Source organism: Amblyraja radiata, chromosome 18 (assembly GCF_010909765.2).
Source record: "Amblyraja radiata isolate CabotCenter1 chromosome 18, sAmbRad1.1.pri, whole genome shotgun sequence".
NCBI classification, from domain to species: domain Eukaryota; kingdom Metazoa; phylum Chordata; class Chondrichthyes; order Rajiformes; family Rajidae; genus Amblyraja; species Amblyraja radiata.
Window position 1 is genome coordinate 3,592,739 of NC_045973.1, and position 72,089 is coordinate 3,664,827.

The window sequence follows — 72,089 nt, forward strand, 5'->3', positions numbered from 1 at the left end:
CAGCAGCATCTATGGAGCGAAGGAAATAGGCAACGTTTCTGGCCGAAACCCTTCTTCAGACTGATGGGGGGTGGTGGGGAGAAGAAAGGAAAAAGGAGGAGACAGCAAGGGCTAACAAAATTGGGAGAATTCAATGTTCATGCCCGCAGGATGCAGATTCCCCAAGCGGAATATGAGGTGCTGTTCCTCCAATTTCTGTTGTTGCTCGCTCTGGCCATGGAGGAGACCCAGGACAGAGAGGTCGGATGGGGAATGGGAGGGGGAGTTGAAGTGCAGAGAGATCCTTGATAAAAACCTGCTCCAGAGCGTTCTGGATCTCAGACTGGGGCGGAGATTCACCTTCCAACAGGACAACGAACCTAAGCACACAGCCAAGACAACGCACGAGTGGCTTCGTGACAAGTCTGTGAATGTCCTTGAGTGGCCCAGCCAGAGGCCGGACTTGAACCAGATTCAGCATCTCTGGAGGGACCTGAAAATAGCTGTGCATCGACGCTCCCCATCCAACCTGACAGAGCTTGAGAGGATCTGCAGAGAAGATTGGGAGAAATGACCCAAATACAGGTGTACCAAGCTTGTAGCGTCATGCCCAAGAAGACTTGAGGCTGTAATCGCTGCCAAAGGTGCCACAACAAAGTACTGAGTAAAGGGTCTGAATACTCATGTAAATGTGATATTTCAGTGATCATTCTGGTGAATATTTGTTCTCCACCCTCTCTGAATCATGTTTTCTTTCTCAGTTCATAAGAGATGTCAGGCAAGCTGATTCAGTGCGATGCTTGCAGTATGTGGGAGGTCAAGGACACTGCTGGTGCCTCTGGCTGCTACAAATGTGAGAAGTGCATCCAGGTAGAGCTCCTGAAGGACCATGTTGGGGAACTGGAGAAGCAAGTAGATGACCTCCGGTTCGTCCGAGAAACAGAGTCGTTCCTCGACAAGTCCTACAGTAAGATTGTTACACCTAAGGTACTGGAAGAGAGAAGGTGGGAGACAGTGAGAACGGGAGGGAAGCATGGAATGCCAACGTCCCCGGGTGTTGTACTTCTTGTGAACAGGTTCACCCACTTAGAAGCTGTCGGGACAGAAGAGGTGTTTACACTGGGCGGCGGACTGGCTTGCGAAGCAAATGGGGCTGTTGAGCCAAAACCAAAAAGGCCTAAGGCAGGCAACGCCATTGTAGTGGGAGACTCCATTGTGAGAGGTACGGACAGGGGTTTCTGCGGCAACAGACGGGATGCGAGGATGGTGTGCTGCCTTCCTGGTGCCAGGATCCAGTATGTCACGGACAGAGTGCAGAAAATCCTCAAGGGCGAAGGTGAACAGCCGGAAGTGGTAGTGCATGTCGGCACAAACGATGTCAGAAAGAAGGGGATGAATATTCTGCAGCGTGACTTCAGAGAGCTCGGAAAAATGCTGAAAAGCAGGACCTCCAGGGTTGTTATCTCCATTTGCTTCCAGTTCCTCGTGCTGTCGAGAGCAGGAACAAGGAGATACGGGACCTGAATGTGTGGCTGAGGAACTGGTGCACAGGGCAGGGATTTAGATTCTTAGATCACTGGGATCTGTTTTGGAGTAAGGGGGAACTGTACAAAAGGGACGGATTGCATCTTAACAGGTGGGGGACCAGCATTCTGGCAGGCAGGTTTGCCACTGCTACACGGGTGGTTTTAAACTGAATAAAGGGGGTGGGGTGTCGAATGGGATAGTGGAGGATGGAGTTAAAGGGAAAGGGTTTCTTAAATGTGTGAGCGTAGAGACAGAGGGGTGTAAAATGAGGGTAGAAGCAATAGGTAGCAAGGTGAAAAGTAAAAGTGGCAGGCAGACAAATCCAGGGCAAAAATCAAAAAGGGCCACTTTTCAACATAATTGTATAAGGGGTAAGAGTGTTGTAAAAACAAGCCTGAAGGCTTTGTGTCTCAATGCAAGGAGCATTCGTAATAAGGTGGATGAGTTGAATGTGCAGATAGCTATTAATGACTATGATATAGTTGGGATCACGGAGACATGGCTCCAGGGTGACCAAGGCTGGGAGCTGAACATCCAGGGATATTCAATATTCAGGAGGGATAGACAGAAAGGGAAAGGAGGTGGGGTAGCGTTGCTGGTTAGAGAGCAGATTAACGCAATGGAAAGGAAGGATATTAGCTTTGAGGATGTGGAATCGATATCGGTAGAGCTGCGAAACACTAAGGGGCAGAAAACGCTAGTGGGAGTTGTGTACAGGCCACCTAACAGTAGTAGTGGAGTTGGGGATGGCATCAAACAGGAAATTAGAAATGCGTGCAACAAAGGTAAAACAGTTATAATGGGTGACTTCAATCTACATATAGATTGGGTGAATCAAATTGGCAAGGGTGCTGAGGAAGAGGATTTCTTGGAATGTATACGGGATAGTTTTCTAAACCAACATGTAGAGGAACCAACGAGAGAGCAGGCTATTTTAGATTGGGTATTGAGTAATGAGGAAGGGTTAGTTAGCAGTCTTGTTGTGCGTGGCCCCTTGGGCAAGAGTGACCATAATATGATTGAGTTCTTCATTAGGATGGAGAGTGACATTGTTAATTCAGAAACAATGGTTCTGAACTTAAAGAAAGGTAACTTTGAGGGTATGAGACGTGAATTGGCCAAGATAGACTTGCAATTGATTCTTAATGGGTTGACGGTGGATATGCAATGGAAGGCATTTAAAGACTGCATGGATGAACTACAACAATTGTTCATCCCAGTTTGGCAAAAAAATTAATCAGGGAAGGTAGTGCATCCGTGGATAACAAGGGAAATCGGGGATAGTATCAAAACAAAAGATGAAGCGTACAAATTAGCCAGAAAAAAACAGCCTACCAGAGGACTGGGAGAAATTCAGAGTCCAGCAGAGGAGGACAAAGGGCTTAATTAGGAAAGAGAAAATAGATTATGAAAGAAAACTGGCAGGGAACATAAAAACTGACTGCAAAAGCTTTTATAGATACGTGAAGAGAAAAAGATTAGTTAAAACAAATGTAGGTCCCTTGCAGTCAGAAACGGGTGAATTGATCATGGGGAACAAGGACATGGCAGACCAATTGAATAACTACTTTGGTTCTGTCTTCACTAAGGAAGACATAAATAATCTGCCGGAAATAGCAGGGGACCGGGGGTCAAATGAGATGGAGGAACTGAGTGAAATCCAGGTTAGCCGGGAAGTGGTGTTGGGTAAATTGAATGGATTAAAGGCCAATGAATCCCCAGGGCCAGATAGGCTGCATCCCAGAGTACTTTTCGAGGATGTAACTAGTAGAGTGGATAAGGGAGAACCAGTGGATGTGTTATACCTGGACTTTCAGAAGGCTTTCGACAAGGTCCCACATAAGAGATTAGTATACAAACTTAAAGCACACGGTATTGGGGGTTCAGTATTGATGTGGATAGAGAACTGGCTGGCAGACAGGAAGCAAAGAGTAGGAGTAAACGGGTCCTTTTCACAATGGCAGGCAGTGACTAGTGGGGTACCGCAAGGCTCAGTGCTGGGACCCCAGCTATTTACGATATATATTAATGATTTGGACGAGGGAATTGAATGCAACATATCCGGGTTTGCGGATGACACGAAGCTGGGGGGCAGTGTTAGCTGTGTGGAGGATGCTAGGAGGCTGCAAGGTGACTTGGATAGGCTGGGTGAGTGGGCAAATGCATGGCAGATGCAGTATAATGTGGATAAATGTGAGGTTATCCACTTTGGTGGCAAAAACAGGAAAGTAGACTATTATCTGAATGGTGGCCGATTAGGAAAGGGGGAGATGCAACGAGACCTGGGTGTCATGGTACACCAGTCATTAAAAGTAGGCATGCAGGCGCAGCAGGCAGTGAAGAAGGCGAATGGTATGTTAGCATTCATAGCAAAAGGATTTGAGTATAGGAGCAGGGAGGTTCTACTGCAGTTGTACAGGGTCTTGGTGAGACCACACCTGGAGTATTGCGTACAGTTTTGGTCTCCTAATCTGAGGAAAGACATTCTTGCCATAGAGGCAGTACAGAGAAGGTTCACCAGACTGATTCCTGGGATGTCAGGACTTTCATATGAAGAAAGACTGGATAGACTCGGTTTGTACTCGCTAGAATTTAGAAGATTGAGGGGGGATCTTATAGAAACTTACAAAATTCTTAAGGGGTTGGACAGGCTAGATGCAGGAAGATTGTTCCCGATGTTGGGGAAGTCCAGAACAAGGGGTCACAGTTTAAAGATAAGGGGGAAATCTTTTAGGACCGAGATGAGGAAAACATTTTTCACAGAGAGTGGTGAATCTCTGGAATTCTCTGCCACAGAAGTTAGTTGAGGCCAGTTCATTGGCTATATTTAAGAGGGAGTTAGATGTGGCCCTTGTGGCTAAAGGGATCAGGGGGTATGGAGAGAAGGCAGGTACAGGATACTGAGTTGGATGATCAGCCATGATCATATTGAATGGCAGTGCAGGCTCGAAGGGACGACAGATGGCACAATGGGCTAAGTGTTCGGCTAAGTGTTCGGCTGGCGACCGGAAGGTAGCCGGTTCGAATCCCGCTTGGAGTGCATACTGTCGTTGTGTCCTTGGGCGAGACACTTCACCCACCTTTGCCTGTGTGTGAATGTGTGTGAGTGATTGGTGGTGGTCGGAGGGGCCGTAGGCGCAGAATGGCAGCCACGCTTCCGTCAGTCTGCCCCAGGGCAGCTGTGGCTACAGAAGTAGCTTATCACCACCGAGTGTGACTGAGGAGTGAATGAATAATGCGATGTAAAGCGCCTTGAGTATTAGAAAGGCGCTATATAAATCCCATCCATTATTATTATTATTACTCCTGCACCTATTTTCTATGTTTCTATAGGGGCAGAATTGGGCCATTCGGCCCATCAAGTCTACGCCATTCAAACATGGCTAATCTATCTCTCCCTCCTAACCCCATTCTCCTGCCGTCTCCCCATAACCCCTGACACCCGTACTAATCAAGAATCTATCCATCTCTGCCTTAAATATATCCACTGACTTGGCCTCCACAGCCTTCTGTGGCAAAGAATTCCACAGATTCACCATCCTCTGACAAAGAAATCCCCCCTCATCTCCTCTCTAAAAGTACGTTCTCTAATTCGGAGGCTATGGTCTCTGGTCCTACACTCTCCCACTAGTGGAAACATCCTCTCCACATCCACTCTATCCAGGCCTTTCACTATTCAGTAAGTTTCAATGAGGTCCCTCCCCTTCATCCTTCTAAGCTGCAGCGAGTACAGGCCCAGTGCCGTCTTCCTCAAGCAAGCTCCAGGCACCCACCGCTGAGTTCCTTATACAAATATAATTGAATGATTAACAATAAAAATAAAATCCACACATAAAATAAAAATATTTGCAAAATTGCCTTTGAAAAATTAAAAATGGCAAACACATTAATGGAAACATAGAAACCATGGTTCTATAAACACATTAGTGATTTATATTATATTTCTTAATGTTTTTTTCATACATCATGGGATAATGAGGTTTTTTTCATGCTTAAAGCACAGATCTTTCTATTCGATCTAATTAAAATATTAGCAAAAATCATATATATATATATATATATAATTAATAATGAATTAGTAATGACCAGGTTAATAATGGATACAGTAGTACTACACACAATACAGTGAACTCATCTGATGGGCATTATTTCTAGAGACAAACAAGAGGGCCTAGAATCATCCAACAGCCTCACCTCTGGGCTCCAGGGGTAGGTCTGTAGTTTTAGTTTGGAGATGCAGCGTGGACACATGCCCTTCGACCCACTGAGTCCGCGCCGACCTGCGACCCCCGCACACTAACACAATCCTGCACACATACTAGGGACAATTTACCGAAGCCAATTGACCTACAAACCTGGAGTGTGGGAGGAAACCGGATCACCCGGAGAAAACCCACAAAGAACGTGCAGACTCCATCCAACAGCACCCGCAGTCAGGATCGAACCTGGGTCGCTGTAAGGCAGCAACTCTACCATGATGCCCCTGTAGGATTGGGATAATTGGTCCAATGGCCCTTAATTGGACTTGGCTGTGGCTCGATAGCCTGTGGCCAGCAGAAGAGTCGCCCTTAAAGGTGTCACGATATACAAACACTCACACAGATGATCCATAGGAAGCATATTGTCGGCTTGCATCACGGCTTGGTTTGGGAACAGCTCTGCCCAAGACAGCAAGAAGTTGCAGATGTAGCCAAGTCCATCACACAGACCAGACTCTCCATCTACACTTCACGCTGCCTCAAATAAGCAGACAATGTAATCAAAGACTTGTCCCACCCTGGTCATTCCCTCTTCTCCCCGCTCCCGTCCGGCAGAAGGTAGAGAAGTTTGAAAGCTGTTCCAGCACCAGACTCAGGAACAGCTTCTTCCCCTCGGCTATCAGGCTTCTGAACGGTCCTTCCATAAGCTAGGGTACTGTCCGACTCACCTCTACCCCATTGCGGACATTGGACTTTGTCTCTGGAACTGATGCGCTACAATGCTGAGAACTATATCCTGCACTCTGTATCTTCCCCTGTTGGACATGAATTTGAACTGATTCTATTTATGTCTGTGGGAAGGAACGTCACCTATCCACGCTCTCCAGTAATGCTGACTGACCCGCTGAGTTACTCCAGCACTCTGTATTTCTCCTTGGTAAACCAGCATAGAAACATAGAAAATAGGTGCAGGAGTAGGCCATTTGGCCCTTCGAGCCTGCACCGCCATTCAATATGATCATGGCTGATCATCCAACTCCGTATCCTGTACCTGCCTTCTCTCCATATCCCCTGATCCCTTTAGCCACAAGGGCCACATCGAACTCCCTCTTAAATATAGCCAATGAACTGGCCTCAACTACTTCTGTGGCAGAGAATCTGCAGTTCCTACTAAATCTATGTTTGGTAAAGAGCTTTCCGCTGCCCCTCAGTACAGATGACAACAATAGACCAAAAACTATATATATATATATATATATATATATATATATATATATATATATATATATATATTAATAATATCCATAGTTATATTTTGAAATATTTTCTTAATTTCATAGATATATTTTTACACATTTTTTTCAAAAAGCCATCTGAGGTGATGGATCAGTTTGGAGAAACTGTTGCTGATCAGATGAGGGATGTGGGGATTGAATACGTTTATTTTTTGAGTTCTCTTATCAATATCTAACATTCCCGGTTGTCTGGGAAGCTGCAGTGAGGATGGTTTGGTGTCGGTATCAGAGGGTCTGCTTCAGACTCAATGTGGCTCCAAGATGGTGCCCGACCCTGGCGACTATTTGCGCGCTGGCCACAGCAGCAGATTTACAAAGTCATATTACAATCGGCACGGTGGCGCACCGGTAGATTTGCAGCCTTCCATCAGCGGAGACCCGGGTTCGATCCCGACTACCGATCAAGAGTCAAGAGAGTTTTATTGTCATGTGTCCCAGATAGGACAATTATATTCTTACTTGTGTGCGGAGTTTGTACGTTCTCCCCGTGACCTGCGTGGGTTTTCTACAGGTGCTCCGGTTTCCTCCCACACTCCAAAGACGTACAGGTTCGTTCGGTTTCGGTAACAAAATGTAAATTGTCCCCCAGTGGGTGTAGGAAAATGTTGGTGGTCGGCGCGGACTTGGTGGCCTGTTTCCGTGCTGTATCTCTAAAACTAAAATTAAAACCACTCTTAAATCTCTACTCCAACGGCACCATTACGTACTTTAACTGTGACACCCTTGGACTATCCTTGTTTGGACCCCGCCGGCTATGGGAGTCAAGATCATCCCCGGGAGAGCTAAGGGAAGAGATTGAACTTTTTTTTCACCTTCCATCACAGTGAGGAATGTGGAGGAGTCACTGAGGTGGATGTTCATGTTAAAATGTGTTTTGTGTGTAGATATATTTTTACACATTTTTTTCAAAGATCCATCTGAGGTGACCTTGGTCTGCTTCAGCCCCAATGTGGCTCCATGATGGTGCCCGACCCTGCCGACTATTTGTATTAAATATAAGCATAAGTAATATTGATTGTAAACTGAATTTCTACTACATAAAATATATATTTATACACACTTACAGAAATCGGACTTGCTCACAAAACTGGCCCCCAATATTGGTTTTAGTTTTCAGATACAGTGTGGAAACAGGCCCTTTGGCCCATCGGGCCCTCGCCGACCCTCGATCACCAGTTCACACTGGTTCTATGTCATCCCATTTAGTCCTCCACTCCCTACACACTAGGGGCAATTTGCAGAGGACCAGTTACCCACACGTCTTTGGGATGTGGGATGGGTTTGCTGGAGGAGGCAGGTGAGGCAGACACCATCACAACATTTGGACAGGTACATGGATAGGACAGGTTTGGAGGGATGGGTCAGGCAGATGGCAGCACCCGTTGGAGGAAACCCACGCCGTCACAGGAGGAACGTGCAAACTCTGTGCAGAAAGCACCCGAGGTCAGGATTGAACTTGGGTCTCTGGCGCTGTGAAGCAGCAACTCCACTGTGTGTCATCCAAATTGAAATACTGACTTGAATCCATTGATTAAGTTTCTAACACCTTACAACAGCTAAAAATTCTGTCATTCAGCCTGTAAAATCACCTCTTAAATCATAAGATTTAGGAGCAGAATTAGGCCATTCAGCCCATCGAGTCTGCTCCACCATTGAATCATGGCTGATCTATCTCTCCCTCCTAACCCCATTCTCCTGCCTTCTCCCCACAGCCCCTGACACCCGTAATAATCAAGATCCTATCAAGAACCACCCTGTCTGAAGTCATTTGTGGCTGGCCCTGATTGTTCCTAGTCTTTTCTCAGCTCCAGCTCTTCACCCCCCCCCCACCCCCATCCGAACACTCACCCCATCCCCCACCCCATCCCCCCCATTCCCAACCCCCCACCCCCCCATTCCCAACCCCCCACCCCCTACTTTCAATCTGAAGAAGGGTCCCGACCCGAAATGTCACCCATCCTTTTCCTCCAGAGATGCTGCCTGAGCCGCTGAGTTACTCCAGCAATTTTGTGTCCATCTTTGGTAAGAACCTACCAATCTCCGCTTTAAAAATACCCAATGACTTGGCCTGCACTTGCGTCGGTGGCAATGAATCCCACAGAGTCACCACCCTCTGGCTAGAGAAATTCCTCCTCTTCTAAAGAAAATACCACTAAATTGACACTTGGCGAGTGAAGAGCTGAGAGGGGGGGAAGAATAATGTTTGTGAAGACGGTGAAAAAAGTGTCAAGAGTATTGTTGTGTGAATGATACATTGTTGTTGCGTTTCTCCAAACAGATAGCGGACGGATAAAGTCACTAGTCGTTCTTCCTGGGAACACAACCCTCCATCTCAATCGCTTCAGGCCAGTTATCATACTTGTTCTTTGCCTTATCATTCTTCAGGATCTGTAACAAAAGCAGAGCCTTAATGCCAGCAATGCACTCATACCATCAACATGTTTTTATTCTAGTTAGAACAGCAAGACTCTTCATGCATGCCAACGCAGGCGACTATTTGCACGCTACCCCAGGAAGCAGATCTACAAACCCGTATTACAATGGCCCCACACTCTTAAATCTCTACACCGACACTGCGAATGGCTCGACTGTAATCGTGTGTTGTCTTTCCACTGACTGGTTAGCACGCAACAAAAAAGCTTTCACTGTACCTCGGTACACGTGACAATAAACTAAACTGCAAACTGACTCTTGCTATAAGATAACAAAATAATATAAAATAACGTCAGCGGGGGACGGCAGCGCAGCGGTAGAGTTGCTGCCTCACAGCGCCAGGGACCCGGGTTCGATCCTGACTACGGGTGCTGTCTGCGCGGAGTTTGTACGTTCTCCCCGTGACCTGTGTGGGTTTTCTCCGGGATCTCTGGTATCCTCCCACGCTCCAAGTTTGTAGGTTAATCTGCTTGGTATAAATGTAAATTGTTCCTGGTGTGTGTAGGACGGTGTTAATGTGCGGGGATCGCTGGTCGGTGCGGACTCGGTTGGCCGAAGGGCCTGTTTCTGCACTATATCTCTAAACTAAACTAAACTCTGGCTGATAAATAGAATAAAGTTCTCTGTAACTTTCATGACATAATTATCTTTGCCTTGACTTGAACAATCTGCAGGCAATGTTCTAAAATGTGCGGGCCATTGTCAAGACGTGTATCTGCAACTTAAAAATGGAAACTACTGAAAACATTCAGAAGGACAACAACCGCAGAGAAACAAAGTTGACATTTTAGATTCAGGGCCCTCTGTCTAAACTGGAAGTGATCCAAGTTTGTCCAATCTCTGCTCATAGTTCCCACCTTCTAATCCGGGCAGCCTCCTCTGCACCCTATCCAAAGCCTCCACATCATTCCTGTAATGGAGGCGACCAGAACAGAACCCAATACTCTAAGAGCGGCCTAACCAACGTTCTCTAAAGCTGCAACATTACTTCCTGACTCTTGTACTACTTGCCCTGACCGATGAAGGCAAGTATCTCACATGCCTTCTTTATCAACCCATCTACTTGAATGAATTCATAAGTTTTTTGTTTTTAAATTGATATTATTAGAAGCAATTGTACAAGAATACGTTTGTTGGCCAAGTATTCACATACAAGGAATTTGCCTTGGTGCTCCGCCCGCAAGTGACCACATGACATACAGCCACTTTCAGCGTGCAATGAACTTGGACCACAAGATCCCTCTGTGCAGCAATATGGTCAAGAGTCCTGCCATTAATTGGATTCTTTCGCCCCTGGCATTTGACCTCTGCAAGTACAACTTTTGGAACTAGCTTGGATTAAACTCCATCTGCCAATTCTCCGCACATTTCTGCGGTCGATCCATATCCCACTGTATACTTTGACAGCCTTCCTCAACTCTCCGCAACTCAACCAATTGTGGTGTGGTCTGCAAAGATACTAAACAAGCAAAAATACTAAATAAACAAGATCTGAAGGAGGGTCTCGACCCAAGACGTCACCTAATCCTGTTCTTTGGAGATGCTGTCTGTCCCGCTGGGTTTAGTGTAGTTTAGTTCAGAGATACAATGCGGGAACAGGCCCTTCGTCCACCGGGTCTGCGCCGACCAGCGATCCCCGCATATTAACACTATCCCACACACACTATGGACAACTTTTACATTGACCAAGCCAAACCTGTCCGTCTTTGGACTTTGGAGTGTGGGAGGAAATCGAAGATCTCGGAGAAAACCCACGCGGTCACGGGGAGAACGTGCAAACTCCGTACAGACAGCACCCGTAGTCGGGATCGAACCCGGGTCTCCGGCGCTCCAAGCGCCGTAAGGCGGCAACTCTACCGCTGCGCCACCGTGCTGCCCTTTTTCTCTAAGAGTCACTCCAGATTTTTGTGTCTGTCTTCGGTTTAAACCAGCACCTGTAGTTCCATCCTACACAAGCAATCTCCACGTATGTCCGAGTTGTTTACTTTGTTTCTATTGATTATAAATTTAATGTAAAATTGTTCGGTAAAAAAAATTGTTTGAAGCAAATATGCGTTTCTAAGCATTTTACATGTTGCTAAACTTTTTTTTTTAAATTTTAATTTAAAATTTTGACATTTTTAATTTTTTCATTTAAAATTTTTAGATTTAAAATTTTTTTTTAATTTTTCACTTAAAATGTTTCCAGAATATTTCTGAATGTTTAACCCTGTCCAATTTCCCTTACTGTGTGGTTTCACCAGCTGATACCTGGTGACGTAGAGAGTACGTCAAAGCCCTGGTTCTCTGACACCAATATTTACACTACTGGAAGCATTGCAGCAAGTTCCGATGTTAAGTTACTTAACATGAACCAGTTGCTCCCCAGACTTGACTACAATCCATGACACTCCCGAACGACACAATAGGCTGGGCCAACGCAAAGGTAGGTGAAGCTGCTGAATTAAAGAGGAGGAATGTGGTTAGAACAGCCCTCTATAGGAATGCAAAGCATTCAGTGTACAATTCTCCCACAAAGAGCAGAGAGATAGCTTTTGCAACACCCTCTGGAGAAAAAGAATAGGTGACATTTCGGGTCGGAACCCTTCTTCAGACTGCTAGTAGAGGTGGGGAGGGGGGGATGGGGGTGAGAAAGGACCAGAACAAATCAGGGCTGTCAACAGGTGGCCTCAGGAAGGGTGGAGCCCACAATGGTCCGTTGTTGGCTGACGAGAGGGATACAGGGAGAACTGGTAGGACGACTAGGGTGGGGAAGGGAGGAGAGAAGGGAGGGGAGGGAATGCAGGGAATGCAGGAGTTACTTGAATTTAGAGAAATCAATGTTCATGCTGCTGGGTTGTAAATAAATATTCGCCCGGGCAACTTACAACGCAGAGGTATCAACGTCGATTTCATATTTTGGTTTCATTTTCTCCCTGTGACAGCGTGGGTTTCCTCCGGGTGCTCCGGTTTCCTCCCACATCCCAAAGATGTCCAAGTTTGTCGGTTAATTGGCCTCGGTAAATTGCCCCTAGTGTGTAGGGAGTGGATGTGAAAGTGGGATAATGTATAACCACCAGGGGGCACCGGGGAGCTGGCAGCCCTGCCGGCAGTCTGTTCGTTTTTTCTTTCTTTTTATTATTTTTTAGTGCGTTAAAAGTTTGTTTTAATGTTCTTCGGTTTGTTTTATGTGGGGGAGGGGGAGGGGATCGGGGGAAACTTTTTTTCAAGTTCTTACCTTCCCGGAGATGTGATCAATTTTTGGATCGCATTCTCCGGGCTCTGCGGCCTACCATCGCTGTAGCTGGGAGCCGTCTCGGACTGTCGTGAGCCCCACCGCGGGGCGCGGACTTAACATCGGAGCGGATCCCTTGCCAAGGATCGCTCCCACCGCGGCCTGTGGACTTACCATCAAGGGCTCGCAGTCTCGGGAGAAGCTGTCAAAGCCGCCACAGCCAGACATAAAAACAGCTTTTTTTCCACGAGTAGTAGCTCTACTCAATAACCAAGAATCTGTAGCCTCCTTTTGCTTTGTATTTAATTTAATTCACATGTTTAATTGATAACGTTTTATTATTAATGTTTAATATTTTATGTGTCATTCCTAACTGTCACTGTGTGTCATGTTGTCACTTGAGGGCGGAGCACCAAGGCAAATTCCTTGTATGTGAATATACTTGGCCAATAAACTTAAACTTATTATTCAACGAGAGCAGTGCTGAACTGCTATCTACCTTACTGGAGACCTTCAAACAATCTTTGATTGAACTTTACTGGACTTTATCTTGCACTAAACGTTATTCCCTTATCATGTATCTGTACACTGTAAATAGCTCGATTGTAATCATGTATTGTCTTTCCGCTGACTGGATAGCACGCAACAAACGCTTTTCACTGTACCTCAGTACACGTGACAATAAACTAAACTCAACTCAGATGCTGCCTGACCTGCAGGGTATTTCCAGCATTTTCTCTTTTCATTTCAGATTTCCATCATCTGCTTTTGGTTTTTCATTAGATATTAAGTGATAGAAGCAGAATTAGGCCATTCAGCCCATCGTCTACTCCACCATACAATCATGGCTGATCTATCTCTCCCTCCTAACCCCTTTCTCCTGCCTTCTCCACATAAACACACTGACACCCGCACTAATCAAGAATCTATCTATCTCTGCCTTAAAAATATCCGCTGACTTGGCCTCCACAGCCTTCTGTAGCAAAGAATTCCACAGATTCACCACCCTCTGACTAAAGAAATTCCACCTCATCTCAATAGACAATAGGCAATAGGTGCAGGAGTAGGCCATTTGGCCCTTCGAGCCAGCACCGCCATTCAATGTGATCATGGCTGATCATCCCCAATCAGTACCTCGTTCCTGCCTTCTCCCCATATCCCCTGACTCCGCTATTTTTAAGAGCCCTGTCCAGCTCTCTCATGAAAGAACCTGCCTCCACCGCCCTCTGAGGCAGAGAATTCCACTGACTCACCACTCTCTGTGAGAAAAAGTGTTTCCTCATCTCCGTTCTAAATGGCTTACCCCTTATTCACCTTCCAAAAAGAACATCCATTGGTTCTGAGGCTGTGCCCTCTGGTCCTAGACTCTCCCACTAGTGGAAACATCCTCTCCACATCCACTCTATCCAGGCCTTTCGCTATTCTGTAAGTTTCAATGTCAATGAGGTCCTCCCTTCATTCTTCTAAACTCCAGCGAGTACAGGCCCAGTGCCGTCAAATGCTAATCATATGTTATTATTATTTATTGTTTGTTATTCCCATTCTTTATCCATACCTGTTCAAATGGACTTTTCCCCTTAATCGGTTTCGCTCCCAGAAAGACCCAGTTGTCTCGAAAGCCCAGGGAAAAAATTAGAGAACTTCCCAGTTCAGTAAATAATTTTTTTGTGTCATCATTCATCCTGTAAATGAAATTGAAACTGCTTTAAGAAATTTTTAAAAGTAGATTTAACTGTGAAAGAGCCAGGTAAAACCACAACGGAACCGCAGCGTAGGCAAGTTGGGCCAAAGGGCCTGTTTCTTCTGCAGTTGTATAGGGCTCTGGTGAGACCACATCTGGCGTATTGTGTCCAGTTTTGGTCTCCTAATCTGAGGAAGGACATCCTTGTGGTTGAAGCAGTGCAGCGTAGGTTCACGAGATTGATCCCTGGGATGGCGGGACTGTCATATGAGGAAAGATTGAAAAGACTAGGCTTGTATTCACTGGAGTTTAGAAGGATGAGGGGGATCTTATAGAAACATATAAAATTATAAAAGGACTGGACAAGCTAGATGCAGGTAAAATGCTCCCAATGTTGGGCGAGTCCAGAACCAGGGGCCACAGTCTTAGAATAAAGGGGAAGCCTTTTAAAACTGAGGTGAGAAAAAAACGTTTTCACCCAGAGAGTTGTGAATTTGTGGAATTCCCTGCCACAGAGGCCAGTGGAGGCCAAGTCACTGGATGATTTAAGAGAGAGTTTGATAGAGCTCTAGGGGCTAGTGGAGTCAAGGGATATGGGGAGAAGGCAGGCACGGGTTATTGATTTGGGACAATCAGCCATGATCACAAAGAATGGCGGTGCTGGCTCGAACGGCCGAATGGCCTCCTCCTGCACCTATTTTCTATGTTTCTATAACACTCAATGTGGAATGGGAGAAATGTTTATGTGTTGGGTTGACGGGGGTGTGCAAGAAAGAGAGAGACAAAGGGGAGTGCTACTTAACATTGGTGAATTCAATGTTCATACCAAAGATAGACACTAAGTGCTGGAGTAACTCAGCGGGTCAGGCAGCAACGCTGGACAAGAAGGATGCATAGCGTTTTGGGTCCTAACCCTTTGTCAGAGGAAGGGTCCTGATCCGTAACATCACCCATCCCTTTTCTCAAGAGATGCTGCCTGACCTTCTAGGCTTAGTTTAGAGATATAGCGCGGAAACAGGACCTTTGACCCACCGAGTCCGCGCCGACCAGCACGCTAACACTATCTTACACACATGATGGACAATTTACAATTTTACCCAAGCCAATTAACCTACAAACCTGTACGTCTTTGGAGTGTGGGAGGTAACTGAAGCACCCGGAGAAAACCCACGCGGGTCACGGGGAGGACGTACAAACTCCACACAGACTACACCCGTAGTCAGGATCGAACCCGGGTCTCGGGCGCTTTAAGGCAGCAACTCTACCGCTGCACCATCACCACACCAGTTCTTTGTGTCTATCTTTGGTAAAAACCTACTGTTGGGTTGTAAGTTGCCCAAGGGAAACATGAGGTGCTGTTCCTCAAGTTTGCATGTGGCTTCACTCTGGCAACGGAGGAGGCGCAGTCTGGGTGGAGGCGATGAGGAGATGTTATGGAGTCGGGGAAAAGTGAGGCTTTGAACTAAGGTGGGAGGGGCAAAGTCTAAAGGGATAGCGGGACAATTTATTTTTTACACAGAGGGTGGTGGGTGGGTGCCTGGAACGTGCTGCCAGGGGTGGTGGTGGAGGCAGATATGACAGGGGCTTTTAGATAGGCGCATGGATATGCAGGGAGAGGAGGGATACGGATCACGTGCGGCCAGAGGAAGTTAGTTCACCTGGGATCATGTTCGGCATTGGCATCGTGGGAAGAAGGGCCTGTTACTGTGTTGTACTGTTCTATGTTCTACATTGGCTTTCCATTGCATTACATTTCCACATCACCAACCCGCCATTTTAACGAGCAAAGGAATGTTAAAAACTCACTTTGTTGACGGGTCATCAAACGAAGCAAGTAGCATAATAGTGGGAGGCTTTATAGCTTTTAAGAAATCCGCAAGCAGTTCAATTTCTGAAGAAGAAAAAGGAGCATAGTTTGATTTTCAAGTCGTAAAATTTGATTCACAATCTATTATTTGAACCCGTGTGTCTCTGGCGCTGTCAGGCAGCAACTCTACCGCTGCACCACCGTGCCGCCCTTTTGAATGAATGAATGAATGAATGGATATTTCATTGTGCCAAGCCACAGTGGCATTTTTTTGTTTTGCTTACCAAGGTATGCAAATAGTGGCCACTTAAAGGGCGACGACAAAGTTACAAAATACCCCACGCAGATATTCCTTTCTTCTACCCCCTTCCCTCCACCCTCCCTCATTGCAGACCCCCCCCCCCCACACCGGGTCCTCCTTTACTTCCCCCCTTTTCTTTTCATTTGATTTTTTTAAATAAAATATATTGATTGAATTATCTAGCGTGCAAATGCCAGTCCAGACAATTTTTAAACTCTTCTGCAAAAATAAAATTGCAAATGACTAAATAATACAATCTGAAATCCAAGATAATCTTTAATCAGTATTCAACTGTAGCGGTACAGCAGGATGTTAGTTGTTAGAACATCATGACGGCTTCCAAAACTGACCAGGTCAGGAAGTAGGTGTTAGTATAAATCATACAGAATTGTGGGGTGAGTGATGCTATTCTACTATGATTGGTTCTCATGCATAAACCAATCTACAAAAACAAACTGTATTTCATGAAAAAATGCCTTACTTCCACTCCACATATTGAAGAAGTTGGTGGTTATTAGTTGACCATTGCTTGCTGGGGAATAAAGGCAGTCATGTTACCCATCATAATATGTGACTTGGCAACATCAAGCTATTGAAACAGTTCTCATGTTCTTGGGTTGTTCACTCACCATTCACTAGAGCAATGTTTATCCCTTTCCCGATATTATTTTTTACCGTACTCATCAGCCTGTTTGCGGGAGAAAGAAAAAGATATCTCAAACAATAGCAATACGGAAAAGTGCGGGAGGAACTCAGCGGGTCAGGCAGCTTCTGTGGAGGGAATGGACAGGCGATGTTTCGGGTCCTTGAGTCTGAAGAAGGGTCCCGCCCCATAACCTCATCAGTCCATTCCCTCCGCAGATGCTGCCTGACCCGCTGAAATAATCGTGCCACACTGGCCTGCACACCAAGCAAGAATGATATTTGAACTTAGAGTAGACTAAAATGCTGGAGAAACTCAGCGGGTGAGGCAGCATCTATGGAGCGAAGGAATAGGTGACGTTTCGGGTCGAGACCCTTCTTGAGTCTGAAGAAGGGTCTCGACCAGAAACGTCACATATTCCTTCGCTCCATAGATGCTGCCTCACCCGCTGAGTTTCTCCAGCATTTTTGACTACCTTCGATTTTTCCAGCATCTGCAGTTCCTTCTTAAGCATTTGAACGTAGAGTACGGGGTTGAGTTCAAACACGGATCTGTTAATGTGCCGTTAACCTAATCTGTACGTGATCCATATCCCCCCCATTCTCTGCATATCCATGTGCCTATCGAAAAGCCTCTTAAACACCACTTTAGAATCTGCCTCCGCCACCTCTCCTGGCTGTGCGTTCCAGACACCCACCACCCTCTGTGTAAAAAAACCTGCCCCTCACATCTCCTTTAAACGCTGCCCCTCTCACCTTAAACCCATGCCCTATTGTCCTTGACATTTTCACCATGGGAATTGTCAAGGACTGGAAAATGGTTTGTGAATTGATCAGCCATGATCATATTGTATTGTGGTGCTGGCTCAAAGCACCGACTTTCTATGAATTGTGAATGTATGGAATTCAATGCCACAGAAGGCTGCGTCAATGGATATTTTTTTTAAGCTGAAGCTTGACAGATTCCTGATTAGTACGGGTGTCAGAGGTTACGGGAAGAAGATGAGATGGAATTTCTTTAGTCAGAGGGTGGTGAATCTGTAGAATTCTTCGCCACAGAAGGCTGTCGAGGCCAAGACAGTAGATATTTTTAAGGCAGAGATAGATAGATTCTTGATTAGTGCGGGTGTCAGTGTTGATGTGGAGAAGGCAGGAGAGAGGGGTTAGGAAGGAGAGATAGATCAGCTATGATTGAATGGCGGAGTAGACCCGTATGAACTTATGAATTTGCCAGAAAGAGCAGGGTTTAATTGCAGAGAACAGAGAGGAAGATAAAACAAAAATGGAAAAAATATGATTTAACGGCACCCGTTACTTGAAGTAAAATAATCATTACTCTGTGGTCGTGGGAATTTAACGGAGTCTCAGTGAGCACAGAAATAAATATTAAAGATTATATTAAAAATGTAAACATTAGGTTTAGAGTGGAGTATTCAATAAAACATTTATTTTTGAAGAAATATATTCCTAAGAACATTTATAATAGGTTCCCAAGCTAGTTTGGAGCTGCATGAAGTATGGTTCATAGAGTTACAGAGTGATACAGGGTGGAAACAGGCCCTTCGGCCCAACTTGCCCACACCGGCCAACAATGTCCCAGCTACACTAGTCCCACTTGCCTGCGTTTGGTCCATATCTCTCCAATTTTGTCCTATCCATGTATCTGTCTAATTGTTTTTTTTTTTAATGTTGGGATAGTCCCAGCCTCAACTACCTCCTCTGGCAGCTTGTTCCATACACCCACCACCCTTTGTGTGAAAAGTTACTCCTCAGATTCCTATTAAATCTTTTCCACTTAACCTTGAACCTGTGTCCTCTGGTCCTCGATTCCCCTACTCTGGGCAAGAGACTCTGTGCATCTACCCGATCTATTCCTCTCATGATTTTATACCTCACAGAGGTAAAAGCTTTTCACTGTACCTCGGTACACATGACAATAAACTAAACTGATGTAGTTAAGGGGTGTCCCACTGCGGCAACCTAATTGGCAAGTTTAGAAGAGTGTAGGAGAGTTTGAAAAAGTGTCATATTGAAGACCTCCTTCGACTATGATGAAGACTATCTACGACTACCTTTGACTACCCTCGATTACCTACGACTAACATGTTGACTTACTACGACCTACTTTGACTAAACCTACGAGTGAAACAAATATCGATTTTTTTCCTTGGCGACCTTTTTTTACTCGCGGGCATTTTTCAGCATGTTGAAAAATGTGCCACAACCTAGCTGAGGCCTCAAGTACGCGGGGACTACTCTCGAGCATGAAGAAGAGTTACAAAGACCTCCTAGGACCTCGTATCGACCATGTTGCGAGTATGAGTCGAGGGCAAAATCGCCAATTAGGTCGCCACAGTGGGACAGCCCCTTAAGTAGAGAGTTATAGGGAGGAATGACTTACGTTTTACCATTGAAACAAATGTTGGCCCCGACAATATTTGCTGCTCCACTGGTGATCTTAAACGGAAATTGATCATCAGGACATCGCGTTTCCATTTGGCAGACGAACTTCTTAGGTATTGAATCTGTAAACTCTAAAAAACAAAACATTTCTCGTAATTTAAAAGATGTAAACTACGATGTCAGGACTTTCATATGAAGAAAGACTGGATAGACTCGGCTTGTACTCGCTAGATTTTAGGAGATTGAGGGGGGATCTTATAGAAACTTATAAAATTCTTAAGGGGTTGGACAGGCTAGATGCAGGAAGATTGTTCCCGATGTTGGGGAAGTCAGGACAAGGGGTCACAGTTTAAGGATAAGGGGGAAATCCTTTAGGACCGAGATGAGAAAAACATTTTTCACACAGAGAGTGGTGAATCTCTGGAATTCTCTGCCACAGAAGGTAGTTGAGGCCAGTTCATTGGCTATATTTAAGAGGGAGTTAGATGTGGCCCTTGTGGCTAAAGGGATCAGGGGGTATGGAAAGAAGGCAGGTATGGGATACCGAGTTGGATGATCAGCCATGATCACATTGAATGGAGGTGCAGGCTCGAAGGGCCGAATGGCCTACTCCTGCACCTAATTTCTATGTTTCTATGTTTCTATGTAACTTAAAACATGCTGAGGAAAGATCATTTACCTAAGAAGTCAAAGTTAGACAAAAATGCTGGAGAAACTCAGCGGGTGAGGCAGCATCTATGGAGTGAAGGAAATAGGTGACATTTCGGGTCGAGACCCTTCTTCAGACTGATGTGGGGGTGGAGGGGGGGGGGTGGGAAGAAGAAAGGAAGAGGCGGGGCCAGTGGGCTGAGGGAGAGTTGGGAAGGGGAGCAGAAAGTAGGGACTACCTGAAATATCCACTACATACAGTAGGGGGCGGTGCTCTGGCAGCAGCCATGTCAGCAGAACGTTAGTTTTTTCAACTTTTTTTATTTTTTAGTATGTTTTAAAGTATGTGTTTGATGTTTCTCGGTGTGTTTTATGTGGGGGGTGGTGTGGGGGGGGTGAGGGGGAAACTGTTTCGGTCGCCTCCCCCGTGGCCTAACAGCAAGGATCGACGCGGCCTTTCCCGGAGACGCGCCCGGGGCATCAGCGGCGGGCGCAGCGTGGACTCTCGGCGTGGAGCGGGTGAGCCCTCGCTGGGGCTCGCTGGAGGGGAGCGCTCCGTTTCGCTGGCCCGGGGCAGCCGGCAGCCTGAAGTCGCAGCCTGAAGTCTGCAGAGCTCCAGCTGGTGCGGCGTCTACATCCCTCGTGGGGGACCCGGGGGAAGAAGAAGCCATCACTGCCGGCCCGCGGCCAACTTCTACCGCGGGTCCGGCGTGAACTTAACATCACCCCTGGAGGGGAGCTTCGACCGCCGGCCCTGCAGTCTACAGTGCTTCTGGCTGCGGCGGGGACTTTAAATCTCGACCGCCGGCCTGCGGCCTACAACAACTTAAAGCCGCGGTCTCCGGTGAGGAAGAGCCGATCCTGGACTGACTCTGGACTCTGGTCCTGTCCACGGGGGGGGAAGTGGAGGAGGACTGGCCAAATTTTGTGCCTTCCACCACAGTGATGAATGCTGTGGTGGATGTTTGTGTTACATTTTTATTGTGGTTGTGAGTTCTTTATTATTGTATCGCTGCTGACAACCCAAAATTCCACCGACCCTGGTGGTGTGGTAATAAATTATATCAAATTCTATCAAATTAGAGAAGTCAATGTTCATACCGCTGGGGTGCAAACTGCCTAATCTTATCAGTCTAATCAGCTACAGGGGAACAATACCATACATTACACTTTATACCAAGACAGGAGGCTTTGTTGACTTGATCTTCGCTACAAAGGAGAGCACAGGCATGTTTAGTTCAGTTTAGTCTAGAGATACAGCACGGGAACAGGCCCTTCGGCCCACCGAGTCTGCACTGACCAGCCATCCCCGCCCACTAACACTATCCTACACACACCATATAACCATATAACAATTACAGCACGGAAACAGGCCATCTCGGCCCTACAAGTCCGTGCCGAACAATTATTTTCCCTTAGTCCCACCTGCCTGCACTCATACCATAACCCTCCATTCCTTTCCCATCCATATGCCTATCCAATTTATTTTTAAATGATACCAACGAACCTGCCTCCACCACTTCCACTGGAAGCTCATTCCACACCGCTACCACTCTCTGAGTAAAGAAGTTCCCCCTCATGTTACCCCTAAACTTCTGTCCCTTCATTCTGAAGTCATGTCCTCTTGTTTGAATCTTCCCTATTCTCAAAGGGAAAAGCTTGTCCACATCAACTCTGTCTATCCCTCTCATCATTTTAAAGACCTCTATCAAGTCCCCCCTTAACCTTCTGCACTCCAGAGAATAAAGACCTAACTTATTCAACCTTTCTCTATAACTTAGTTGTTGAAACCCAGGCAACATTCTAGTAAATCTCCTCTGTATTCTCTCTATTTTGTTGACATCCTTCCTATAATTGGGCGACCAAAATTGTACACCATACTCCAGATTTGGTCTCACCAATGCCTTGTACAATTTTAACATTACATCCCAGCTTCTATACTCATACGAGGGACAATTTACAATTTTACCAAAGCCAATTAACCTACAATCCTGCATGTCTTTGGAGTGTGGGCGGAAACTGGAGATCCCGGTGAAAATCCACGCAGGTCACGGGGAGAACGTACAAACTCCGTACAGACAGCGCCCGTAGACAGGATTGAACCCTGGTCACTGGCGCTGTGAGGCAGCAACTCCGCCGCTCCGCCACCGTGCCATCTCTTCAGTACACTTACTGCAGGGTACAGGCAATCTGGGGCTGTGTTCCTGCGTGCTTACGGCTCAGGCATTGGGTACACTTGCCTTCATCGATCACGGCATCGTACATAAGAAGCAGGAAGGCATGTGGCAGCTTGATAGGACTTTGGGTCATAGAAACATAGAAAATAGGTACAGGAGTAGGCCATTCGGCCCTTCGAGCCTGCACCACCATTCAATATGATCATGGCTGATCATCCAACTCAGTATCCTATACCTGCCTTCTCTCCATACCTCCTGATCCCTTTAGCCACAAGGGCCACATCTAACTCCCTCTTAAATATAGCCAATGAACTGGCCTCAACTACTTTCTGTGGCAGAGAATTCCAGAGATTCACCACTCTCTGTGTGAAAAATGTTTTTCTTATCTCGGTCCTAAAAGATTTCCCCCTTATCCTTAAACTGTGACCCCTTGTTCTGGACTTCCCCAACATCGGGAACAATCTTCGTGCATCTAGCCTGTCCAACCCCTTAAGAATTTTGTAAGTTTCTATAAGATCCCCCCTCAATCTTCTAAACTCTAGCGAGTACAAGCCGAGTCTATCCAGTCTTTCTTCATATGAAAGTCCTGACATCCCTGGAATCAGTCTGGTGAACCTACTGGGTCAGCTGTTTTTGATGTGTAGTGTGCAGTTTTGGTCATCCATGTGCAGGCTTAGGAGAGAGTGCAGAGGGAGATTTACCGGGACATCGCCTGGGTTAGAGGGCATTAGCTATAAGCAGAGGTTGGGCTAACATGGAGTGTTTTGACTTGTCTATAAAATGTTTATAGATGTTTATAAAAGGATGAGGGGCATAAATAGTTTTGGCAGTCAGAACCTTTATCCCAGTGTGGAAATGTCATAGACTAGAAGGACTGTCATATGCTGAGAGAATGGAGCGGCTGGGCTTGTACACTCTGGAGTTTAGAAGGATGAGAGGGCATCTTATTGAAACATATAAGATTATTAAGGGTTTGGACACGCCAGAGGCAGGAAACATGTTCCCGATGTTGGGGGAATCCAGAACCAAGGGCCACAGTTTAAGAATAAGGGGTAAGCCATTTAGAACGGAGACGAGGAAACACTTTTCCTCACAGAGAGTTGTGAGTCTGTGGAATTCTCTGCCTCAGAGGGTGGTGGAGGCAGGTTCTCTGGATACTTTCAAGAGAGAGCAATATTTGGGTTCTTAAAGATAGCGGAGTCAGGAGGATATGGGGAGGAGGCAGGAACGGGGTACTGATTGGGAATGATCAGCCATGATCACATTGAATGGCGGTGCTAGATCGAAGGGCCGAATGGCCTACTCCTGCACCTATTGTCTAGTGTTTATAGAGGGCATCGCTGTCAGATGACAGTGGCAGAGTTTAAAGGAGATTTGAGGAGCAAGATTTTTTACACAGTGCCTGGAACGCACTGCCAGGGGTGGTGGTGGAGGCAGATACGGTTGTGGCATTTAAGATGCTATTAGATAGGCACGTGGATATGCAGGGAATGGAGGGCTTTGGATCACGCGCAGGCAGAGGAGATAAGTCTATCTTGGCATCATGGTCAGCATGGACATTGTGGGCCGAAGGGCCTGTTCCTGTGGAGGAAGGAACTGCAGATGCTGGTTCAGATCGAAGATAGACACAAAATGCTGGAGTAACTCAGCGGGACAGGCAGTACCTCTGGAGAGAAGGAATGGGCGACGTTTCAGGTTGAGACCCTTCTTCACACTGATAGTCGGGGGGAAAGTGAAACGCAAGGTAGGACGGTGATGTGGAGGGATATAGAGCAAATGAATTAAAGATATGCAAAAAGTGACGATGTTCACAATGGTTCATTGTTGGCCGTGTGCTAGGTGATAACAACATGCAGACATTGCTTCCGTGCTGTGCTGTTCTATGTTCTGTGTTAATATAACGTTCCTTTGCGGTACAAAGTGTTCATATTTAAAAACTGAATCTAATATTATTTAATGGAAGATGTTAAACAAGTGTCCATACCGTTGAAATATTTCATATGTTTCAATCTTACTTCAGAAAACACAAATTCCTTGGCGATGTACAACATGACTCCACTGGTAAACAGCACCACAAGGCCACGCAGGATCACTGTAAGGGGGTATTAAAAACAATTAGCCTTCTGTGGTGTAGACAGCGGTATCATTAGTGTAGTCACATTCGCCTCACACGCAAAAGGTCCCCAGTTCGATCCTGGGCAGGAACATCATTTAGGGGCGGCACGGTGGCACAGCGGTAGAGTTGCTGCCTCACAGCGCCGGGGACCCGGGCTCAATCCCGACTAGGGGTGCTGTCTGTACGGAGTTTGCACGTTCTCCCCGTGACCTGCGTGGGTTTTCACCGAGATCTTCGGTATCCTCCCACACTACAAGGATGTACAGGTTTGTAGGTAAATTGGCTTGGTATAAATGTAAATTGTCCCTAGTGTGTGTAGGATAGTGTTAATGTGCGGGGATCGCTGGTCGGCATGGACTCGGTGGGCCGAAGGGCCTGTTTCTGCGCTGTATCTCTAAACTAAACTAAATTGAAAGCATCACAATTTAACATTAAAAGCCCTCGGTAAATATTCTGAAGATAGACACAAAAAGCTGGAGTAACTCAGTGGGTCAGGTAGTGTCTCTGGAGAGAAGGAATAGGTGACTATTCGGGTCGAGACCCTTCTTCAGACTGAGAGACAGGGGAAAGGGAAACGAGAGATATAGACGGTGATGTAGAGAAATATAGAACAAATGAATGAAAGATATGCACAAAAAGTAACGATGATAAAGAAAACAGGCCATTGTTCGCTGGGGGCTAGGTGAAAATGAGTTACAGACAACGAGACTCAACAAGATGACTTTAAAGCTGGTACAACTTGGTGGGGGAGGGAAGGAGAGAGAGGGGGTGCAAGGGTTAAGTAAGTAAGTAAGTAGGTTTATTGGCCAAGTATTCACATACAAGGAATTTGCCTTGGTGCTCCGCCCACAGGTAACAACATGACATACAGTGACAGTTACAAATGACTCAAAACACTAAACATTAATAATAATAAAACATTAATGGTAAAACACCATTGATCAAACATGTGAACCAACACAATACCAGAGCAAAGGGAGGCTACAGATTTTTGGCTGTTGAGTAGAGCTACTAATCTTGTATAAAAACTGTTTTTCTGTCTGGCTGTGGCAGCTTTGACAATCTGGAGTCGCCTTCCAGAGGGAAGTGATTCAAAGAGTTTGTGGCCAGGGTGAGAGGGGTCAGAGATGATCTTACCCGCTCACTTCCTGGGTTACTTGAAGTTAGAGAAATCAAAACAGTTTCCGCTGGGTTGTCAGCTGCCTAAGCAAAGTATGAGATGCTGTTCCACCAATTTGCATTTGGCCTCACTCTGACAATGGAGGAGGCCCAGGACAGGAAGGTCAGTAAATATTCTAATCTGAACAGTGGCTCTCTGTCACTAGAGGTTCATGGGTGTGTCTGTACAAGCGAACCACAGTGACATCCAACTACACTATCTACCAGAAGTACAAGCCAGCAACTGCAGATGCTGGTTTACAAAAAAAGACACAGAGTGCTGGAGTAACTCAGCGGGTCAGGCAGCATCTGTGGAGAACATGGATAGGTGACGTTTCACAGAGTGCTGGAGTAACTCGGCGGGTCAGGCAGCATCTGTGGAGAACAAGGAACATCAGCAGAATAGGGCAGCACGGTGGCACAGCACCAGAGAACCAGGTTCAATCCTGACTATGGGTGCTGTCTGTACGGAGTTTGCATGTCAGAGCCCTCCACCGCCGCGAGTCAAGGCGCCAGGTGGTGGAGAGCTCTGCCGGAGCCGCCTGCCTGCCCCTTTTCCGGGGATATGTCCGTGCCCGGGTGGGGTTAGTAAGGGAATACGCCCTGTCCAGGGGCACCCTGGGGGAGTTCCGGTACCGCTGGACTCAGCAGGGTGTTGAATGTATCCTTGACAAGGAGTGTAAGATAGCTGTATAGTAGTTTATTAAGGATGTTTGTTTGTATTTTATTATGGTGGTGGGTTCTGGTTTGTTTTATTGTGTGTAATATTATTTTTTTAAATAATTGAATACATTTTTTGCAAACGTTTTTTAAAACAATGATTAAAAAAAAAGTGTGGATGGCCATTGGCTCGCTAGAAGCTCATCCACCCTTTCACAGACAATAGACTATAGGTGCCGGAGTAGCCAGCACCGCCATTCAATGTGATCATGGCTGATCATCACCAATCAGCACCCCAGTTCCTGCCTTCTCCCCATATCTCCTTGTTAATATTGGCTAAATTGACACCATAAAATGGGGGATCCCTGCACTTGTCAGAATTGCTTAACCCCTGTCAGCTGAACTTTACAGGCTTTGAATGGCGCCATCCAGCCTAGGCTCAGGATATGCAGGATGGTAAGGGGTCCAGGTGTTCTCCATGTTTCCCTTCAATTGATAACATGTATAGTGGTTTTGCAAACTGACCTTGAATGCATCATTTCTATTGGGCCGCTGCAAAAGCATTGTAAAACAGTGTACATAATGTTACAGGACGGTCATCCTGTTAATTGATGATTGGTCGAACTGTTGAGCCTTGGAGAAGTTGTTTGAATCTCAGGGCACATGTTTCAATGTTTGTGCTTAGCTTCCTTCGAAAGCTTTCTCTCTTATACAATGCATTAAGCTGTTGTATCATTGGGTTAGGGAAATGCCTGTTATGTAAGGGGTTAATCGATATCTGTAATTGGGTGATGAAGAGACCACCCCCGTGTGGTTCGGCCCCTCGAGGACCCGGGACATATAAAAGTCCGCGACCACGAGGCTCAGCGTCGATCTTCTGGGAGAGCGCTCGGTACTGCGTGAACTTCTGGAGTGCCTCTGTCTGAGCGAGGCCTAGAGGGCTTGATCAGGCAGAAGCGAGGATCGAACCGGCGGTGGGATAGGTACAGCGTGTGATCTGTGATGCCCTTTTGGTGAAATAAATTTTAGTTGATTCGAGTGGTTGATTCAGTGTTTTTACTGAAACTAGACTGGGGGGAAGCTTGGAAACAAGCAATTATCACCCCGACTCCGCAATCTTTAAGAGCCCTATCTAGCTCTCCCTTGAAAGTATCCAGAGAACCGGCCTCCACCGCCCTCTAAGGCAGATAGTACCACAGACTCACCACTCTCTGTGAGAAAAAGTGTTTCCTGGTCTCCGTTCTAAATGGCTTCCTCCTTATTCTTAAACAGTGGCCACTGGTTCTGGACTCCCCCCAACATCGGGAACATGTTTCCTGCCTCTAGCGTGTCCAAACCCTTAACAATCTTATATGTTTCAATGAGATCCTCTCTCGTCCTTCTAAACTCCAGAGTGTACAAGCCCAGCCGCTCCATTCTCTCAGCATATGACAGTCCCGCCATCCCGGGAATTAACCTTGTAAACCGACGCTGCACTCCCTCTTTATTCTTAAAAGGTCTTGTTTTGGTCCTGCTCGGGGTCCACAGCCCCCTCCTCACCTGGCAAACCTGGTGGGGGAGACGGTTTAGTCACCGACTGTCCGACCATGGAGCAGGTAGCGCGGGATGACATGGTACCCGTGGCGGGGGAAGTCCCCCCGACCTGACATGAACAAAGCGAGCAATCATTGGAACCATAACTGATTTAATGAGCGATTTGCCGTTTTACTGTACCGGCCTTGTGTACTTAGACAAGCAAATGATACATTAATATATTATTACTGCCCGCCCCTCCACAGTCCATACACACTCATGCCGGGTAAACAAGGAATTTACTTGTATTACTTTCACATGACGCAGGGCCTAACCCTGAAACATTGGCCGTTCCCTGGCATTCACTGCCAGCAATTTCTCTTTCCTATTCACCTTTCCTCTACTCTAAAGGGCCCGTCCCACTTGCGCGACTTTTTCGGCGACTGCCGGCACCCGTCATAGGTCGTTGCAGGTCGGCGAAAAATGTCAACATGTTGAAAATCCAGCGGCGACCAGAAAGACGCTACGACTCTTTGGGCGACTGAGGAGACGACTCACGACCGTACAGGCGACACCATGGTGACATGTCGCGCGCGGGGTGAAGCCTGTACGGTCGTGAGTAGTCGCCCAAAGTGTCGTACCTTGTTCTGGTCGCCGCTGGATTTTTAATATTTGGAAAGTCGCATAAGTGAGACAGGCCGTTTAGGCAGAGGTTGGCAGATTGTTGATTAGTACGGGTGCCAGGGGTTATGGGGAGAAGGCAGGAGAATGGGGTTGAGAGGGAGAGATAGATCAGCCACGATTGAATGGCGGAGTAGACTCGATGGGCCGAATGGCCTAATTCTACTCCTATCACTTATGAACTTGTAAACATAGAAACATAGACAATAGGTGCAGGAGGAGGCCATTTGGCCATTCGAGCCTGCACCGCCATTCAATGCGATCATGGCTGATCATCCACAGTCAGTAACCCGTGCCTGCCTTCTCCCCATATCCCTTGATTCTGCTAGCCTCTAGAGCTCTATCTAACTCTCTTTTAAATTCATCCAGTGAATGGGTCTCCACTGCCCTCTGTGGCAGGGAATTCCCACAAATTCACAACTCACTGGGTGAAAACGTTTTTTTCTCATCTCAGTTGTAAATGGCCTCCGCATTATTCTTAGACTGTGGCCCCTAGTTCTGGACTCGCCCAACATTTTTCCTGCATCGTCCAGTCCTTTTGTAATTTTATATGTTTCTATAAGATGCCCTCTCATCCTTCTAAACTCCAGTGAGTACAAGCCCAGTCTTTCCAATCTCTCCTCATAATGACAGTCCTGCCATCCCGGGGATTAACCTGGAGAACCTACGCTGTACTGCCTCAATAGGAAGGATGTCCTTCCTCAAATTAGGGCTTCCATCTCTTTGCCATCTTTCACACCCACCGCACCACCTATGTAGTTCTCTCCCCGCCTATCCACGTCGCCTAGAGATGCCGTCTGACCTGTTGAATTACTCCAACGCTTTGAAGTCCCATGCAATGTGGCCGTATGCAGATGAGATGGTTACTGATGTACCAGGTGCAGTTTTTCTGTTTACATTGGGAGTGGTGTAATGAAGGTGCATAATCAAGGACCAGTCTCACCTCCCGGCCACTCCCTCTTCCCCTCTCCCACAGGTACAGAAATCTGAAAACGCACAACACCTCCGCTCAGTTCGCAATAACCAACCTGATCTCCCGGTGGCTCAGCACTTCACCTCCCCCTCCCATTCCAAATCCGACCTTTCAGTCCCACCGCAAATTGGAGGAGCAGCACCTCATATTTTGCTTGGGTAGTTTACACCCCAGCGGTATGAACATTGACTTCTCCAATTTCAGGTAGTCCTTGCTTTCTCCCTCCTTCCCCTCCCCTCCCCAGCTCTCCCACAGCCCACTGTCTCCGCCTCTTCCTTTCTTCTTCCTGCCCACCCCCTCCCCCCCACATCAGTCTGAAGAAGGGTCTCGACCCGAAACGTCGCCTATTCCTTCGCTCCATAGATGCCGCCTCACCCGCTGAGTTTCTCCAGCATTTTTGTCTATCTTCGATTGTTCCAGCATCTGCAGTTCCTTCTTAAACAATAACTTGGCAGGTACTTTGCACCCAATTTGCTAAATATACAAGCATATTTCACTTTCGATTCTCAGTGGATTTTGACCAGTCTTGATGGTCATTGAAAGCATTAATATATAAAACCATACCTGTTGGCCTCATTTCGCTGCCAGACCTGTCACCTAGTGTTTGAATACCATTTATCTGTAATTTCAAAGATGTCGTAGTTCCTCCTCCTGTTTGATCAGTCCTGTAGCGTTTCCTGAAATGACACCCAATCAAAGTTGTAAAAGCAAGTTCAACAAGTTCAAGACTACTCAACTAATCTATCTATTGCATTCTTGCTATTGAGGAAGTGCAGCGTAGGTTTACAAGGTTAACTCCCAGGATGGCGGGACTGTCATATGCTGAGAGAATGGAGCAGCTGGGCTTGTACACTCTGGAGTTTAGAAGGATAAGAGGATATCTTATTGAAACATATAAGATTATTAAGGGTTTGGACACGCTAGAGGCAGGAATCATGTTCCCGATGTTGGGGGAGTCCAGAACCAGGGGCCATAGTTTAAGAATATGGGGTAAGCAATTTAGAACGGAGACGAGGAAACACTTTTTCACCCAGAGAGTTGTGAGTCTGTGGAATTCCCTGCCTCAGAGGGCGGTGGAGGCCGGTTCTCTGGATACTTTCAAGAGAGAGCTAGATGTGGCTCTTAAAGATAATGGAGTCAGGGGATATGGGGGAAAAGGCAGGAATGGGCTACTGATTGTGGATGATCAGCCATGATCACATTGACTGGCAGTGCAGGCTCGAAGGGCCGAATGGCCTACTCCTGCATCTATTGTCTATTGTATCTTTAATTCACTGAACATTAAGTCTGGCGCATGGGATGTTAATCGCTGGTAATTGTAAGTGCGCAGTTTAGTTTAGTTTGGAGATACAGCTTGGAAACAGGCCCTTCGGCCCAGTGAGCCCGTGCTGACCAGCGATCACCCTTTCGCACTAGTTCTACTTTCACATCCACTCCCTACACACGAGGGGCAATTTATAGAGGGCCAATTAACCTATTAAACCCGTACGTCTTTGGGATGTTGGAGGAAACTGGAGCACCGGGAGGAAACCCACGCAGTCGCAGGGAGAACGTACAAACTCCACACAGACAGCAGCTGAGGTCAGGATTGAAGCCAGGCGTCTTGCGCTGTGAGTCAGTAGCTCTGCCTGCTGTGCCACTGTGCCACCTGGAGTCCTGCAACCCTGGAAGCTTGGTGTAACATTACCAGCTGCTCAATAAATAGTTAGAATTGAGTTGTCGTCACGACGGCATTCCATGTCTCTACGTGTAGGCATTGTCTGTGGTTCCCTGTTACCACATTAACACAATCCACATCCCAATTTACTAAGAAGGAACTGCAGATGGTGGTTTAAACCGAAGAGAGACACAGCTGGAGTAACTCAGCTGGAGTAACTCAGCAGAACTGGCAGCATCTCTGGGGAGAGGAAATGGGCGATGTTTCGGTTCGAGACCCTCCTTCACCCATTCCTTCTCTCCAGAGATGCTGCCAGTCCCGCTGAGTTACTCCAGCTTTTTGTGTCTATCTCCTATTTACTAATTATTAGCCCTCAATATTCTTTCCCCAACAACAGTATACAATTAAAAAAAAAACAAGTGGAGACACAGGGCGGCACGGTGGCGCAGCGGTAGAGTTGCTGCCTTACAGCGCTTGCAGCGCCGGAGACCCGGGTTCGATCCCGACTACGGGTGCTGTCTGTACGGAGTTTGTACGTTCTCCCCTCGACCTGCGTGGGTTTTCCCCGAGATCTTCGGTGTCCTCCAACACTCCAAAGACGTACAGGTTTGTAGGTAAATTGGCTTGGTGTAAGTGTAAATTGTCCCAAGTGTGTGTACGACAGTGTTAGTGTGCAGAGCTCGCTGGTCAGCGCGGACTCGGTGGGCCGAAGGGCCTGTTTCCGCGCTGTATCTCTAAACTAAACTAAACTAAAAACAAGAAAGTGCAGATGCTGGAATCTTGAACAAAACACAAAGTGCTGGCAGAACTCAATAGATCAGGCAGCATCTATGCACCCTGTTTGGTTCATCAGAACGCTTCTTGGTCTGCATGCAACTATCTGTTTGGACAAGAAAATAAGACGTTGAACTCATTTAATTTTATTACAGGGTTCAACTCATTTGGTTGGATAAGTAAACATTCAGCAAGGCATTTCCAGCATGGAAGATAGACACAAAATGCTGGAGTAACTCTGCGGGACAGGCAGCATCAAAGATACTTGAGCAAGAGAGGCATAACGGAAGTCGGAGTCTTATTCCCAAAATGGCGGTGGTCCCGCTCCGCTGCGTACTACACGTCAGTCTATTGGATAATGCAGGAGTGGTCTCTTAGCCTTCTACGGTCTTTGGGCAGCATCTCCGGAGAGAAGGAAGGAATGGGTGACGTTTCAGGTCGAGACCCTTCTTCAGGCTGAGAATCAGGGGAGAGGGAGGCTGGAGATACGGAAGGGTAAGGTGTGAAAACAACATATCAAAGCAGATGCTGATAAGGAAATGTAGAGCGGTTGATTGTTAGCTGAGGGGAAGGTGACAGCGTGGCACACACGGAGAAATATTTAATCAGGAGGGCAGTGAAACTAGTCGAACAAGGATGGGGGAGGGACGCAAAGCGTAACCATTCAAGACAGTTGAATTAGTCAGAGAACAAGGATGGGGGAGGGAGAGAGAGTGAGAGCAAACAAGGATTACTTTCAGGAGGACTGTTCCTCCCCCGTCCGAGTTCTTCAACCAGTCTCACTGAACAAGCAGCCCTGAATTCTGACCTTCTCAATACAGATCTAGTTTAGTTTGGAGATACAGCACGAATCCAGGCCCTTCGGCCCACCGAGTCTGTGCCAACCAGCGATCAGCTGTGCATTATCTTTTCCTACACGCTCGTGACAATTTGCAGAAGACAATTAATCTACAAACCTGCACGTCGTTGGAGTGTGGGAGAGAAAACTCCACGCGGGTCACGGGGAGAACGTGCAAACTCCGTACAGACAGCACCCGTAGTCAGGATTGAACCCGGGTCTCTGGCGCTGTGAGGCAGCAACTCTGCCGCCTTGCCGCATACATGGAAGACCATCCCTGGCCTTGCGCAGCTGAGCGCCGAGCTCTTTAAGCGTTTATTAATAACTGGGTGATTAAACAGGGTGTTCTAACATCGGATACGTTGGAAGATGAGGATTGTTTTGACCCCTCATTGTGCTATTCAGAGACATCGCCCAATGATATAGACAGTGATGCGGAGAGATATAGAACAAATGAATCAAAGATATGCAAAAAAGTAACAACGATAAAGGCTCTTAAAGATAGTGGAGTCAGGGGATATGGGGAGAAGGCAGGAACGGGGTACTGATTGGGGATGATCAGCCATGATCACATTGAATGGCGGTGCTGGCTCGAAGGGCCGAATGGCCTACTCCTGCACCTATTGTCTAAAACTAAAAACAAAAAAAATCGCTGCACACTCTTAAATCTCTACTCCGACAGCACCATTACGTACTTTAACTGTGACACCCTTGGACTATCCTTGTTTGGTCGCTGCCGGCTACGGGAGTCAAGATCATCCCGTCAACGGAGGGCCCGAGGCCCCTGACCACGGGAGAGCTCAGGGAAGAGATTGAACTTTTTTTTCGCCTTCCATCACAGTGAGGAATGTGGAGGAGTCACTGTGGTGGATGTTTATGTTAAAATGTATTTTGTGTGTAGGGCCGAATGGCCTACTCCTGCACCTATTGTCTATTGTCTATGTCATGCCCCTTGACTTGCACCTGTGAGCGTTGACGTTGGTGCCAATTGTCGGCACATTGCCCACCTATTGTGCTCAGCTGAACAATAACATGGAGATGCAGTCAAACAAGGTGTGGCTTGGAACACAATCCCGCCCTTTGTTTGGCAAACTGACCCTTTCTTCCAGAGTCCAGATAGTTTTACATGCAAAAGGGAGTTGAGAAGTTAAAGTTACAAACTCCATAGTGGCCGCATTGAGCAAGCATAACATATTTTGCAAACCAACAATTTTTCATATGATTTGCACTGAGATTGGATGTAATAAAATAAATATCTTGTGCCAGTTTTTCCAGTTAGACTGCTAATGCTGCCAGCCTCAAAGAAACCAGCCAACAGATCAGACCCTGATTTCACTTTTCTAGTGTGCTGTTTCCACAAAGAATTGTTCCTCTGCAGGGAATCTGTGCTGTCCATAATTCCCTTCATCATCGTAAACCACCTCCCAATTCAAACTTACAAAATTCTTAAGGGGTTGGACAGGCTAGATGCAGGAAGATTGTTCCCGGTGTTGGGGAAGTCCAGGACAAGGGGTCACAGCTTAAGGATAAGGGGGAAATCCTTTAAAACCGAGATGAGAAAAACTTTTTTCACACAGAGAGTGGTGAATCTCTGGAACTCTCTGCCACAGAGGGTAGTTGAGGCCAGTTCATTGGCTATATTTAAGAGAGAGTTAGATGTGGCCCTTGTGGCTAAAGGGATCAGAGGGTATGGAGAGAAGGCAGGTACGGGATACTAAGTTGGATGATCAGCCATGATCATATTGAATGGCGGTGCAGGCTCGAAGGGCCGAATGGCCTACTCCTGCACCTAATTTCTATGTTTCTATGTTTCAAGGACCGTTACTTCCCGGCTGTTACCAGGCAACGGAACCATCCCGTGTAGAAAGGAACTGCAGATGCTGGTTTAAACCGGAGATGGACACAAAATGCTGGAGTAACTCAGCGGGACAGGCAGCATCTCTGGAGAGAAGGAATGGGTGATGTTTTGGGTCGAGACCCTTCTTCAGGCTGGTTAGGGATAAGGGAAACGAGAGATATAGACGGTGATGTGGAGAGATAAAGAACAATGAATGAAAGATATGCAAAAACAAGTTACGATGATAAAGGAAACAGGCCATTGTTGGCTGTTTGTTGGGTGAGAACGAGAAGCTGGTGCGACTTGGGTGGGGGAGGGATGGAGAGAGAGGGAATGCCGGGGTTACTTGAAGTGAGAGAAATCAATATTCATACCACTGGGCTGTAAGTTGCCCAAGTGAAATATGAGATGCTGTTCCTCCAATTTGCGTTTAGCCTCACTCTGACAATGGAGGAGACCGAGGACAGAAAGGTCTGTGTGGGAATGGGAAGGAGAATTAAAGTTACACAAAAATGCTGGAGAAACTCAGCGGGTGCAGCAGTATCTATGGAGCGAAGGAAATAGGCAAAGTTTCGGGCCGAAACGTTGCCCGTTTCCTTCGCTCCATAGATGCTGCTGCACCCGCTGAGTTTCTCCAGCATTTTTGTGTACCTTCGATTTTCCAGCATCTGCAGTTCCTTCTTAAACAGGAGAATTAAAGTGTACAGCAACCGGGAGATCAGGTTGGTTCAGGTGGGCTGAGCGAAGGTGAACCATCCTAACCAGAGAGCAGTCCCGATCTACTATCTACCTCATCGGGGACACTCGGAATATCTTTGATCGGACTTTACCTTGCACAAACGTTATTCCCTTGGCAAGGCCAGCAGCATTTACTAGATGATAAGGTGGGATAACATGGAACTAGTGCGTACAGGTGATGGATGGTCGGCGTGGACTTGCTGGGCTGAAGGGCCTGTTTTCATCCTGCATCTCGAAACTCAACTAATCCTCACTGTGTATTTTTCATGTTAATAAAAATGTCTTTGGGGGAAAGGTTTCAACAACATGCAACATCAGCGGTAGAGTCACAGCGCCGGAGACCCGGGTTCGATCCCAACTGCGGGCGCTGTCTGTACGGAGTTTGTACGTTCTCCCCGCGACCTGCGTGGGTTTTCTCCGAGATCTTCGGTCTCCTCCCACACTCCAAAGACGTGCAGGTTTGTAGGTTAATTGGCTTGGTGTATGTGTACATTGTCTCCAATGCGTGTAAGGTAGTGTCCGTGTGCGGGGATCGCTGGTCGGCGCGGACCCGGTGGGCGTGTTTCCGCGCTGTGTCTCCAAACCAAGCTAAACCAAAGATTATTGCGGAAAAACGGAGAAAGATGTTGCTGCGAGTGCCTGGTCCAGATTGTAGCGAATTACGTGCGTGATTAAGTTACATGTGTGGTGAAATGAGTACAAAGATTAGACGAATGTTTGGCAATGACAGTGTCTTATGTCACAGGATTTTTGTTAGTTCTCGGCAATATTTTGTTACGTTATTTGGAACATAGAACAATACAGCAAAGAAACTGGTCTTTTAGTCAACAATGTGTGAGCCGAGAATGATGCCAAGTTAAACTAATCTCCACCCATGTGTCATCCAAATCCCCCCATTCCCTGCATATCCACGCACCGATCAAAAGGTCTCTCAAACACCACTATAGTATCTGCCTCCACCACCACCCCTGGCAGCGCGTTCCAGACACACACCACCCTCTCTGTATTAAAACCTGCCCCGCACATCTCCTTTAAACCATGACCCTCTCATCTTAAATCTACGCCCTGTAGTATTAGTAGATCTCCACCCTGGAGATAAAGGTTCTGATTGTCCACCCCACCACCTACGCCTCTGATCACTTGAGAAACTTCTACCAGGTCTCCTCTCAACCTCCGGCGTTCCAGAGAAAACAATCCAAGTCTGTCTAACCTCTCCCTGTAACGAATATCCCCATAACCCAGGCAGCCTCTGCCGTGGTGTCACCTCTGCCTGACCCAAGGAGGACTCTCTCTAACTTCTACAGGTGCACAGTAGAGAGCATGCTGACCGGTTGCATCGTGGCTTGGTTCGGCAACTTGAGCGCTCAGGAGCGAAAAAGACTACAAAAAATAATAGTAAACACTGCCCAGTCCATCATCGGCTCTGACCTCCCTCCCATCGAGGGGATCTATCACAGTCGCTGCCTCAAAAAGGCTGGCAGCATCATCAAGGACCCACACCATCCTGGCCACACACTCATCTCCCCGCTACCTTCAGGTAGAAGGTACAGGAGCCTGAAGACTGCAACGTCCAGGTTCAGAAACAGCTTCTTCCTTCCCCACAGCCATCAGGTTATTGAACTCAACTCAAACAAAACTCTGAACATTAATAGCCCATTATCTGTTTATTTGCCCTTTATCTGTTTTATTTATTGATGTGTGTATATATGTATACAATGATATATGGACACACTGATCTGTTCTGTATTCATGCCTACTATGTTCTGTGTGCTGAAGCAAAGCAAGAATTTCATTGTCCTATCTGGGACACATGACAATAAACTCTCTTGACTTGACTTGAGTTCCTCCAGCGCTTGGTTCCCCGTATTAGATTCCAGCACCTGCGGTTCCTTGGGTTTCCATGCCACGCGAGCTTGCGGACTTGAGTTATAGGGAGAGGTTGGATAGGATGAGATTTTATTTCTTTCACACATAGAAGGCTGAGGGTGGACCTCATTGAGGTGTACAAGATCATGAGGGGCATGGAAAAAGTGAACGCTCACATTCTGGATAAGCCTGGATAGAGTGGATGTGGTGAGGATGTTTCCACTAGTGGGAGAGTCAAGGACCAGAGGCCACAGCCGCAGAATGAAAGGACGTACCTTTAGGAAGGAGATGAGGAAGAATTTCTTTAGTCAGAGATTGGTGAATCTGTGGAATTAATTAATCTGTGGATATCTTTAAGGTAGCGATAGATAGATTCTTGATTAGTACGGGTGTCTGGGGTTACGGGGAGAAGGCAGGAGAATGGGGTTGAGAGGGAAAGATAGATCAGCCATGATTGAATGGCGGAGTAGACAATAGACAATAGACAATAGCTGTAGGAGTAGGCCATTCGGCCCAGCACCGCCATTCAATGTGATCATGGCTGATGGGCCGAATGGCCTAATTCTGCTCCTGTCACTAATGAACCTATTATTTTTGCCACTTGACCTCTGCACTCTGCGTTCCCCAGTTGGTGAGAAGGACTCGGAGAATGCAAAGTCTTCGGACTTTCATACGATTGTCAGGAAGTCCCCAAAAGGAAGTTTGGGAGCAGGATTGGAGCCCTTCCAAACGGGGGTATGATGCGAGCACGGGTTGGGAGGTGGTTGACAGGGATTTTCCTCCTGCTGCCAGGCAGTAACGGATGGAGCAGGGCAGGATGAGGTGCTTGGCCAGAACACTTCACAATCTACAACAAAGGGCTGGCTGGGAGAACCAGTGTAGCGTTTCCAAGTTTGCTGATGTGAAGCCAAGTGTGACGGTGAATGTGGAGGACAATATAAGGCAGATTTGGAAAGGTGCTTTAGTACAAGTTGCACTGTTCACATCCTTGTATGCCTCTCGTTAGACCATCTTCCCCAGCCAACAATGGCCCATTGTGGGCTCCACCCTCCTGAGGTAATCTGGTACTGGCCCTGATTTATTCTGGCCTTTTCTCACCTCTGGTTCCCCTCCTCCTCCTCTATCCTTGCTCCGAAGAAAGGTACTGTCCCAAAATTTCTCCTATCCATGTTCTCCAGAGATGCTGCCTGACCCGCTGAGCTACTCCAGCACTCTGTGAAACATCACCTATCCATGTTCTCCACAGACGCTGCCTGACCCGCTGAATTACTCCAGCACTCTGTGAAACGTCACCTATCCATGTTCGCCACAAATGCTGCCTGACCCACTGAGTTATGGTGCAGCAGCATCTATGGAGCTAAGGAAATAGGCAACGTTTTGGGCCGAAGCCCTTCTGGAAATATGCAACGTTTCGGGCCGAAACCCTTCCGGGTTTCGGCCCGAAACGTTGCCTATTTCCTTAGCTCCATAGATGCTGCCTGACCCGCTGAGTTACTCCAGCACTCTGTGAAACGTCACCTATCCATGTTCTCCACAGATGCTGCCTGACCCGCTGAGTTACTCCAGCACTCTGTGAAACGTCACCTATCCATGTTCTCCACAGATGCTGCCTGACCCGCTGAGTTACTCCAGCACTGTGTATATCTTCAGCGTGAACCAGCATCTGCTGCTCCTTCCGACACAAGCTTTGGAAGGACACGGACAAACTAAGAGTGCGTTATCAACATGGTAGTTGGCACACGATGCGGACAATCGAGTTGTTTCACACGGGAAGAGACAACAAAAACACACAGTATTTTTCGATAGTGATATTTTGGGCAAAGCCTATGTCCAGGGGCCCTGGTGTTATCAGGCAACTGCACCATCCTACCACAACCAGAGAGCGGCGCTGAACTACTATCTACCTCATTGGTGACCCTCGGACTATCCTTGACCGGACTTTACTAGCTTTACCTTGCACGAAATGGCATTCCCTTCTCTTGTATCTACACACTATGAATAGATCGACTGTGATCTTACCGCTGACTGGTTAGCATGCGACAAAAGCTTTTCACTGTACCTCGGTACACGTGACAATAAACCAAACTGTAGACTGGTATTCATCCCAGAGTAACATAGAAACATAGGGACATAGAAAATAGGTGCAGGAGGAGGCCATTCGGCCCTTCGAGCCAGCACCACCATTCATTGTGATCATGGCTGATCGTCCCCAATCAATAGCCCATGCCTGCCTTCTCCCCATATCCCCTGACTCCACCAGCCCCTAGAGCTCTATCTAACTCTCTCTTAAACCCATCCAGTGACTTGGCCTCCACTGCCCTCTGTGGCAGGGAATTCCATAAATTCACAACTCTCTGGGTGAAAAAGTTTTTTTCTCACCTCAGTCTTAAATGACCTCCCCTTTGTTCTAAGTAGGTGGGGGGTGTCAATCATTCCCAATCATCCAACAATTTCTGTCCAACAATTCCTGCTGGAAATGAAGAGGTTAGAATCGACAGATACAACGTGGAAACAGGCCCTTCGGCCCACCGGGTCCACGCCTACCATCGATCCCCTTGTTCACACTGTTATCCAACTTTCTCATCCACTCGCCGCACACCAGGGGGCAATTTACAGGGGGCCGAATAACCTGCACGCCTTTGGGATAAGCAGCACGGCGGCACAGCGGTAGAATTGCTGCCTCACAGCGCCAGAGACCCGGGTTCGATCCTGACTACAGGTGCTGAACGACCTTCATGTTCACGACTCAACTACACACATCTCTCGTACATTTTTATGACCCGTCGATAAAATATATTCCATAAAAATATCACTCTCATTTCCAAGCAGTGAATCGATTATCTCAGAAGAGTGCAACAATGTCGCCTCAATCCAAGGAGGTTATTATGACAATCCCTTGTAAATGTTCCAGGCAGGTTAGGAATGAATGAGGAAGTGGAGGCAAATAAGTCAATTAAAATTCACCAGTGCCATCCTCGAGTGGAGTGTTTTTCCTCAGTAATAAGACTGCAACTTACCTGCGGTCCCACCATCAAATCATCCCCCTCAGCAGTAGTTGTCTCCTCTGTATTCTTGCATTTGTTGAACAGGGTTGAGGTTTAGCGTCCGGCTGATCGCTGAAGGCAGGGAGAGTAGTTTCAGGTAACTCGAGATCAAACACCACGCCTATTGAACATAATGTGGGTTGCAAGGCAAAACTCTCGAAACTCAGCTCCCTCCTCCTCCTCCACCACCTTCACCAGCGACTGTAAATGTGACGTTGCAACCAAATAGGGTTTGAGTAAACAAGGGGTGTTGAAACATCACCGACCTGCAACGCATGCTGCAAAACTAGCGAATTACCAGCGGAATCTACGCTGAAAGTGACGGGGGAGTTTTAAACAAAAGTTTGGTTGCACTGCCGAGTGAAGTGTCTCTCTGGAAGTTTAACTTTCCTTTACTGAGTGTGGCGCATACAGCAGATTAAGTGTTTATTGTTTGAGAAAGAACTGCAGATGCATGCTGGAAAAAATTGAACAAGGTGGACAAAAATGCTGGAGAAACTCAGCGGGTGAGGCAGCATCTATGGAGCGAAGGAATTCCTTCGCTCCATAGATGCTGCCTCACCCGCTGAGTTTCTCCAGCATTTTTGTCTAAAAACGTGCTTATTGATGCAGTTAAGCAGAATACATAACAGCAGAGATGAATTATACAATGGAAAATAGACAATGGGTGCAGGAGTAGGCCATTCGGCCCTTCGAGCCAGAACCGCCATTCAATGTGATCATGGCTGATCATACCCAATCGGTACCCCGTTCCTGCCTTCTCCCCATATCCCCTGACTCCGCTATTTTTAATTCACCTCCAAATGACAATATTTTACCTTTCCACTGGTCAGAAAATGTAATAAATCAAGAGAGAGTTAGATAGGGCTCTTAAAGATAGCGGAGTCAGGGGCTGGTTCGATGGGCCAAATGGCCTACTCCTGCACCTATTGTCTATTGTAACTTTTTTTATGTCAAAGCCCATTTTATCCATCACTAAATGTAATTTTCCAATAGTTATCGATGGTGTACCTTCACAAATCTACACCTCTACCATTTATTAACTGTATACTCTTTAGAATGCCTCGTATATTCACATTGCAGTATTACCTGTGTAAACAAATCATGCCTTTTAAAAAAATAATAGATCAATTTTCACAGCCCAGAATACCTAGGGTTGGTGCTTTAAGATCGAACATAGTGCGGCTTGAAGTTTGGTTGGTAAATCACTTGGTCTCTTCTCGTAGTTATACGTTAAAAAGATTTGCCGTAAGATGGACACAAAATGCTGGAGTAACTCAGCGGGACGGGCAGCATCTCTGGAGAGAAGGAACGGGTGACGTTTCGGGTCGAGACCCTTCTTCAGACTGAGAGTCGGGGGAAAGATTTGGCACAGCAAGTCAGTGGATATTTTTTTTAAGGCAGAGATAGATAGACAAATTGTTTATCTGTTCCTTCGCTCCATAGATGCTGCCTCACCCGCTCAGTTTCTCCAACACTTTTGTCCACTTTCAAACTCTCTCAGTCACTCTCATTGCAACATATCTTCAACAAACCTCTGGGGAAAGTTAGCTGGTTTAGAGACACAGCGCGGATACAGGCCCTTCAGCCCACCGAGTCCGCGCCCACCAGCGATCACCCCGTATGCTAACACTATCCTGCACACACGAGGGGCAATCTACAATTATACCCAAAGTCAATTAACCTACAAACCTGTACGTCTTTGGAGTGTGGGAGGAAACCGGAGCACCCGGACAAAACCCACGCAGTCACGGGGAGAGCGTACAAACTGCGTACTGACAGCACCTGTAGTCGGGATCGAACCCGGGTCCCTGGCGCTGTGAGGCAGCAACTCTACCGCTGCGCCACTGTGCCGCATCAGAACGCAAACATTGTTTGACCTCGATCATCAACAGCCCAGAACCAAGGCCAGCTGCACTCAGTGACCAAGCTGCAGTAGGCAGGGAACATGCATTGGAAGGTACCTCGATGTCCAACAGGTTTGTAGATTAAGTGGCTTCGGTAAGGATTGTAAATTGTCCCTAGTGTGTAGGATAGTGCTAGTGCATGTGGCGATTGCTGGTCGGCACAGACTCGGTGGGCCGAAGGGCCTGTTCCCGTGCCGTTTCTCTAAAGTCTAATCCCGACTATGGGTGCTGTCTGTACGGCGTTTGCACGTTCTCCCCGTGACCTACGCGGGTTTTCTCCAAGATCTTCGGTTTCCTCCAAAAGACGTTCACGTTTGTAGGTTAATTGGCTTGGTATAAATGTAATGTTGTCCCCCCAGTGTGTGTAGGATAGTGTTAGTGTGTGGGGTCGCTGGTCGGCAGGGACTCGGTGGGCCGAAGGGCCTGTTTCTCTAAACAAAAGTAAATTCAAGTAAGCTGTGCAAGTCTATTCCTGAATCTCTCCATCTTCACCTCTCACCTGCATGTTTGGAACCTTTATAAAGCAAGTTCTTGATAGTAAACAAAGAAACATAGAAAACATAGGTGCAGGAGTAGGCCCTTCGAGCCAGCTCCGCCAATCAATATGATCATGGCTGATCATCTAATATCAGTACCCCATTCCTGCTTTTTCCCCATATCCCTTGATTCTGTTAGCCCTCAGAGCTAAATCTATTGGGCCTGTCCCACTTACGCGACTTTTTCGGCAACTGCCGGCACCCGTCATAGGTCGTTACAGGTCGGCGAAAATCCAGCGGCGACCAGAACAAGGTACGACTATTTGGGCGACTACTCACGATCATACAGGCTTCACCCCGTGACATGTCGCCTGTACGGTCGTGAGTCGTCTCCTCAGTCGCCCAAAGAGTCGTAGCGTCTTTCTGGTCGCCGCTGGACTTTCAACATGTTGAACATTTTCGCTGAGCTACAACGACCTACGACGGGTGCCGGCAGTCGCCGAAAAAGTCGCGTAAGTGGGACAGGCCCATAACTCCCTCTTGAAAACATCCAGTGAATCGGCCTCCACTGCCTTTCCGTGGCAGAGAATTCCACAGATTCACAACTCTCTGGGTGGAAAAGTTTTTCCTCATCTCAGTGATCATTTGCCCTGATAACTCCTCACAAGAAATTCAGCCCAAATCCTTCATGTGCTGGCTCGAAGGGCTGAATGGCCTACTCCTGCACCTTTTGCCTATTGTCTAAAGCACCCATAATATTCCTCCTTTGCTAAAGGCGCTTTAGAAATGGAAATAGCCATTCTAAATAGCTCCTTATAATACAGTAATTAAAATCTCCAATGTAACAAATTAGCTTAATTATTCCAAATCATTTCCTTTTGGAGATTGTATCAAATATTCAGAATGTTTATTGAGTCTTAAGAACGGCACGCACCAGGCGATTAAATGTAAATTCAGTATCAGCTGCAGGCTGTTTGTTGGCCTGAATTAATTAGACAATGAAATTGCAGACAGTAGAATTTATAAAAGTGGAAATTGAATTTATGTATTATTAATAAAAATGTGAACATTAAGTACTATTCCTCCTTTTTTTTTTACCTTGTTCCGTTACTAGAAAGCAAAGAAGCAACTGAGGTGAGGATAATCTTCAGAAAATAACCTTGGGGCCCCTCGAGCTATCGAGAGAGAGAGCTGGGAGGGGGATGGAGGAAGGTTTGTTGATGACAAATTAATGGTTCCCGGATGATGTGAAGAAGCTCACAGGAGAAGCTTCTGGCTGCCAGCTTTACGGCTGTCAGCACTCTCTGACAATGGAAACCCCAGCAGCTCGGTGACAGATTGATAACTTCCTGAAACACGGCTCGCTGTCTCCCTCCCCTCTGTCTGGAGAGGACCCATGAGTAATCAGGGAGAGGCACGCAAACAAAAAGCTGGAGTAACTCAGCGGGACAGGCGGCGCCTCTGGAGAGAAGGAATGGGTGACATTTCGGGTCGAGACCCTTCTTCAGACTGATTTGGGGGTGGGGGAAGAAGAAAGGAAAAGGCGGAGATAATGGGCTGTGGGAGAGCTGGGAAGGGGAGGGGAAGGGCCAGGATCTAGTTAATTAAATGTTTTTTCCATTTCACAGTCACTAAAACAAATGGTATTGTAATGAGTTCAAAAGGGAACTGCAGATGCTGGAATATCGAAGGTACACAAAATTGCTGGGGAAACTCAGCGGGTGCAGCAGCATCTATGGAGCGAAGGAAATAGGCGACGTTTCGGGCCGAAACCCTTCTTATTGTAATTATGTACTTTTCAGAGGTGATCTACACATTGTGTTTGTTACTTGTAGGCTTACATGTATGCAATGTTATATTAAAATGTAGCTTAGATCTGTTTGGTCCATTAACTTGCAGGCACGTTTTAAGTGCACATTTTGATTACTTTCCATTCTACCATAGAGATATAAAGTCTATAATAGACATTATTTGAATTGCTATGATTCTACAGACCTTGGCTGGGAATCTGGGGCTCACCAAAATTGTTCCCAATTGGGCCCCGCACCTCCTAAGGCCAGCCCTGGTCTCGTTACTTGACTTCACTTTCATATTTTTTAAAAGTTTTATCTTCCAACATCTTAAGATGGAGTGACTCAGCGGGTCAGGAGAATGTGGACACTGTAGGTGACAATAGGTGCAGGAGTAGGCCATTCGGCCCTTCAGGTCAGGTGGGTAGATGGTAGACAAAGGCCTGAGATGAAAAGACAATAAGTGGGAGATATAGGGCCTGTCCCACTTGGCGATTTTTTCGGCGACTGTCGGCATCAATGACTGACGTATCAGGTGACCGAAAAATTCGCGGCGGTGACGTGCGGTGACTCCCCAAGAATCGCAACATTTATTTGTCGCCGCTGGATTTTGAAACGTTCAAAATCTTTCAGCGACCCTGATACGTCAGTCAATGACGCCGGCAGTCGCCGAAAAAAATCGGCAAGTGGGACAGGCCCGTGAGGAGATGACAGAAGAGGCGTGAAATGTGGAGCCATTGGTAGGAGTGTAGGTGGAAGGTGACGGAGAAAGGGAGAGATGGGACATGATCTCCTCATCTGTCTTTTCATCTCAGGCCTTTCTCCACCATCTGCTCACCACTCCCCCCCCCCCCCGCCCCCACCCTCTCATGCCCCCCCCCCCCCCCCCCCCCCCCCCCACCCCCTTTATCTTGGATTTTCCTGTTAATCTATACGGGGCACATGTCAGGGAAGGGGGGCATTACGTGGGAAGGTACATTGAAGATGCAGGTTTACAAAAAAAAAACACATATTAAATGTCCATAACACATATCAAATTAGACTATAACTACCTCCTTAATCTAAATGTTTAAGAAGGAACTGCAGATGCTGGAAAAATCGAAGTAGACAGAAAATGCTGGAGAAACTCAGCGGGTGAGGCAGCATCTATGGAGAGAAGGCGTGGAGACCCTTCTTCAGTCTCTTGTTTGTCTACTTCTAAATCCTCAGACGATAAAAATAAAAATAAAATTAAATGAACAAATTAGTGTAGGATGCTCTCTCTTTTCACGTTTTTTCCTTGCACCAGACCCATTTTATGAATGGGTTTTTTGAAAAATAATTCCATAGACACAAAAAATCATTAAGGAACTTTCCAAGTGTAGAGAAACTGGAATCTTCATATTGCTATTATTTTTCCAAATGAACATGGATAGGTGACGTTTCGCAGAGTGCTGGAGTAGTTGTGAACAGTGTGGTTAGATGAATTGCAGAGTGCAAGTGTAATACAAACATCAACTCAAACGCAGCCCATGAGCCATTTGAAAAGAAAAGCTTTTTAAAAAAACATTAAAAAAGACAATTAACACAATCATAATTTGTTAACATATTAACCTTTAACAAAATTTAACAGAATTATGAATGAACAGAATTAAGAATCTAACCCTATATCACACACGCAAACTGTTCCCCCGCAACGCTGATTACACTGCGAGAGGGATATATAAAGTCGGAGGTACACAGAATTGCTGGGGAAACTCAGCGGGTGCAGCAGCATCTATGGAGCGAAGGAAATAGGCGACGTTTCGGGCCGAAACCCTTCTTCAGACTGATGGGGGGTGGGGGGGGGGGGAGAAAGAAGGAAAAGGGGAGGAGGAGGAGCCCGAGGGCGGGCGGATGGGAGGGTGGGAGGAGACAGCTAGAGGGTTAAGGAAGCGGAGGAGACAGCAAGGGCTAGCAAAATTGGGAGAATTCAATGTTAATGCCATACGGACGCAAGGTCCCCAGACGGAATATGAGGTGCTGTTCCTCCAATTTCCGCTGTTGCTCACTCTGGCAATGGAGGAGACCCAGGACAGAGAGGTCGGATTGGGAATGGGAGGGGGAGTTGAAGTGCTGAGCCACCGGGAGTTCAGGTAGGTTATTGCGGACTGAGCGGAGGTGTTCGGAGGTGTGCAGAGGTGTTCGACCTATATAAAGTCGGGTCAGGTTACTGAAATGGACGAAGAAATGGCCCACGTTCCGCTTCGTTGTGTACTACACGTCAGCCCATTGGATTTAGCAGGAGTGGTCTATCTTGCTCGCTATAGGATCTTTGCTTGTACCTGTAAAGGTGTTGCAATTACAATGAATAGATTGCCTATTGCCTCATAGATTAACAGGAACATCTACATTCCATTGCAGCACTCCAGACACCGAGCCTTGGAGAGTGGAACCAGCCCAACTTGCCCACACCGCCCACATGTCCCATCTACACTAGTCCCACCTGTCAGGTAAAAGGTACCTGTCGAAATGTCTCTTAAACATTGCGATAGCCCCTGCCTCAACTACCTCCTCTGGCAGCTCATTCCATACACCCACCACCTTTTGTGTAAACAAGATATCCCTTAGGTTCTTATTAAATCTTTCTTCCTCACATTAAACCAATGCCCTTTGGTTCTCGATTTTGCTATTTTTGGCCTTGTTGAAGGATTTCATTTTTCAACAGCCGAACATTCTGCGCTACAGCTTCAGACTGAAATTCCTTTAGATGTGCAGGAATTAATGATGTTGTGTATTTACAATATTTACAGTATCTCAATTGCTTCATGATCAAGAGTCAAGAATATTAAAAAGCCATCTCTCAGCCTGCGCCGACCAGCGATCCCCATACACTTCTTCCCCCACCCGGAGCAGCATTATAGTTTAGTTTAGTTTAGAGATACAAAGCGGAAACAGGCCCTTCGGCCCACCGAGTCCGTGCCCACCGGCGATCCCCGCATATTAACACTATCCTACACACACTAGGGACAATTTACATTTATACCAAACCAATTAACACACAAACCTGCATGTCTTTGGAGTGTGGGAGGAAACCGAAGATCTCAGAGAAAACCCACGCAGGTCACAGGGAGAACGTGCAAACTCCGTACAGACAGCACCCGTAGTCAGGGTCAAACCCGGGTCTCTAGCGCTGTGAGGCAGCAACCGCTGCGCCACCGTGTCTGTATATCTGATGTCTGGTTCCTCCAACCATGGCTAGCTATGATCTGCTGCCAGCGCCCTTATCTCATGAGGATTCCTTGTTTGTTTCCCCTGTTGCTGCTGCTGTCTTTATCTTTATAGATCTTTATAGAGGGCACAGTTTAATGCCAGGAAGTGTGTTATCAAGGAAACTTTGACCTGTTCCTGAATTACATCCTGCAATGTAGCCTTGCTAAACCGCCATGGACAACGTGCTGAAATGACAGTGGGGCAGTGTTAAGATCTTTTTTTTGATTTTTAATTTAATTTTATTAGAAGCAAATGTACAAAGATAAACCATTTGGCATCTAGAATTATACAATTATTGTACAGCTTCACCTTATAACCTAAATTGAAAAAATGGAAAAAAGGAAATAAAGAAACGGCAGGAAAAGAAGAAAGGAAAAAGTGACAGGATAGAATAGAATAGAACGAGAAAAAGTCCCCTAAGTTACCAAAGCAGTGCAGCAAAGAAAAAGAGGAATAAGAAAAGATGGAGATATACCTTGCCCCTCCCCCCCCCCCCCTCACCCAACGTAGCATCGGATTTAAATTTAAATTTGTGTTTCACCATACTATTGTTGTGAGAATTCGGTAAAGGGTGTCCATGTCTTAAGAAATTGATCTGTTTTTTCCGCCAAGACAAGCCTAATGTTTTCCAAGTGTCTTGGATATATCTGTAATCCACATCTTCACTGTGGGGACTGATGTCAGTTTCCAAAATTTAAGTATTAATCTTTTTGCCGTTATTAGGCCGTAGTTGAGGAAACGTCTTTGATCTAAATCTAAATGTTTAAGAAGGAACTGCAGATGCTGGAAAATCGGAGTAGACACAAAATGCTGGAGAAACTCAGCGGGTGAGGCAGCATCTATGGAGAGAAGGCGTGGAGACCCTTCTTCAGTCTCTTGTTTGTCTACTTCCTTAATCTAAATCCTCAGACGATAAAAATAAAAATAAAATTAAATGAACAAATTAGTGTAGGATGCTCTCTCTTTTCACGTTTTTTCCTTGCACCAGACCCATTTTATGAATGGGTTTTTTGAAAAATAATTCCATAGACACAAAAAATCATTAAGGAACTTTCCAAGTGTAGAGAAACTGGAATCTTCATATTGCTATTATTTTTCCAAATGAACATGGATAGGTGACGTTTAACAGAGTGCTGGAGTAGTTGTGAACAGTGTGGTTAGATGAATTGCAGAGTGCAAGTGTAATATGCAAGTGCAAGTGCACTGGCAGCAGCCTGTCGGCAGCGTGTCCGTTTTTTTCCAACTTTAAAATTTTTTTTTAGTATGTTTAAAAGTCTGTTTTTAATGTTTCTTTGTGTGTTATGTGTGGGGGGGTAAGGGGGAAACCGTTTCGGCCGCCTCTTCCTTGGAGAGGCGGACTTTCCCGGAGACGCGCCCGGGGCTTCAGCGGCGGGCGCAGCGTGGACTCTCGGCGCGGAGCGGGTGAGACCTCGCTGGGGCTCGCTGGAGGGGAGTGCTCCGTTACGCTGGCCCGCGGCAGCCGGCAGCCTGAAGTCGCAGCCTGAAGTCGCGGTCTGCAGAGCTCCAGCTGGTGCGGCGTCTACAGCCCGGGATCCCTCGTGGAGGACCCGGGTGAAAGAAGAAGCTTCCACCGCCGGCCCGCGGCCAACTTCTACCGCGGGTGCGGCATGGACTTACCATCTCCCCTGGAGGGGAGCTTCGACCTCCGGCCCTGCAGACTGCGGTGCTTCCGGCTGCGGCACGGCAGGTACTTTAAAACTTTGACCGCCGGCCTGCGGCCTACACCAGCCTGAAGCCGCGGTCTCTGGTTGGGAAGAGCCGATCCTGGACTCACCTTGACTTTGACTTTGTCCCTTACCATCTGGACGCCCGCAGCAACGGCTGTGGAGGGTGGAGGTCCCGACCACGGGGGAAAATGGAGGAGGACTGGCCAAGCTCTGTGCCTTCCACCACAGTGATGAATGCTGTGGTGGATGTTTGTGTAAAATTTTTATTGTGGTTGTGTTCTTTATTACTGTACCGCTGCTGGCAACCCAAATACCACCGACCTTGGTTGTGTGGCAATTAAATTATATCAATCAATATATCAATACAAACATCAACTCAAACGCAGCCCATGAGCCATTTGAAAAGAAAAGCTTTTTAAAAAAACATAAAAAAAGACAATTAACACAATCATAATTTGTTAACATATTAACCTTTAACAAAATTTAACAGAATTATGAATGAACAGAATTAAGAATCTAACCCTATATCACACACGCAAACTGTTCCCCCGCAACGCTGATTACACTGCGAGAGGGATATACAAAGTCGGGTCAGGTTACTGAAATGGACGAAGAAATGGCCCACGTTCCGCTTCGTTGCGTACTACACGTCAGCCCATTGGATTTAGCAGGGGTGGTCTATCTTGCTCGCTATAGATACATAGATACATAGATACATAGAAAATAGGTGCAGGAGTAGGCCATTCGGCCCTTCGAGCCTGCACCGCCATTCAATATGATCATGGCTGATCATCCAACTCAGCATCCCGTACCTGCCTTCCCTCCATACCCCCTGATCCCTTTAGCCACAAGGGCCACATCTAACTCCTTCTTAAATATAGCCAATGGACTGGCCTCAACTACCCTCTGTGGCAGAGAGTTCCAGAGATTCACCACTCTCTGTGTGAAAAAGTTTATTCTCATCTCGGTCCTAAAGGATTTCCCCCTTATCCTTAAGCTGTGACCCCTTGTCCTGGACTTCCCCAACATCGGGAACAATCTTCCTGCATCTAGCCTGTCCAACCCCATAAGAATTTTGTACGTTTCTATAAGATCCCCTCTCAATCTCCTAAAGGATCTTTGCTTGTACCTGTAAAGGTGTTGCAATTACAATGAATAGATTGCCTATTGCCTCATAGATTAACAGGAACATCTACATTCCATTGCAGCACTCCAGTATTTCACAGACACCGAGCCTTGGAGAGTGGAACTTGCCCACACCGCCCACATGTCCCATCTACACTAGTCCCACCTGTCAGGTAAAAGGTACCTGTCGAAATGTCTCTTAAACATTGCGATAGCCCCTGCCTCAACTACCTCCTCTGGCAGCTCATTCCATACACCCACCACCTTTTGTGTAAAAAAGATACCCCTTAGGTTCTTATTAAATCTTTCTTCCTCACATTAAACCAATGCCCTTTGGTTCTCGATTTTGCTATTTTTGGCCTTGTTGAAGGATTTCATTTTTCAACAGCCGAACATTCTGCGCTACAGCTTCAGACTGAAATTCCTTTAGATGTGCAGGAATTAATGATGTTGTGTATTTACAATATTTACAGTATCTCAATTGCTTCATGATCAAGAGTCAAGAATATTAAAAAGCCATCTCTCAGCCTGCGCCGACCAGCGATCCCCATACACTTCTTCCCCCACCCGGAGCAGCATTATAGTTTAGTTTAGTTTAGAGATACAAAGCGGAAACGGGCCCTTCGGCCCACCGAGTCCGTGCCCACCGGCGATCCCCGCATATTGACACTATCCTACACACACTAGGGACAATTTACATTTATACCAAACCAATTAACCTACAAACCTGTACGTCTTTGGAGTGTGGGAGGAAACCGAAGATCTCGGAGAAAACCCACGCAGGTCACGGGGAGAACGTGCAAACTCCGTACAGACAGCACCCGTAGTCAGGGTCGAACCCGGGTCTCTGGCGCTGTGAGGCAGCAACTCTACCGCTGCGCCACTGTGTCTGTCTATCTGACGTCTGGTTCCTCCACCCATGGCTAGCTATGATCTGCTGCCAGCGCCCTTATCTCATGAGGATTCCTTGTTTGTTTCCCCTATTGCTGCTGTCTTTATCTTTATAGATCTTTATAGAGGGCACAGTTTAATGCCAGGAAGTGTGTTATCAAGGAAACTTTCACCTGTTCCTGAATTACATCCTGTACTGTAGACTTGCTAAACCACCATGGACAACGTGCTGAAATGACAGTGGGGCAGTGTTAAGATCTTTTTTTTGATTTTTAATTTAATTTTATTAGAAGCAAATGTACAAAGATAAAGCATTTGGCATCTAGAATTAGACAATTATTGTACAGCTTCATTTTTAACCTTATAACCTAAATTGAAAAAATGGAAAAAAGGAAATAAAGAAACGGCAGGAAAAGAAGAAAGGAAAAAGTGACAGGATAGGATAGAATAGAACGAGAAAAAGTCCCCTAAGTTACCAAAGCAGTGCAGCAAAGAAAAAGAGGAATAAGAAAAGATGGAGATATACCTTGCCCCCCCCCCCCCCCCCCCCCTCACCCAACGTAGCATCGGATTTAAATTTAAATTTGTGTTTCACCATACTATTGTTGTGAGAATTCGGTAAAGGGTGTCCATGTCTTAAGAAATTGATCTGTTTTTTCCGCCAAGACAAGCCTAATGTTTTCCAAGTGTAGTGTCTCGGATATATCTGTAATCCGCATCTTCACTGTGGGGACTGTTGTCAGTTTCCAAAATTTAAGTATTAATCTTTTTGCCGTTATTAGGCCGTAGTTGAGGAAACGTCTTTGAAAGATCGTTAGCTTAGAACAGGCCTCTGACATGCCTAATATGAGCAGTTTTATATCGGGGTCCAATTTAGTTTTAAGTATTTTGGAAAAGCTATCAAAAATTCCCCTCCAGAGGTTTTGTAACTCTGTGTAGGAATCAAAAGAATGGGTTATAGTCACTTCTTGGAGGAGACATTTATCACAAATTGGAGAGACATTTGGGAAGATCTTGTTCAATTTAGACTTTGAGTAATAGAGTCTGTGCAGTATTTTAAATTATATCAGGAAGTGCCTAACATTAAGAGAACAGTAATGTATGTATAAAAGGCTTTCCTCCCAACTATCCTAGTGTTAAGATCTTTTCCCCACATCAAAGGATATGGGGAAAAAGCCGGAACGGGGAGCTGATTGGGGATGATCAGCCATGATCACATTGAATGGCGGTGCTGGCTCAAAGGGCCGAATGGCCTACTCCTGGACCTGTTTTCTATGTTTCTATGTTACTGGAGTTCCACTCATCAAGAGAGTCAGACGGTTTTCACTGCTGGGTTAGTGGAGAGCTGTCTGCTGTAGATAGTGGGAGGCTTTTGCAGTGTTAGGTCAGAAGCTTTTCTGTTCTTTAATCTGTGCCTGTAGCCACAGTCTGAAGAAGGGTCAATAGACAATAGACAATAGGTGCAGGAGTAGGCCATTTGGCCCTACGAGCCAGCACCGCCATTCAATGTGATCATGGCTGATCATCCCCAATCAGTACCCTGTTCCTGCCTTCTCCCCATATCCCCTGACTCCGCTATCTTTAAGAGCCCTATCTAGCTCTCTCTTGAAAGTATCCAGAGAACCGGCCTCCACCGCCCTCTGAGGTAGAGAATTCCACAGACTTCTCTGTGAGAAAAAGCGTTTTCTCGCATTCGTTCTAAATGGCTTACTCCTTATTCTTAAACTGTGGTCCCATCCGGAAATGTCGCCTGCCTATCCATGTTCTCCAGAGATGCTGCCTGACCCTGCTGAATTACTCCAGCACTCTGTGACTTTTTTTGTAAACCAGCATCTGCAGTTCCTTGTTTCTACTTTTACTTTGAATCTAACCATTGGTGTATTTTCCTTTACAGCTCGTTGACGTTAGTGCCATCTATTACCACATCGTTTGCGGTAGAGTTGCTGCCTCACCGCGCCAGAGACACGGTTTCGATCCTGACTATGGGTGCTGTCTTTGCGGAGTCTGCACGTTCTTCCCTGTGACCGCGTGGGTTTTCTTCGGGTGCTCCGGTTTCCTCCCCGCACTCCACAGACGTGCGGGTTTGTCGGCTAATTAGCTTTGGTGAAACTTGACAGTGTAAAGCCCCTAGGTAGACAAAAATGCTGGAGAAACTCAGCGGGTGCAGCAGCATCTATGGAGCGAAGGAAATAGGTGACGTTTCGGGCCGAAACCCTTCTTCAGACTGATGGGGGGTGGGGGGGAGAAGGAAGGAAAAAGGGAGGAGGAGGAGCCCGAGGGCGGGGGGATGGGAGGAGACAGCTCGAGGGTAAAGGAAGGGGAGGAGACAGCAAGGGCTAGCAAAACTGGGAGAATTCAATGTTCATGCCATCCGGACGCAAGCAACCCAGGCGGAATATGAGGTGCTGTTCCTCCAATTTCCGGTGTTGCTCACTCTGGCAATGGAGGAGACCCAGGACAGAGAGGTCGGATTGGGAATGGGAGGGGTGAGGTTGAAGTGCTGAGCCACCGGGAGTTCAGGTAGGTTATTGCGGACTGAGCAGAGGTGTTCGGCGAAACGATCGCCCAACCTCCGCTTAGTCTCACCGATGTAAATCAGCTGACATCTAGAGCAGCGGATGCAGTAGATGAGGTTGGAGGAGATACAGGTGAACCTTTGTCGCACCTGGAACGACTGCTTGGGTCCTTGAATGGAGTCAAGGGGGGAGGTGAAGGGACAGGTGTTGCATTTCTTGCGGTTGCAACGGAAAGTGCCCGGGGAGGGGGTGGTACGGGACGGAAGGGAAGAATTGACAAGGGAGTTGCGGAGGGAGCGGTCATTGCGGAAGGCAGACATGGGGGGAGATGGGAAGATGTGGCGAGTGGTGGGGTCACGTTGGAGGTGGCGGAAATGGCGGAGGATTATTTGTTGTATTTGCCGGCTGGTGGGGTGAAAGGTGAGGACTAGGGGGACTCTGCCCTTGTTGCGAGTGCGGGGATGGGGAGAGAGAGCAGTGTTGCGGGGTATGGAAGAGACCCTGGTGCGAGCCTCATCTATGGTGGAGGAGGGGAATCCCCATGCCCTGAAGAGCGAGGACATTTCCGATGCCCTGGTGTGGAACGTCTCATCCTGGGAACAGATGCGGCGTAGGCGGAGGAATTGGGAGTAGGGGATGGAGTCTTTACAGGGGGCAGGGTGGGAAGACGTGTAGCCATGTGAGTCAGTGGGTTTGTAGTGTATGTCGGTCAGAAGTCTGTCCCCTGCGATGGAGATGGTGAGGTCAAGGAATGGTAGGGAAGTGTCGGAGATGTTCCAGGTGTATTGGAGTGCCGGATGGAAGTTGGTGGTGAAGTGGATGAAGTCAGTCAGTTGTGTGTGGGTGCAGGAGGTGGCCCCACAGCAGTCGTCAATGTAACGGAGATAGAGGTCGGGGATGGGGCCCTGGTACGTATTGAACAAGGATTGTTCAACGTACCCGACAAAGAGGCAGGTGTAGCTGGGGCCCATGCGTGTGCCCATAGCTACGCCTTGTGTTTGGAGGAAATGGGAGGAGTCAAACGTAAAGTTGTTGAGGGTGAGGACCAACTCCGCTAAGCGGAGGAGAGTGTCAGTGGCTGGGTATAGGTTGCTCCTCTGGTCGAGGAAGAACCGGAGGGCTTTGAGGCCATCCTGGTGGGGGATGGAGGTGTAGAGTGACCGGACATCCATGGTGAAGATGAGGGGGTGAGGGCCCAGAGAGTGGAATGCGCGGAGGCGGCGGAGAGTGTCTGAGGTGTCTAGAACATAGGTGGGAAGGGATTTGACCAAGGGGGATAGTATGGAGTCAAGGTATGTGGAGATGAGTTCGGTGGGGCACGAACAAGCAGAGACAATGGGTCTGCCGGGAGAGCCGGGTTTGTGGATTTTGGGAAGAAGGTAAAAACGGGCCGTGCGAGGCTGGGGAACGATGAGGTTGGAAGCTTGGTCGGGCAGGGCGTGGGAATTGGTAAAGCCCCTGTCCACTTAGGTCTCCTAAGGTCTCCTAAGTGGGACAGGGGCATTAGTGTGCGGGGATCGCTGGCCGGCGTGGACTCAGTGGGCTGAGGGGTCTATTTCCACGCTGTATCTTTAAACACTAAACGTGTTGTCTTGATGTTAAAAGCAGGCAAGCTTGCCAAAGTGCAAAGTGAACCTCTGCGTTTATATTTACCCGTGCCACACCCTCCTGCCCACCTATTAGGCCCATTATCGACCCCCCACCCCACACCCCACTCCCCTACCCTGAGACCTGTTCCACCTACATCCTCTCCTCCGGCTTCACAACTCACTCCTTTTCTCTCCATCCTTGCAGCCGTTCATCTTATTTTTTTCTTTAGACTTTAGAGATACAGCGTGGAAACAGGCCCTTCGACCCTTCGACCCGCACACTAGTTCCATCCTACACACTAGGGGCAATTTACAGAGGGCCAATTAACCTACAAACCCGCACGTCTTTGGGATGTGGGGCGGAAACTGGAAGCTCAGGATTCTGCAACTCTCGTCGCAAGTTCTGTTTGCTATTAACATGCACGCCTACAACATTTTCCGGCCAGATTAATCTTCTTTAAACTAGCAGGTTGCAAGAAATACATAAAATGAGCAACAAACTTAAATCGCTCCAGACTGGCGGCACAGTGGCGCAGCCGACAGCGCTTGCAGCTCCAGAGACCCGGGTTCGATCCCGACTGCGGGTGCTGTCTGTACGGAGTTTGTCCGTTCCCCCCGTGACCTGCGTGGGTTTTCTCCGAGATCTTCGGTTTCCGCCCACACTCCAAAGACGTACAAAGGTAGACAGAAAATGTTGGAGAAACTCAGCAGGTGAGGCAGCATCTATGGAGAGAAAGAATAGGTGACGTTCCGGGTTGATGTCCTGACGGGTCTTGACCCGAAACGTCACCTATTCCTTTTCTCCATAGATGCTGCCTCACCCACTGAGTTTCTCCAGCATTTTTTGTCCACCTTCGATTGTTCCAGCATCTGCAGTTCCTTCTTAAACATTTCGTCCAAAGATGTACAGGTTTGTAGGTTAATTGGCTTTGCATAAAATGTAAAATTGTACCTGGTGTGTGTGTGTAGGATGGTGTTAATGTGCGGGGAGTCGCTGGTCGGGTTGGACTCGGTGGGCCTTCTTCTTCTAAAAGATTGAGGGAGGATCTTATAGAAACTTACAAAATTCTTAAGGGGTTGGACAGGCTAGATGCAGGAAGATTGTTTCCGATGTTGGGGAAGTCCAGAACAAGGGGTCACAGCTTAAGGATAAGGGGGAAAGTCTTTTAGGGTCGAGATGAGGAAAACATTTTTCACACAGAGAGTGGTGAATCTCTGGAATTCTCTGCCACAGAAGGTAGTTGAGGCCAGTTCATTGGCTATATTTAAGAGGGAGTTAGATGTGGCCCTTGTGGCTAAAGGGATCAGGGGGTATGAAGAGAAGGCAGGGATGGGATACTGAGTTGGATGATCAGCCATGATCATATTGAATGGCGGTGCAGGCTCGAAGGGCCGAATGGCCTACTCCTGCACCTATTTTCTATGTTTCTATGTTTCTGCCGTGTGTCTTTTAGACCTGCAGCTCCGTTGAGGCGGGCCAGGCCAACGTGTCATCGTCCAAGTCAATCAGACCTCGTTCACCATTCGGTGGCCGGTGTTTGGGGCAACTGGTGACCATGTCTGTGTTGGGTCCCCACACTCGCAGGAGGCGCTGGGCCGAAGGGCCTGTTTCCGCACCGTCTCTCTAAACTAAACTAGACTGGGAGAAACACTCAACAAGTCACCCTGCACTCGTCCTTGAACGGCTGAATGTTTTATTCTGTCAACCTGTTTAGAGCAGTGGGCTCATTTACCTAACACACAGATGGCCAAGGTAACATTATTGCAAGGAAACCACTCCGAGCCACATCCATTACATTAAAGAGTGTCAAGTCTAACATATGCCAATGCGCAATCATCTTTTAAAGGCTGTGACACCTGGAAATCTGAACCCAGATGGATCGACGATCCATCATTCCGAAAATTCCACCGGCACAAAGCTCCAGGGAGGAATGAGTTTCAGTTCAACAGCTTAGTGGAAAGTCAACATGTCTTCATTTTTGCGAGCTGTTGGAACACAAAATAACAATTGCCCTCATAGATACTCAAACTACATCTCAGTGTGGATTCCATAGGTGTGGAGGGATATGGGCCAAAGGCGGGCAGGTGGGACAAGTGTAGATTGGGCGTCTTGGTTGGCACGGGCTAGTTGGGCCGAAGGGCCTGTTTCCGCACAGTATAACTCAGTGTAATTAAGATAGATTTTGGCTGACAAATCCCCAGTGCTTTGTTATCTGATCAAATATCAGCTGTTTTTTTTTGCCATTTCCTATCTATTCCTCATGAACAGAATACTATAAATAAATGTATGCTGTGGAGGCCAAGTCAGTGGATATTTTTAAGGCAGAGATAGATAAATTCTTGGTTAGTACGGGTGTCAGGGGTTATGGGGAGAAGGCAGGAGAATGGGGTTAGGAGGGAGAGATAGATCAGCCATGATTGAATGGAGTAGACTTGATGGGCCAAACGGCCTCATTCTGCTCCTATCACTTATGACCCAAGTTTCCCAGTTTGTGTCCTGGTTTTGTTTCCCAGTTTAGATTCAAGGAATCAGCAAATTGATGTTTTTTTGGCAAAAATAATATCTCTGCCCAAGTCTGTAAGAAATGTCTGGATGTGGATGTAGCCCAGACCATCCCCTCAGATCAGACTCCCCTCCACTCCACCTACACTTCATGTGTTCCTTTGGGAAGGAGATGAGGAGGAATATCTCTAGTCTGACGGTGGTGAATCTGTGGAATTCATTGCCGCGGAAGGCTGTGGAGGCCAAGTCATGATATTTAAGTTAGAGATGATTTAGATAGATTTATGATTAGACAATAGACAATAGGTGCAGGAGTAGGCCGTTCGGCCCTTCGAGGCAGCACCGCCATTCAATGTGATCATGGCTGATTAGTACGGGTGTCAGGGGTTACGAGGAGAAGGCAGGAGAATGGGGTTAGGAGGGAGAGATGATTGAATGGCGGAGAAGACTTGATGGGCCGAATGGCCTAAATCTGCTCCTATCACTTATGAAGCCAACCTAATCAAAGACTTGAGAGAGACCCAACGTGCTGGAGTAACTCAGCGGGTCCAGCAGCATCTCTGTAGGAAACGGAATAGGTGACGTTTCGGGTCGGGACCCTTCCTCAGACTGAGATATCAGGCAGGGAACCAGCAAAGATCCTATTGCAAAGTGGAGAGGACATACAATCCTGCCGTGCTGGCTCACATTTCTCAACAGGCCGGCAGTCATTGACAGATGATGGGCTGTGGGGAGATCAGCTCCATCTTATTATCACATACATAATGTAAATATCACAGAGCAGCAGCAAGAGTTACAGACGGATCGGGCCAGGAATACCGCCGGGATGCTCCGAGCTGCGGAATATTAAAACATTATTGACAGATGAGTTTTCTCCTCCAGAGCTGGGGCTACAATTTCTAAATATGGAGTAGAATGTAGATTTCATTTATTATGGCCAGGCTGACGTTATAGATTGAGTTCCCCAGCTGAGGGGATTTAATGATGCACTTGACAAATAGGTCGTGCAATGAGAGTTGCAGGATCCTCAACCTATTCAGTCTTGCGGGGAGCTTGTGTCATTTGCGAATTTAACCTTGTGTGTGTTTTTTTTATCTTGGCACAGGAATTAAAATTCCATTCTTGGCTCAGTTCCCACTGCTCCCCGATCTCCTTTCACCGTTCCTCTTCCAACCCAGAAGAAACTATTCTTGGAAATACAACGTCAACTCCAATTGAAACACTGAGTGCTGGAGTAACTCAGCGGGTCAGGCGACATCTGTGGAGGGAAATGGACAGGTGACGTTTCGGTTCGGGACACCGCTTCACGGAACGTCGGAAGACCATCCCTTCCGCAGATGCTGCCTAATCCACACACGGTCTCGACCCGAAACGTCGCCCATTCCTTCTCCCCAGAGATGCTGCCTCTCCCGCTGAGTTACTCCAGCATTTTGTGTCAACCTTCGATTTAAACCAGCATCTGCAGTTCTTCCCTACGCACTTGTTATTCTACCTGCTGGATTACTAATGGTGCGAGATGCTGCAAACAAACAAAGTCACTTGTTGTTTTAATGTAACATGTGGTGCAGCGGGTAGAGCTGCTGCCTCACAGCGCCAGAGTCCCGGGTTCAATCCTGACCTCGGATGCTTGTCTGTGTGGAGTTGACACGTTCTCCCTGTGACCACGTTGGTTTCCTCCGGGTGCTCCGGTTTCCTCCCACATCCTGAAGACGTGTGGGTTTTGTAGGTTAATCGGCCCCTCTGTAAATTGTCCCCTAGTGTGCAGGGAGTGGATGAGAAAGCGGGATAACACAACACTGGTACGAACGGTGATCGCTGGTCAACAGGGGCTCAGTGGGACGAAGGGCCTGTTTCTATGCTGTATCTCTAAACTGAAACAAAATGGATACAAGAAAATACAAAACTGCTCTGTTTTCTATAACTCCCTCTTGCGATTCCCACCCGGAAATATTTATCTGAAACTGAAGGAATTAAAAAAATTTCATAACAGGAGGATTTCAGTATAGGAGTAGAGAGGTTCTTCTGCAGTTGCATAGGGCTCTGGTGAGACCAGATCTGGAGTATTGCGTACAGTTTTGGTCTCCTAATTTGAGGAAGGACATCCTTGTGATTGAGGCAGTGCAGCGTAGGTTCACGAGATTGATCCCTGGGATGGCGGGACTGTCATATGAGGAAAGATTGAAAAGACTAGGCTTGTATTCACTGGAGTTTAGAAGGATGAGGGGGGTCCTATAGAAACATATAAAATTACAAAAGGACTGGACAAGCTAGATGCAGGAAAAATGTTTCCAATGTGGGGCGAGTCCAGAACCAGGGGCCACAGTCTTAGAATAAAGGGGAGGTAATTTAAGACTGAGGTGAGAAAATACTTTTTCACCCAGAGAGTTGTGAATTTGTGGAATTCCCTGCCACAGAGGGCAGTGGAGGCCAAGTCACTGGATGGATTTAAGAGAGAGTTAGATAGAGCTCTAGGGGCTGGTGGAATCAAGGGATATGGGGAGAAGGCAGGCACGGGTTATTGATTATGGATGATTACCCATGATCACAATGAATGGCGGTGCTGGCTCGAAGGGCCGAATGGCCTCCTCCTGCACCTATTTTCTATGTTTCTATGTCCGATTCACCTTTACGCCATTTGTGGACATTGGACTTTGTCTCTGGAACTGATGCGCTACAATGCTGAGAACTATATTCTGCACTCTGTATCTTCCCCTATTGGACTGGAGTTTCCTCCCACACTCCAAAGACGTGTAGGTGTGTAGGTTAATTGGCTTGGTGTAATCGTAAATTGTGTCTTGTGTGTGCAGGATAGTGTTAGTGTGCGGGGATCGCTGGTCGGTGCGGACTCGGTGGGCCGAAGGGCCTGTTTCGCCCTGTATCTCTAAACTAAACTAGAAACTAAAAAAAACACTTGATTGATTGTTTTGCTTTTTAACCAAAGCCACGGATAAATTGACATCAGTCTGCAGAAGGTCCCAACCAGAAACGTCGCCTGTCCATTCCCTCCACAGAAGCAGCCTGACCCGCTGAGTTCCTCCAGCACTTTGAGTTTTACTCACGATTCCAGCATCTGCAGTTCCTTGTGTACCCAATGATTGTGGCCACAATTTGTATTAGTTTTTTAGTTTAGAGATAGAGCGCGGAAACAGGCCCTTCGGCCCACCGGGTCCGTGCCGACCAGCGATCCCTGCACACTAACACAATTCTACACACACTAGGGACAATGTTTACATTTATACCAAGCCAATTAACTTACAAACCCGCACGTCTTTGGAGTGCGGGAGGAAATTGAAGATCTCTGAGAAAACCCACGCAGGTCACGGGGAGAACGTACAAACTCCGTACAGACAGCGCCCGTAGTCGGGATCGAACCCGGGTCTCTAGCGTTGCATTCGCTGTAAGGCAGCAACTCTACCGCTGCGCCACTGTGGCCACCCTGCATTCACTGTTCATGAATTGGAGCTATGTTTAAGAAAGAACTGCAGATGCTGGAAAAATGGAAGGTAGACAAAAATGCTGGAGAAACTCAGCGGGTGAGGCAGCATCTATGGAGCGAAGGAAATGAAGACTGAAGAAGGGTCTCGACCTGAAACGCCACCTATTCCTTCGCTCTATAGATGCTGCCTCACCCATGAATTGGAGCTACATGTCTTGGTCAGGTATTTCTATTTACGCATGCATAAGTTCATAGGTTCCTAGTTCTAGGAGAAAAATTAGGCCATTCGGCCCATCCAGTCTACTCCGCCATTCAATCATGGCTGATCTATCTTTTCCTCTCAACCCCCTTCTCCCCATAACCCCTGGCACCCGCACTAATCAAAACCGTAAAAATATCCACTGACTTGGCTTCCACACCCAATGAATTCCACAGATTCACCACCCTCTGACTAAAGAAATTCACGAGACAAAGTTAGATGAGGCGCGCTTCAATGTAACTAAGATAGAGGTCTGTTCAGTTTCATCCAGTGTACACGGACTCCACAAAGAGATCACACACAACAACGGTACTAAACGCAAGATTCATTTAGTTGAGAGCCAGGCTTTCGCTCACAGGAGTTAAAAAAACAAACTGAAGTTCAACTCATCCATTTCTCTGATTTCATTCTTGTAGATTCTGCAAACAGAGAGAGAGGCAGATCAAGAAAGGGCAATAAAATCAAGCGAGGTCAATAAAATAAAGCACATCTGACTTAAGATAAATTAATTTTTATAAGACCGAGGATGGATGCATGTATTGTCCCATTGAAAGTCAGTTGAGTGAACACCTGACTTTAGTTAGTAGTAGACAATAGACAATCTGCTGGGTGCAGGAGTAGGCCATTCAGCCCTTCGAGCCAGCACCGCCATTCAATGTGATCATGGCTGATCATCCCCAATCAGTACCCCGTTCCTGTCTTCTCCCCATATCCCCTGACTCTGCTATTTTTAAGAGCCCTATCTAGCTCTCTCTTAAAAGTATCCAGAGAACCTGCCTCCACCGCCCTCTGAGGCAGAGAATTCCGCAGACTGACCACTCTCTGTGAGAAAAAGTGTTTCTTCGTCTCCGTTCTAAATGGCTTACTCCTTATTCTTAAACTGTGTGGCCCCTGGTTCTGGACTCCCCCAACATCGGGAACATGTTTCCTGCCTCTAGCGTGTCCAAGCCCTTAATAATCTTAGAAGTTTCAATGAGGTCCCCTCTCATCCTTCTAAACTCCAGAGTGTACAAGCCCAGCTGCACCATTCTCTCAGCATATGACAGTCCCGCCATTAGTAGTTAGTAGTTGAATGAATGAGTGAGTGAGTGAGTGAATGAATGTAGGCTTTGTTGTCACTTGTAACAAGTCGCAGTGAAATTTTTTGCTTGTGTGCCCAAGGTATGCGAATAGCCTCCACATAAAGGGCACTAACAAAGTTATAGTATCAGCGCCCGGATCTCCCCTCACCCCCTCCCTCACAGTGGTCTCCCCACACAGGGCCCCCCAATTGTTCCTTCGTACGTTAGTAGTAAGTTAGTAGTTAGTTAGTTGCGAGTCGTCAGTGAGACTGTACCTTCCTCAACCCTCTCGCTTTCCCGAGTTGTTTAAATGGAGTTTTTTAAAGAGAACTTGGCTGATCTTAACAAAGAAAATTCTTCTTGGAATTATGTTCCTCTAATGTTTTAGTATTTAATCATATCCTTGTCTTTAAAGTCGAAATATTTATCCCGTTGCTATGGCGAATAAGAGAGAGTCTGGAATGTTAACCAATCGCGGATCCCATTGCGTTCCAGGCCCCCACCGCCGTCTGTGTAACATTACTTGCCCCACACATCACCTTTCAACTTTGGCCCTCTCACCTGAAGCAGTGCCCTCTATAGACAATAGACAACAGGTGCAGGAGTAGGCCATTCGGCCCTTCGAGCCAGCACCGCCATTCAATGTGATCATGGCTGATCATCCCCAATCAGTACCCCGTTCCTGCCTTCTCCCCATATCCCCTGACTCTGCTATTTTTAAGAGCCCCATCTAGCTCTCTCTTGAAAGCATCCAGAGATCCTGCCTCCACCTGCCTCCACCTGAGGTAGAAAACTCCACAGACTCACCACTCTCTGTGAGAAAAAGTGTTTTCTCGTCTCCGTTCTAAATGGCTTACTCCTTATTATTAAACTGTGGCCCCTGGTTCTGGACTCCCCCAACATCGGGAACATGTTTCCTGCCTCTAGCGTGTCCAAACTCTTAATAACCTTGTTATGTTTCAATAAGATTCCCTCTCATCATTCTAAATTCCAGAGTATACAAGCCTGGGAATTCCAGAGTATTCCACCCTAGTCTACCATATCTATGCCTCTCAGAATTGTATACATCAACCTGCTGTGTTACAGAGAAAACAATCCAAGTCAGTCCAACCTCGCCCTGTTGTCAAGGAAGTAATTGAGGCTCTGCTCTGTCCTGTAGCTTTCCATACCCTGCCTGACTCCGCCTCCCCCACTCTCAGTCTGATGAAGTACCTCGACCCGAAATGTCACCTATTCCTTTTCTCCACAGACAGATACAAAAAGCTGGAGTAACTCAGCGGGACGGGCAGCATCTCTGGAGAGATGGCATGGGAGACGTTTCGGGTCGAGACCCTTCTTCAGACTGAGTCTGACTCTGAGGAAGGGTCTTGAGCCCGAAACGTCACCCATTCTTTCTCTCCAGAGATGCTGCCTGTCCCGCTGAGTTACTCCAGCATTTTGCATCTATCTCTCCCTGTAGCCAACGCCCCCCAATCCACGCATTACGCTGGAAAACCACGAACAATTAGCAAGAGTAAAGGGCCTGTCCCACTTGGCGATTTTTTCGGCGACTGACGGCATCATTGACTGACGTATCAGGTCACCGACATATTCGCGGCGTGGCGTGGCGTGGCGTGGCGTGGCGTGGCGTGGAGACGCATTGACGCGCGGTGTTTTTTCAACATTCTTTTTGTCGCCGCTGTAATTTGAAATGTTCAAAATCTTTTGGCGACCCTGATATAACGGCAGCAGTCGCCGAAAAAATCGCCAAGTGGGACAGGCCCTTAAGGCTTCTCGTGACCTCACCTGAAGTGACTGCCGGCTCTCCGTCTGGTCTCTATTCAGTGCGTTCTCATCTAGGATGTTCAGCTCCTCATAACGCCTCAGCGTCGAATACATAAACGTCTGATGGCTGCAAACAAACCAATTATGAACTAACACGTGAATAAAACACAGCAACACTGCAAGATGCGTTAGACTGCAGAAATATGAAACCTGGTGTGTTTATCTTACTAAGCCAGGAGTAGACTGAACATTTAATGGACTATGAAGTAATAGAAAGTGCTTGTGACTGTAATGTTTACAGATCCAGCACGAGTCCACGCCGACCATCGATCACCCGTTCACACTAGTTCTGTGTTATCCCCCTATCTCCTCCACTCCTTGCACACCAGGGGCAATTTACAGAGGGCCGATTAACCTAGAGGCCCGCACGTCTTTGGGATGTGGGAGGAAAACCCACGTGGGCACAGGGCGAACATGCGGACTCCACACAGACAACACCCGAGGTCAGGATCGAACCTGGGTCTCTGGCACTGTGAGGCAGTGTCTCTACCAGCTGTGCCACTGGTACACCCCCCCCCCCTGTGTCTTGAACAGGTCCATTTGCATGCATTATTTTACATGGCCCCTCCCATTTTACACATGCCCCCCGTCTAGGTTTTGAATACAGAACTCACAGTTTAGTTTAGGGTAGAGATACAGCTCAGAAACAGGCCCTTCGGCCCACCGAGTCCGTGCCGACCAGCGATCCTCGTACACAAAGACTATCCTACACATACTGGGGACAATTTGGAGTGTGAGAGGAAACCGGAGCACCCGGGGAAAACCCACGCAGGTCACGGGGAGAACGTACAAACCCCGTACAGACAGCAACCGTAGTCAGGGTGGAACCCGGGTCTCTGGCGCTGTGAGGCAGCAACTCTACCGCTGTGCCACCGTGCTAACCCTTGGTCGATTGTTCCGAAGTCAATACCTGATGGACATATTCATCTCAAGGTCAGCCAATGGTCTGGGTCAGCATGAACAAGCAGGATGGACATCCCACTTTGCCCACAACAGGCGGCACGGTGGCGCAGCGGTAGAGTTACTGCCTTACAGTGGTAAGGCAGACCCGGGACCCGGGTTCGATCCTGTCTACAGGCGCTGTCTGTACGTAGTTTGTACGTTTTCCCCGTGACTCACGTGGGTTTTCTCCGGGATCTCCGGTTTCCTCCAACACTCCAAAGACGTACAGGATTGTAGGTTAATTGGCTTGGTTATAAAAGTAAAATTGTCCCTAGTGTGTGTAGCGTAGCGTTAATGTGCGGGGATCGCTGGTCGGAGCGGACTCGGTGGGCCGAAGGGCCTGTTTGCGCTCTGTACCTCTAAGCTAAACTAAACAAGATGTCGTACCCAAATGCTGCAATGGTTCAACTTTCCATGCAAATTCATTTGCACTGTCAGATAAGCTCATGATTTATGGGAGCAGAATTAGGCCATTCGGCCCATCAAGTCTATACTCTGCCCTTCAATCATGGCTGAGCGATCTCTCCTTCTCAACCCCATTCTCCTGCTTTCTCCCCATAACCCCTGACAAATCCTTACTAATTACAACTATAATCTTTTCTAAATTAGTCATAATTAGTAATGAAGTGTCATAATCCCGCACAGTTTTCATGGAGATAAAAGATTATGAGTAAAGGTAGGATATTTCAGTGAGGATTTCTGACTGCCCAACTATAATTAATTTAATTTTTGAATGTTTCACCCAAGTAAACTATACGGAACTATTTGCCATTGCAAAGGAAGACACAAAGTGCTGGAGTAACTCAACGAGTCAGGCAGCATCTCCGAAGAAGGGTCTCGACCCGAAACGTCACCAATCCCTTTTCTCCCGAGATGCTGCCTGACCCGCTGTTTTACTCCAGCGCTTTGTGTCCATCTCTGGAGACTATGGACAGGCAATGTTTCACGCCAGGAATGTTTTCCCGACTGAGAAAGCTTTTCACTGTACCTCGGTACACGTGACAATAAACTAAACTGCATGGCAGATGCAGTTTAATGTGGATAAATGTGAGGTTATCTACTTTGGTGGCAAAACCTGGAAGGCAGATTATTATCTGAATGGTGTCAAGTTGGGAAATGGGGAAGTACAACGGGATCTGGGGGTCCTTGTTCGTCAGTCACTGAAAGTAAGTATGCAGGTACAGCAGGCAGTGAAGAAAGCAAATGGCATGTTGGCCTTCATAACAAGAGCTGAATATAGGAGCAAAGACGTCCTTCTGCAGTTGCACCTGGAGTATTGTGTGCAGTTTTGGTCTCCAAATTTGAGGAAGGACATTCTTGCTGTTGAGGAAGTGCAGCGTAGGTTGACAAGGTTAATTCCCGGGATAGTGGGACTGTCATATGTTGAAAGAATGGAGTGACTGGGCTTGTATACTCTGGAATTTAGAAGGATGAGTGGGTATATTATGGAAACATATAAGATTATTAAGGGTTTGGACATGCTAGAGGCAGGAAACATGTTCCCGATGTTGGGGGAGTCCAGAACCAGGGGCCACAATTGAAGAATAAGGGGTAAGCCATTTAGAATGGAGACGAGGAAAACTGTTTCACCCAGAGAGTTGTGAATCTGTGGAATTCTCTGCCTCAGATGGCAGTGGAAGCCAATTCTCTGGATACTTTCAAGAGAGAGTTAGATGGAGCTCTTAAAGATAGCAAAATCAGGGGATATGGGGAGAAGGCAGGAACGGGGTACTGATTGGGGATCATCAGCCATGATCACATTGAATGGCGGTGCTGGCTTGAAGGGCCGAATGGCCTACTCCTGCACCTATTGTCTATTGTCTATTGTAAACCGAACTGATTGTAATGGGCAGAGGGGAGGGGAGGATGAGAGGTGGGATAAGAGACGGGGGTGGGGGGGGGGGGTGGCAGGACAAAGCCTGGCAAGTGCTAGGTGTCTCCATGTTCTCCAGAGATGCTGCCTGACCCGCTGAGTTACTCCAGCACTTGGTGTCCTTTTTGGGTAAAGCAGCATCTGCAGTTCCTTGCGTCTACAATTTCCATTTGATCGGTGTGGACCGCAAAACCTCTGTCATCCAAGTCAAGGTAGTTTGGATTTAGATTTCGGATTGTCAGCACATGCTGACAGCTGAATAAAACTGGCCCAAATTGATGAATCGCTCTGAAACGACGCAAGAGTGGATTTGCAGAATGTTGCTCTGGCTCGCAGCCAGGTCAGTCTGATTCTAAATTAATCTTGATCCAAAGGACTGTGGAAAACACAGATACAAGTGGGGATTTAACAGGTCTGCTATCTTGTGCATTGTTGCAGCCAAGGTTGTGCTGATGTAGCTAAGAGGGCAGTCCATGAGACAAACCTTGGATTGGGCACTGCAGCTGGTGACTTCTTTCAACCTCTCCTCACCAGTAGCAAGCTTCGCAGAGTAAACATCTCCAATTAATGGTCATTGATTCCAAGAGTCCCATTGTCCCATTTCCACCCATCTCTCCAGGCTTTGAATAATTCAGAATACTGTTGAATACAGTTTGAATATAAATCCCAGCCACAAGCCAGTGATCAGGCTGCTGCAGTCAATTCACTTTTCATCTTGTGTGTTCAGTTCACTTTTAGTTCCGTTTAGTTAAGTTTGGAGATACAGCGTGGAAACAGGCCATTCGGCCCACCGAGCCCGCGCTGACCAACAATCACCCTGTACACTAGTTCCATCCTACACACTAGAGACCATTTGCAATTGACAGAGGGCCAATTGACCTACAAACCTGCACGTCTTTGGGATGTGGGAGGAAACCAGAGCACCTGGAGAAAACCCACCGCGGTCACGGGAGAACGTGCAAACTCCATACGGACAGCACCCTTGGTCAGGATCGAACCCGGGTCTCTGGCGCTGTAAGGCAGCAACTCTACCACTGCGCCACCACGCCACCCTTACTCCATTCGATGATACGCCCTCTGATATTTCACTTACTCTTTTTTTTTAAATCCAAAAGCATCTTGCCGATTTACCGCTGTGTTTAAGAAAGAACTGCAGATGCTGGAAAAATGGAAGGTAGACAAAAATGCTGGAGAAACTCAGCGGGTGAGGCAGCATCTATGGAGCAAAGGAATGGGTGATGTTTCGGGTCGAGACCCTTCTTCAGTCTGAAGGAATAGGTGACGTTTCGGGTCGAGACCCTTCCGGGTCTCGACCCGAAACGTCACCTATTCCTTCGCTCCATAGATGCTGCCTCATCCGCTGAGTTTCTCCAGCATTTTCTGTCTACCTTTCAAGAGTCAAGAGAGTTTATTGTCATGTGTCCCAGATAGGACAATGAAATTCTTGCTTGCTGCAGCACAACAGGATATTGTAGGCATAAATACAGATCGGATCAGTGTGTCCAAATACCATAGACCGTATATATATACACGTAAATAAACAGATAAAGTGCAACAGGCTGTTATGGTTCAGAGTTTGTTTGAAGTTGTGTTTAATAGTCTGATGGCTGTGGGGAAGCAGCTGTTCCTGAACCTGGATGTTGCAGATTTCAGGCTCCTGTACCTTCTACCTGAAGGCAGCGGAGAGATGAGTGTGTGGCCAGGATGGTGTGGGTTCTTGATGATGCTGCCAGCCTTTGCTGATTTGCCAAGCAGCTTAGTTAGTTTATTGTTTATTGTCACGTTTACTGAGGGACAGGGAAACGCTTTTGTTGCGTGCTAAAGTACCGACTCTTCTACCTGGTCCTTGGGAAGCTTTGAACAAACAATCTATCGTCTGTCATCTCCACCCATAGGTGTGTGTGTGTACAAAACCTTTGTACTTTGTTGGTGTAATTGGTGCCAGTTACATCCTGAAACATGTCAGTGAATTTCATGAGAGAAGTATCGCTAGACTTATGTTAACTTATGTTGGCAGTGAAAGCAGGAAACAGTAAGATGCCGCAAAATAGAAGGAAAAAAAAAAATATTTCAAGGAAACCAAAACAAAAAGTAATGAAGTTTCCTCAAAACTGAGTCGCCTGTCTCCAGGGTTCTACTTATTAGGCGGCACGATGGCGCAGCGGTAGAGTTGCTGCCTCACAACGGCAGAGACCCGGGTTCGATCCTGACTACGGGTGCTGTCTGTGCAGAGTTTGTACGTTCTCCCTGTGACCTGCGTGGGTTTTCTCCGGGAGCTCCGGTTTCCTCCCACACTCCAAAGACATGCAGGATTGTAGGTTAATTGGCTTGGTATAAATGTAAATTGTCCCTAGTGTGTGTAGGATGGTATTAATGTGCGGGGATCGCCTGGTGGGCACGGACTCGGTGGGCCGAAGGGCCTGTTTCCGCTTTGTATCTCTAAACTAAACTAAACTATAATGCTGCTCCGGGTGGGGGAAGAAGTGTATGGGGATCGCTGGTCGGCGCAGACTGAGAGATGGCTTTTTAATATTCTTGACTCTTGATCATGAAGCAATTGAGATACTGTTATTATTGTAAATACACAACATCATTAATTCCTGCACATCTAAAGGAATTTCAGTCTGAAGCTGTAGCGCAGAATGTTCGGCTGTTGAAAAATGAAATCCTTCAACAAGGCCAAAAATAGCAAAATCGAGAACCAAAGGGCATTGGTTTAATGTGAGGAAGAAAGATTTAATAAGAACCTAAGGGGTATCTTTTTTACACAAAAGGTGGTGGGTGTATGGAATGAGCTGCCAGAGGAGGTAGTTGAGGCAGGGGCTATCGCAATGTTTAAGAGACATTTCGACAGGTACCTTTTACCTGGCAGGCGGGACTAGTGTAGATGGGACATGTGGGCGGTGTGAGCAAGTTGGGCTGGTTCCACTCTCCAAGGCTCGGTGTCTGTGAAATACTGGAGTGCTGCAATGGAATGTAGATGTTCCTGTTAATCTATGAGGCAATAGGCAATCTATTCATTGTAATTGCAACACCTTTACAGGTACAAGCAAAGATCCTATAGTGAGCAGGATAGACCACTCCTGCTAAATCCAATGGGCTGACGTGTAGTACGCAACGGAGCGGAACGTGGGCCATTTCTTCATCCATTTCAGTAACCTGACCCGACTTTGTATATCCCTCTCGCAGTGTAATCAGCGTTGCGGGGGAACAGTTTGCGTGTGTGATATAGGGTTAGATTCTTAATTCTGTTCATTCATAATTCTGTTAAATTTTGTTAAAGATGAATATGTTAACAAATTATGATTATTATTTTGGTGTGTATGGTGTGTACAAAACCTTTCAACTTTATTGGTGTCATTGGTGCCAGTTACATCCTGAAACGTGTCAGTGAATTTCATGAGAGAAATATCACAAGACTTATGTTAACATGGAAGGTGTTGGCAGTGAAAGCAGGAAACAGTAAGATACCGCAAAATAGAAAGAAAAAAAACAATATTTCAAGGAAACCAAAACAAAAAGTAATGAAGTTTCCTCAAAACTGAGTCGCCTGTCTCCAGGGTTCTACTTATTGGGCGACACGGTGACGCAGCGGTAGAGTTGCTGCCTCACAGCGCCAGAGACCTGGGTTCGATCCTGACTACGGGTGCTGTCTGTACGGAGTTTGTACGTTCTCCCCGTGACCGCGTGGGTTTTCCTCTGGGTGCTTCAGTTTCCACCCACACTCCAAAGACGTGCAGGATTGTAGGTTAATTGGCTTTGGTAAAAATTGTAAATTGTCCCCAGTGTGTGTAGGGTAGTGTTCGTGTACGGGGTGTCATATATCTACACACTGTGAATGGCTCAACTCTAATCATATATTGTCTTTCCCTGACTGGTTAGCACGCAACAAAAGCTGTTCACTGTAGCTCGGTACACGTAACAATAAAATAAACTCAACTAAAACTCGCAAAACCATCCACTTTCTCTCGACTAACACTCTACTCCGCCCGGCGGAGCTGGTCCTCACCCTCAACAACTTCTTCATAGACTCCTCCCTCTTCCTCCAAGTCCAAGACATAGCTATGGCCACCCGCATGGGCCCCAGCTCTGCTGGCCTCTTTGTAGGATACGTTGAACAATCCCTGTTCCAGGCGTACACTGGCCCTATCCCCGAACTCTATCTCCATTACATTCACGACTGCATCGGTGCTACCTCCTGCACCCATACAGAACTCATGGACTTCATCAACTTCAACACCAATTTCCATCCTGCTCTCAAATTTACTTGGACCATCTCTAACACCTCCCTCCCCTTCTTGATCTCACAGTCTCCATCACAAGAAATAGATTATTGACCGACGTCTATTACAAACCCGCTGACTCCCACAACTATCTCGACTACACTTCTCCCACCCTGCTTCCTGCAAAGACTCTATCCCCTATTCCCAATTCCTCCGTCTATGCCACATCTCAGATTCAGATTCAACTTTAATTGTCATTGTCCGTGTACAGTACAGAGACAACAAAATGCATTTAGCATCTCCCTGGAAGAGCAACATAGCATATGATTTGAATAAATATTTACATTAGCATATATACAGACATAGTGTTTTTCCTGTGGGAGGAGTGTCCGGGGGGTGGGGGGGGTGATTGGCAGTCACCGAGGTACATTGTTGAGTAGAGTGACAGCCGCCGGGAAGAAGCTGTTCCTGGACCTGCTGGTCCGGCAACGGAGAGACCTGTAGCGCCTCCCGGATGGTAGGAGGGTAAACAGTCCATGGTTGGGGTGAGAGCAGTCCTTGGCGATGCTGAGCGCCCTCCGCAGACAACGCTTGC

The 72,089-nt window shown here is 47.0% G+C and overlaps 1 protein-coding gene across 2 annotated transcripts; it reads right to left on the reverse strand.

Moving 5' to 3' along the window:
• Positions 1-9,014: 9,014 nt before the first annotated feature.
• fam3d (FAM3 metabolism regulating signaling molecule D) lies at positions 9,015-40,356 on the reverse strand. Of its 2 annotated transcripts, XM_033036628.1 has the most exons (9): positions 40,134-40,355; positions 29,971-30,083; positions 24,291-24,398; positions 19,480-19,612; positions 17,066-17,124; positions 16,918-16,968; positions 16,135-16,219; positions 14,203-14,329; positions 9,015-9,388 (listed from the first exon to the last, which is right to left on the reverse strand). In XM_033036628.1, the coding sequence occupies exons 2-9, from the start codon at positions 29,981-29,983 to the stop codon at positions 9,299-9,301; spliced, it is 666 nt and encodes a 221-aa protein (XP_032892519.1). In that variant the 5' UTR covers positions 29,984-30,083; positions 40,134-40,355; the 3' UTR covers positions 9,015-9,298. The 2 variants fall into 2 exon arrangements, with proteins under 2 accessions (XP_032892519.1, XP_032892520.1); XM_033036629.1 differs by lacking the exon at positions 24,291-24,398 and having other exon boundaries at positions 40,134-40,356.
• Positions 40,357-72,089: the final 31,733 nt, after the last annotated feature.

Coding starts and splice junctions, on each gene's coding strand:
- fam3d (XM_033036628.1), bottom strand. Junction 16,969..17,065: donor AAACATTGCTCTAGTGAATG/GTGAGTGAACAA, acceptor TTTATTCCCCAG/CAAGCAATGGTCAACTAATA. Junction 9,389..14,202: donor GGAAAAGTCCATTTGAACAG/GTATGGATAAAG, acceptor CTTTTGTTACAG/ATCCTGAAGAATGATAAGGC.